The sequence below is a fragment of the Lissotriton vulgaris genome, chromosome 8 (genome assembly GCF_964263255.1).
Source record: "Lissotriton vulgaris chromosome 8, aLisVul1.2, whole genome shotgun sequence".
NCBI lineage: Eukaryota > Metazoa > Chordata > Amphibia > Caudata > Salamandridae > Lissotriton > Lissotriton vulgaris.
The window spans coordinates 587,390,329-587,462,417 of NC_141696.1; positions in this window are offsets into that span (position 1 = coordinate 587,390,329).

Genomic DNA, 72,089 nt, shown 5'->3' on the forward strand with positions numbered 1-72,089 from the left:
AGTCACACCCAATTCCGAAGGCCACCACTTGTCTCCCCACAATTCCACCTGCTTACCAACTACCATAATCTCAGTCTTCTTGGTGTTTAACTGGAGACAGTTGGAATTCATCCAGTTAGCCACTGCTCGTAAACCGTCACAGAATCTGGGAGCCTCTAAATCTGAGTCCCCACTCAGTGTGACTGCCAGCTGCGTGTCGTCTGCATAAGAGACCATCGTCAGGCCCCACTGCTTGACGACCGCAGCCAGCGGTCTCACGTAAAGATTGAAGAGAGTGGGACTCAACGATGACCCCTGTGGGACCCCCAGATCTAGCGAATGAAATTTCGATTTACCGGGCGGGATCGCCACCTGGAATGACCTATCAACAAGAAAAGATCGAAACCAGCATAAGGCGGAGCCCGAGACACCCACTTCCTCAAGTCGTTGAAGCAAGATCCTGTGCGAGACCGTGTCGAACGCGGCGCTAAGATCTAATAACAGTAGCGCCGCCGTCCGACCCGCATCAAGCACAGAACGCGGATGTTCGACCATAGAAAGAAGGGCCGTCTCCGTGCTGTGGCCAGCACGGAACCCATTCTGAGTAGGGTCAAGAATGTTAGCCCCAGATAGATGGTCTGAAAGAATGGCGTTCACATGGGCCTCCGCAACTTTCGTGGCCCAAGGAAGTAAAGAGATGGGGCGGTAGTTTTCAGGTTTAAGGGGGTCAAGGGTCGCCTTCTTTAAAATCGGTGTGACTACAGCCTGCTTCCATCTGACGGGAACTACCCCGGAAGAAAGAGACAAGTTAATCAAGGAAAGCACAGGAGTGCGGCAGAGCGGCGCCAGATTCTTAAGTTGGACCGGTTTCAGCGGATCTGCCGGGGATCCTGACTTGATTTTAAGGCTAAGAGAGTCAAAGGCCTCCATAGATAAGGAGGGCAAGATGGTGAGACACTCACTGTCTTCCAAAGTGCAGCTAACCCGCTCCAGGGTTGAAGAACCCATTGGAAAAGTTCGATAAATGGCTTGCACTTTCTCGCGGAAAAGGGAGGCCAGTCCCTCACAGTGGGAATCCGAACATATATCGGCTGCAGATGCCCTCTTAGCTGTCTGGGATATTATATAGGTATGGGAACAAATCTGTGTTCTCCTATTAAATTAAGAAAGGAATGGCTGAGCTCCTAGTTTTGAGACAATACAAATCCTCTGTCCAACTGGTTTCAATGGTACTTTTTCTGAGTATACTCTTTGTCTGTTTGATTAAAACCTCATTTCATTATCTCTGGTAAGATTTGATCCAACAATTTGTCCCATGGGAACTCGTATTTAACCCCTTCGATGCTCATGACGAGCTGAGCTCGTCATGACCACACCCAGTTCTATTATGGCCCAGCACACGAGAAGAATATCTCAAGCATCGATGAGGTTAAGAGACAAATAGAAGTGAAAGACCCTGGCATCAGCCAGCACACTCCAGATTACAGTTCTCAACTTCCTCCTCACGGCTTGGATCATAGATTTATCAGGGAGATCCAGAAGCAATTTTAGGGATTTTCCTTTTAACACTTCCCATATGACTCGTCTGTCAACAGCCATCACCTTTGCTCCATATATTGCCTGCTGAATTAGATTACCCTGAATAACTTTGCTTAGTGGTTCCAAGGTGTGTCTGTCAAAGTTACTGTCACACATTTTCACCCCATTCACTACTGCAGACAAGGCTAGCTTCTGAGTATCCATTTGTTTATCCCACCTCAAATTATCTGAAAAGGTTAGCCCTAGATATTTATGGTCTCTAACCTGCTTTATTCTTACTTTACCAAGGAACCACACAAATTTTCTTTTCCTCCTGGCAAAAAACATTGTTTTTGTCTTTTCAACGCTAATTGTAAGATTATTAGTGAGCCAGGAAGCGTTTAGGGCATTTAGTTTCCATTGCAGCCCAATGGGTGTAAGATCCATCACCACCAGATCATCTGCACACATGAGGCAACTAATGTGCCTCCCTCCAAGCTTTAGTGAAAAACTTTGTATAGCACATAGTGTCTGGGGAAGGTCTGCAATAAACAGACTGAATAGCAGGGGTGCTAAAACGCACCCCTGCCACAGGTCGGTCTTCACTGGAATTTCCCTTGCGGGATTCCAAAGCTTATCAAGGTCAATCAGAACCCAATTACCACTATGGAGCAGTACCCTTCCCAAGATTAGGCCAGGATACATTGCAGGAACAGCTTTGAAGGAAATACAAAGATGGAGTAAATTCTGTTGTTATGTTATGATGATCCTTAAATGATGATCCTTAAAATAAACATCCAAAGTAAGGGTTCATATCCACGACTCACAAAACAAACAGATTTTTCTCCCAGAAAATAGGATACATTAAATGCTTTTCTGTATGCTGGCACAAAAGGGCTACTGCAAGAACCAGCTAAACTGCAATAGAGAGATACCTGAGTTGTGAGGCATGCTTAGGCTCACAGAAAGTCACAATCATCTACTTCCACATAGGTAAGTAGACTTATATGAGGAATCCCTAGCTCATCATTGGTAGCTTGGCACAGGTAAAATTATTTTAGATCATTTCAGAATATACACTTGTGAAAGATTTCTGTACAAAATGTTTGCATTGTTCACAAGTAACAATAAGCTTGACTCCACCTCTTATTTTAATTGCTTTGGTTTGTTTTGGCCTCAGCAAAATCTTTTTATGCGCATCATTGCATGATGTGTGGACTGGTGCTGTGTAAATTTGAACTTCGGAAAGTTTGTTTCATGTGAACTGCCATTAGAAGCATATTAGGTTACATAAGCATTTCTTACATAAATAGAGTTGGCCAAGCCTCCCTTCTTGATTACATCCTAGTGGAGACAAAACATTGGCATAGAGTTGTCGATTTTGCAGTCCTTTCTCATCATGACAGCAATCATAACACTCTATCCCTCGTATTGGAATTGCCGGACTTGGGAAATGCTCTGACCACTAGCACCACTGCAGATAGTAGTTTAACGTTGGCTAACAATATAAAAAGAATAAAATGGGAGGCAATACACCAGCCACCAGGGAAGCTGTCTGCGTTATATTCAGCTGTAGTTCTGGCCCTAATAGAATGAAGTGAACTGGTGTCAGGGGCACTCACTCCTGACTCCACCAACGAAATTGCAGTGTTGCACGCAGGGTTGACATTCAAACTAGCTGACGTGTTCCACCCAGAGATGCATTCCAAGAGGGAAAAAACTGCCATCCATTCCTGGTTTAATGATAGTTGCTGTAAGGCCACATGAGATGTACTGGCGGCAATTAAAGCTAACAATAAACCACTCATTAGACAGAAGAGGGTGTCGTATAAAGAGATTCCACCAAAGACTCTAAGAAGTTTCGGTCAATAGTTAGTAAGGCAGTAGTGAGGGAAAATTAGCAGTAGAACCTAATATAGCTGCATAAGTGTGGGAAGCGCACTTTCAGGCTCTGTATACCACTAAGGAAACTTTGGGCTCCTACTCCCCTTTATTACTAACTCTGCCCAGGGTTGACTGTGAAGAAGTTCTGCAGTTTACTCTGTCAGAGGTGGTAAATGTGATAAATAAGCTCCCTCCCGGCAAAGCTCCTGGATTGGATAAGGTTCCGGGCAATCTTTTTCGACCTGCCGCTAGTCCAGGACTGGCTTCGGACAAGATTCGAGGAGCTTGCCCCTCGGAAACCGGTCAGGACAGCCCCCTGCCAGGATTCCGCTCCTTGGTTCACCGCTACTCTGCGAAAAGCGCGCCAGGACTGCAAAAGATCTGAAAGGCTCTGGCGGCGCAGATATGCGCCTGAGGAGAAACTGAAGTACAGGGGTGCGATAAAATCTTATCACAGACAGATTGCCGAAGCTAAAAAGATCTACTTCGAGCATAGAATAGACCAGGCTGATAACACGAGCCGGGAACTATTCCGAATTGTGAAGGAATTCGTAGAGCCGGTGGCGGCCGCTAGGGTTCACTCCCATACTGAGGAGTGGATCAAGCAGCTTGCTGACTTCTTTGTGGACAAGATCCGTAGGATTCAGGACTCTTTCGATCGGGTGGGGTCCCTGGAAGTGGCTGCAGCTGTGGAAAGTGATCTGAAGGCCCTTCCATCCGCTGCAGCCGAGCTGGCGCCCACTCTTTCGACGTTCCCCCCGCTATCCTGCGAGTCCTCTCTGGAGCTGCTTTCCCGGTTGAAATCTGGATCCCCCTTGGATGCGTGTCCGGCTAAATGCCTGAGCTCGGTGGCACCAGCTATTAACAACTTGCTGAACCCCTTGCTCAACATGTCTCTGAGTTCTGGAGTGGTCCCTAAAGAATGGAAGCATGCTCTTATTCTCCCGCTCATTAAGAAACCTCTGCTCGACCCTTTACAGTGGGCCAACTATAGACCAATCTCCCTCCTCCCTGCTCTGGCGAAGGTGGCGGAGAAACATGTTCAGCATACTCTTACCACCTTTATAGAGAATAACAAACTGCTGCATGACTCCCAATCTGGTTTCCGTGCCAATTACAGTACGGAGACAGCTCTTGTGGAGGTGACCGACGCCATCAGGGAAACGCTTGATCTTGGGGGAAAGGCTATGTTGGTCTTGCTGGACCTGTCGGCGGCATTCGACACCGTCCCACACGCCGGCCTCCTCCTAAGACTCAGGGAGGTAGGTCTGCGGGGGACGGTGTTGGACTGGTTTAAATCCTTCTTAACCGACCGTCGGCAGGTGATCTGGGCTCCTCCGTTCTCCGCGGAAATGCCTTCGCTAGAGGTGGGGGTGCCTCAAGGATCCATCCTGAGCCCCACCATATTTAACATTTATGTGGCCCCTTTGGCGAAGGTCGCGGAGGCATTTGGAGCCCGGGTCATCTCATACGCTGATGACACCCAGCTCCTGTTTACCTGCAGGAAGGGAGAGGTTTTTAATGGCGACAGAATCAGAGACTGCCTGAGTGCTGTTTTTGCATGGTTTCAGCACCAGAACCTGAAATGTAACTCGGATAAGTCCGAGTTGCTCTTTTTTGGCTGCGCTGAGGACCCTGGCTGGAAATCATGGTGGCCTTCCGACATGTTCCCCCCTGAGAAACCATCTGCCCAAGTAAAAAATCTGGGTGTGGTATTTGACGACAGTCTTTCTTTTCGTCCCCACATCACGGGCCTGGCGGGGAAATGTTTCGGTATCTTGAAGATGGTGAGGAAATTTCTCCCACTGCTTTCCCTTCAATATCGCAAGAACATCGTGCAAGCACTTGTGGGTTCGCGTTTAGACTACGCTAACGCACTTTTCTCTGGTCTGCCTAAATATCTGGTATCCAGATTGCAAGTTGTCCAAAACTCGGTGGCCAGAGCCATCTTTGGCCTTCCACGGAGAGCCAGTGCCTCTCTACTGCGCGGCAGGCTGCATTGGCTGTCTATCCCTAGCAGAATTAGTTTCAAGGTCCTCACGTTGGCGTTTAAAGCCCTCCACTGCATTGGCCCAGCTTACCTCAGGAAGCGGATTGCTCTCTACGTTCCCCGGAGGAGTTTGAGATCTGCTGACTTGGCTAAAGTGGAGGTACCAGTGATCAAACGCGTGCGGATGGGAGGCCGGTCTTTCCAGTTTATGGCGGCCAGTTTGTGGAATGAGCTCCCTCTGTCACTCCGCAAGGCTAACAATCTTCTGGCCTTTAGAAAGGAGCTCAAGACGCTCCTCTTCTCCGCCTAACCAGTGGGCCTACAGTGTTTCTGCCGCTGGGTTTTTCTTGGTTGTGTTCAGGACTCTCTGCCAAAGCGCCGGGACACCCAATCTGGGTAGCCGTGCGCTCAAGAAATATAGTTCTAACATAACATAACATAACATGAGCTGAAAATTTGGGGACCCTATTTACAGATTATATTTATGCCATCTTGAAGGGTATGCCAATCCCTGAAACCTGGGAAGGGGCAGAAATAGTGCCAATTTTTTTTTAAAAAGAGTCCCCTCTTTTTCCAGTCAATTACAGACCCATCAGTCTGATTGACATGGCACAAAAGCTCTTTGCAAGGTTAATCCCTGATCACCTACAGGGGTGGATGGACGACCATGCAATCTTAAACCCATATCAGGCTGGCTTTAGGAGAACACTTCCACTGTTGACCAAATTTATAGATTACAACTTATATTTTGGATAACGGTGAGAATGTAGTGTGGAAGCCTCTACTTGATCTTTGTGGATTCAAAGTCGGCCTTTGATTTAGTGCCTAGAGAAAAATTGTGGGAGGTACTCATAAAAATGGGGATTCCCCCCTATCTGCTGACCATACTTGTAATATTACATGAAGCTAATTTTGCCAAGGTAAGATGTGGAAAAAGAGGAGACTTAACATCACAGTTTCCAGTTGACAGAGGTGTAAGGCAGGGCTGCGTGCTCGCACCTACCATGTTAAAAACTTTATTGTTTGATTAACTAAAATCATTACAATATAAATCGAGTGAAATAAATAAATACATTCAATAGAAGTGATAAAACGCCCTAGCCAGATGGGGAGAAGGAGATGTTCAGTTTCCAGGTCTGTCGGGTAAGATATTGGAGTCCTTCTTGGTGCAATGGGCAAAGGGCTATTTTGTAGAAATATGGAATGGATTGTCATTTTCCCTCCTGGGGCTCAAGTAGGGAAATTGCTTTGTGCAAGAAGGAGGACTTGTGCAAATGGTTGTTTTACTCAGTGAGAAGGCCTGATTTGCTTTAATCCAGGACTGTGGTTGGTATGACTTGAAGGTAACTTCAAATAGTTCATAAGGCCAAAGTAGGAAAAGTGCTTTGTGCAAGAAGGAGGACTTGTGCAAATGGTTGTTTTACTCAGTGGGAAGGCCTGGTTTGCCTTAATCCCGGACTATGGTTGGTATGACTTGAAGGTAACTTCAACCTCATCCCCATGAGGAGCAGATGTTCAAAACTGACAGGTTTCTTCTGGCTGGAATAATGACTTAATAATAGACTTTATTGTGGGTAAATTAAAAACCTTACAATATAAAAACATGCATCGTGATCATAAAATAATGAGAGTTTTTTTTTTTTTGGAGTAACATTTTGATTAAAACTCTACTTGATTCTTAACTGGTGTTGAAAGGGTCGCGGACCAAGTTTGAATCAGCAATTTGTTGATGGCCAACAAGGCATTGGTGTATCCAGTAATAAGGTTTCCCTCGGCTCTAACAGGACAGGGGTGGCAGCCCGGATATCTTCCAACTGGCTTAGTGCTTTAATTACTAATTTTGTTACCCCGATATTCAGCTTTATGTTATCCGGGTTGAAGGCTGCTATTATAGCTTGGCGATTCAGAAAAGGGGGTGGTGATGAACAGAGTGTCTGAATTAAGCAGACCACTCTTACCCAGTCCAAAGATCAGGGCTTGATCCATCACCGTTATTTAGCTCACTGCACCATCCCAGCTCTGAACCTGGCTATATGCAAATTAGTCTGTCCCTGGCCCAGTGCATCATGGGAACAGGGCAGACCAAACTACCAAGCCAATTCTTCACCGGAAAGGAGACAAGCTTCCGGGGACCGGTTTCTGGCATTTCAGCCGTCGTCGGCCCGGTTTGCTTGAATCCTGATGGTGCAGTGAGCAAGGGACTCATGTCTGAGTATACATGACATAGTTTAGTCATTCTGATTAAATAAGTTTACAAATCATGGGGCCTCATTTATGAGGCTGTGTATCACTTTTACGCCGCCGTCGCCTCACTTTTTGTGATGCACCAGTGGCGTAAAAAATGCGCCATGTTGCGCCATATTTACAAAGTGATGCATCTAGGTAGATGCGTCACTTTTTGACATTTTTTTTAATTTTTAGTCCTCATACACCAGAAGATATTTTCGGAGTACCAAATCCATACCATACACTACGCAGCAGATAGGCCCCTCCTTAAATAGATTGTAAACTTTTAAGTTCTTAATGGATGCACTTTCTGCAGATACCTACAAGATACCATGAAAAGGTAATCAATTCAGTTCATCTATCTTCCCAGGCCCTAGAACTGATCCCGGGGTAATTCACACTGCAAAAAAGGCATAATCATTGGACAAGAACAGTTACATCCTATCCAGCCAATTGATACAGGGAATCCAAAAATGCTTCCTTTTCTTCCAATCTACCCTGTCTAAATGAATATTTGATTGCGTTTATCCAATCTAGGTATGAAGGTGTAGTATCTTTAACCCAAAGTTTGCATATTTCTCTGTGTGCCAGAATAATTAAATATAAATACAACTTATTTATATTTTGAGGGAGTGACTCATAATTACTAAAAATACCAAAAAATACAAGTGATATACAAACCTGTATATTAAAGTTAAACAAATTCTTCATACCTTCTGACACAGTAGACCAAAAATTGCTTAGAACAGGACAAGTTAAAAACATGTGAAGGTCGTCCGCTTTTTCCTGCTTACACTTTGGACAACATGGAATCGGGCCTTTAGAGAATTTAGCAAGCCCAGCAGGAGACCAATCTACTCTGTGAAGAGACAAAAGATGGTTGTGTTTTAAATTGGCGGGAGAAACTGTGGTATATAGTAAGTCAAAGGATACTTGCCATAACTCCTCCAACTCCGCGTCCGGAGCATGCTCTCCCCATAGTTGAACTGGCAAGGTAAAATCGGCATCGTCTGCTTCTAGGATGGTCCAATACAGAATTGATGTCTTGATCTTCCTGCTCTTCCCCTGAAGAAGTTCCTCCAGCACAGTCTTAACTCCAATTTCCAATCCAATAGCCTCACTCCAGCTCTTGATTTGTAAATACTTGAACTTAGATAAATTGTTCTCGGTCAGGATGCAGATCTCATCCCAACTTAACAACACCCCTTCAGGCATCAGCTGACCCCAAAATTTTAGATTAACGTCCAACATGGGTGTAACCAAAGAATCTTTAGTTCACTCAGGAGAACCTGGTAACTCCCATATAGGGGCCATAGCTGAATATTATGGAATACTCAACGATCTTCTTACTCTGGCCCAAGTATAGGCCATATCTCTCAACATCTTCAAACAAACTTTCTTGAAGAAACGGGGATCTCCAAACTTCAACAAAAAAACATGAGATCCTCCTTGAATTCCTGATAGCATTGTCTCAAACATTATACCTGTTTCAGTACTATCTGGATTATCAAATAGCATTATCCCTGCCTTCAATAACAAAGTCCAGGCATAAAGTTTCAAATCTGGAGCACACAGGCCTCCTTTACTTTTCTTTCTTCGCAGCTTTTTCCATGCGATCCTTATACCCTTTGAGGCCCATACAAAAAAGTTCCATTTAGCTTGAATTTTCCTTAACTTAACTTCCTTGAAGGCTAACGGGATGTTCTGGAATAAGAATATTAGTTTGGGGAGCAGCATCATCTTAATGATCTTAACTCACCCAATTAAGGTAAGAGGAAGAAGTGACCATCTCTTCAGGGATTCAGCAGATTCTCTCTCGATTTTAGCCAAATTTCTGTCTGTTAATTGTTCTATATCCTGCGTGATTTGGACCCCCAGGTATCTTATCTCGTGTTTCAAAATCGTTGTTGAGGTTGTTAGGTTCCAGGCCATACATTCAGACTTGGACTGATTAATCTGGTAACCTGATATTTGACCAAACTGGGCAGCAGCACTATAGATTAAGGGGATTGCTTGTGTTGGATCTGAGGTATATATCATCAAATTGTCAGCATAAAGAGACACTTTTGTCTCCCAGATCTTATATTTGAAAGGGGGGATATTCTGATCCTGCCTAATTGTTTCAGCCAACGGCTCTATGTACAAGTCAAAAAGCAGAGGTGAGAGGGGGCACCCCTGTCTTGTGCCTCTATTAATCTTTATGGGTGCTGAGAGACCGCCATTTATCAAAACTTTAGCTGTTGGAAAATGATAAAAAGAGGATATAGATCTACAAAAATTCCTACCCAGATTACATCTTTCTAAAACTCAGGCCAAATATACCCAGTTTACGCGATCAAATGCCTTAGTGGCATCAATTGTTATAATCGCCATTGGGAGTTTATATAGAGATGCAACATCATTTGCCCCCACTAATGCATGAGTAAGATCTTGTATGGTCCGCCCCCTCACAAAGCCCTTTTGATCTGAATGTAACAATCTGCCGGCTACTCCATTTAATCTCTCTGCTAATATTTTGGCAAGAAATTTATAATCCATATTTAGCAGTGAGATAGGCCTATAAGAATCACACTGAGATACGGGTTTACGGGCTTTAAGGATAAGAACAATTGTGGCCTCATTCCAAGAAGAGGGAATTTCACCTCCCTCTTAAAAAATAAATGCAAGAAGCATCTGAAGAACAGGGGATATAACTGGAGCTAGTAATTTATATAATTCGGCCGGTAGCCCATCCGGACCCGGGGCCTTACTCCTCTTTGCCGAATCTGTTGCACCAACCACTTCTTTAAAGCTAATTTCTCTATTTAAATAATTAGATGCCTCATCATCGATTTTCTGTACTGCATATTGTTCAAGTCATGATTGAATTAAATTGTCCTGTGGGGCTAAATCTTCCTTATATACCAGCTCAATTTTTTTTAAAAAGGCATCCTCAATGTCAGAGATATTTTCTGAGATCACTCCCGTATTACCCAACTGGATTCCTTTAATCGTGTTCCTACATTGCTCTTTTTTTGTTTTCCATGCTAAAAGCTTTCCACTAGCTTCCCCATATTCGACATGAGCAAGGGAGCTGGCCTGCCATCGCTTTCTGAGTCTGGAATCAAGAATCTCTTCTAATTGTAATTTACATACTGACAGTTCTTTCCGAGTATTAACTTCCGCCGGTAAGTTTGGAGCTAGGAGATTGCACTCTAGCTTGGTAATTTTGATCTCGGTCTCAAATATCAATGCCCTACATTTTTTATGTCTAGAGGACTGAATGGCAAAAATTATCCCTCTCAAAAATGCTTTATAGGAATCCCATACAATTGGAAGTGCAGCCATGCCTACATTTAACTCAAAAAACCTTTCCGACTCATCCGTCAGTTTCTCTACTACCTCCTCCTCAAGCAACATACTTCTGTCCATTGTCCATCTTTTATTGCTTTGCAAGAGTTTTAAAACTAAAGAAACTGCTGAGTGGTCTGAAATGTGCGCTCCTACATGATTAACTTCGTAAGCAGCGCTGCATAGCTGATCTGCAATTAAAAAAAAATCTAGTCTAGACTTATGTCCCAATTTTTTATTATGAAAAGTAAACTCCTTTTTTGTCCCCCATTTTTTCCTCCAAATATCCTTCCAACCAAACTGATGCATTGCATTTATTAGAAGAGATCTTGTTTTAAGATTATGTGTAGACTTAAGTTTATATGTTTTATCCATTTGGGGATCCAAAACTAAATTAAAATCACCTGCTAGGATTAAAGGATCATTGAAGTCTAGAAGTTCAACCAACAATTCTCTAAGGGGGAGAAGATCATCTGAATTCGGACCATAGTATCCTGCTAGTGTAAATCTATAAGAATGATACTTTATTCTTACTATGACCCATCTCCCTTTTTTATCGACTCTTGATTCTTCCACTGTAATAGCTGGGTTTGCTTTAATCAGGATTGCAACCCCTTTTATAGTAACTTGCTGTGTTGTGCATATAACGTGCAGGATCCATTTTTTGCTACTGCAGACCTCTCTTAACTCTTGTTCTGTACAATGCGTTTCTTGTAAAATGAAATCATGCTCGGGTGCATCTTTCAGATAGTCAAATACCCTCGCTCTTCTATGTTTTACCCTCAAGCCATTCAAATTCCATGTTATAACCTTCATATATACCTGACTGGCTATTTTAGCCTGTGACATATTTTTCTAGATAGGCGTAAACTATTAAGTAACCTAATTTGGCGATTTGGACATTTTTTTTTCCCACTTGCTTCCCACCCAGTGCCCCTCTCCTACCCTACTCTATCCCTCCCTATCCTCAACCCCCCCCCCCCAGTGCACCCCTGGAGAACCCCCCTTCTTCTTCTTGGCCCTTTCCAAGGCCTTGAGGCTCCCTCCCCAGATATCCGGATGAACTGATACATCTATTATAAGGATAACCAGCATTATCGAAATGAAGAGAAAAAAAAAGAAAAAAAATAACAGGAAAGTACGGCTGTTTACAAAAAATACTCTCGAGAGAGAAAAGCCTAGCCCCTTAGCCTCTCTCCCCCAGGTCCCCTTCTGCTATCCTCTGTTACCAGTTGGAGATAAGCTTCAGCCTCATCTACCCTTTTAAAAGTTCTCATTTTATTCTTATACATTATTTTTAAGGATGCAGGAAATTTCAATTGAGATATGGCACCCATTTGCCTAAAAGGATCTGGGGGCATATTACCAAGCAATAGCGATAATTATCGCTATTGCTTGGTTAGAGACAAAAATTTACCGCAGCACTGCGGCGATTTTTACTGCAAATAAACCTTGGTATTACCAAGGTTTAACGCAAATGCGGTAAAAATCGCCGTAAAGCATGAATATCGCTGAAAAGTCAGCGATATTCATGCATTAGCGAGCTAATGCTCTTAGCCATGTTATCCACCTCCCATTGGATAACATGGCTAAGAACTGCTCAGGGCAGGTGTTAGCTTTTGGAGATATTCCCGCTTAGCGCGAATATCTCCAAAAGTTGGTAATAGGAGATAGAGATGTTAGCGACTGTTTTCAGTCTCTAACATCTTGGCACGCCCACTTTGCATCTCATTAGTGATAAATATCACTGACATGCAAAGTGGGGCCCAAGTAGGCATGAGCGGATTTTGCGGATTGGCAATCCGCGAATTTGCGGATTTGCGAACTCGCAATCCGCAAAATCCGCGAATTTGCGGATTTTTTTTTTTTTTTGTGTTCGCCCGTGTTTCTGCCAGTTCGCGAGGGTTTTTACAATTTCGCAATTTGCGAACTTACCTGTCGGGTCGCAAGTTTTGCGAACTTGTTGTTTCTACGTGTCCAACCTGTTTGGGACACTCTTCTTCATCACTGCCACTCTCTGTCACCACTGCCACTCTCTGACTACTCATGCCACCCTCTGGCCCACCCATGCCACCCTCTGTTTCATCACCACACCCTCTGGTTGTCCAGTGTACATTATTTTCGGCAAAGCAAAGCACACCTTCCCTGCCTCAAGTGACCTGAATTAATTTGGGGCTGATTAATGTGTCACAGAATATTTTTTTAGCTGGCACCTGCTTCCTTAGTGCGCCCTGATTAGTGATCTTTTGCACTTGCTAAGTGCTTTCATTGTTGCAAAATTAGTTACAACACCTGCCCTGCCCCAACTGACAATAATGAATTAGGGGCTGATTAATGGATTTTAACTTCCAGCCTGGCTCCTGCTTGTCTCCCTTAGCTGTAATTCATGACCTTTGTGGCATATGTGTAACTATTCTGAGGTTCAGAGCAGGGTCACATAATAGTTTCAACTGGCAACTGAACTCTGGAGGGGCCCCTCAGGAAGCACTACAGGAAATGGCTACTAATGATGTGCCTGAACTTTTGAACCTGGTAAGTAGTTACTTTCAGTTTTGCTTAGATCATATTTCTGCAATTTCGCACTTATTCGCGGGGCGCGAACTCACGCGAACAGTGCGAGCAGTGCGAGCAAAATCCGCTGCTCGCGGATTTGCGGATTTTGCAGGAAATTCGCAAATCAGCAGCAGCAAGGTAATAGGGAGATAATTTTATCTCCGCTTTCTTGGCTTTTAAAGCCAAAAAAGCGGAGATAAACCCCCTTGATAATATGCCCCCTAGTAGTTTGCCAAGCTCCCACTATCTAGATGCTGGGATAGAAGAAACATCTGACCTAATCTGGAAAATAATTCCTTCTGCTGACAGGGAACTGCTTTTTAAAGCTTTATTAAGGATTTCATCCTTTAAAGCATAAGTCAGGAAATGAACTAATATCTTCCTGGGTCTAGTTTTATTCGGATTTAACCGAAATGGATCTCTATGAACTCTTTGAATGTCTCTAATCAGATCTTGTTCTAAGACTTCCACTGCAGTAGCTTGCTTGATAAGTTTAACAACAAACTCCTTAATATTACCTCCTTCCGCCCCTTCCGGAACTTTCAAAAGACGCAAGTTGTTCCTCCTTTGTGCATTTTCTAAAGATTCCATTTTCTCCTGGTATCCCTGTTCACGCTGCCTTAAGTTGTCTATTTTCTTCGTGTGCTGGAGGGCCAGTGTTTTTAGATCAGAGAAAGTGGATTCTAGTGCAGTGGTTCTAAGCGCTAAGGAATCAAACTTTTCCTCTAGCTTTTCACAGAATGATTTTATTTCTTGCTGATTCTTCTGTGAAACTGCAAACCCGTTTTTCATCTCACGGCTTAAGGACTGGACGATTAACAGTACAGATTGATCACTGCACGTTGGCTCCAGATCCTTGTCCTCACCTTCGGAAGACATATTACTCCTTAAAGACATAGCCCCTGAAACTTTAGCCGAAGCTGTAATAGCTGATGTATCTTTTACAGCATTAGGATTAACATTAGCTTTAATTGCTAGATCCTCATTATCAGATATTGCTATTTGTGCGCTATATACATTTTCGACCATCTCTGGGCTCTGTATCTTTGGAATATCTACTTGATCTGGGTCTTGGTCTTGGTCTTGGTCTTGATCTAATTCCCCCAATAAGTGATATCTGTTAGGGCTAAGGAGGTCCTCTGGAAAATCAAGAGCAGTAGAGACTGTTGGAACCGTTGAGGTAGATGCTACAAACGAGGGTTTTAACTCCAAGACAGAGGGGACTACTTTGAAGTACGTTTTTAATGAAGGTTGAGGTTCAACCTTATACACAGCCTCTTGTACTTTAAGATTATTTTTTAAGTCGATCTTCTTGGTTTTTTTTAACTTAATTTTAACTGATGCGAGTGGTGAGCTATCTGTCCGTCCACCTCCTTCTTTCCCCCCTTTACTTCTGAGCGTATATCTGGAGACCTGGACCCTCTGTGACTCACTACTGGAGATAGGTGAGGAAACTCCTCCAACCAAGCTCACGTCTCCGAATGGACTCACTGATATGTTTTTGATTTTTTGATGCTGTTTTGAGCAGCTTCCCTAGTGCATTCTGGGGGAGATAGTCCATGCTGCTTTAAACCACAATTTCTCCCCATGTATGATATCCTTGTTGCTGCCCTGTGGGCTCTCCTCACCTCACTAGCTGCTCTTGCCCACTGCGCGACCCCATCTTTAATCCTGGTGTTCTTCCGCCCCCTCACCTTCAAACAATCCGTATGCAGGTTACCACTTATGGTGGCTTCCGCCGCTCCTTCAGTGAGTACTCCCTCCAGGTCCACGAAAGCAGAAACCAGCGCCAAGAATAAACCGGTCTCCAGCCTTCTCCAACCTCCGCACCCCTAGCTAAAGCTGCTCCAAAAGAAACAATGAGCAAGATCCAGGGAAGCCACCGACACCTCCTAAGACCTCCCTCTCCTCTTAACAGCGCGAACCACACACTGCAAACCACGGACGCCGCCGCTCCCAGGCACCGCGGTAACTATAAACTAATCAAGATTAGTTTAAACGTGCACATTTTTTACGGGAAGAAGCGGGAGCCAGGGGTGCCTTTACTTTGCAATACCGTCTTCCTCACATAAAGATTTCACCGCCGAGCCATAGTCATCCGGATATCCGCGCCTCCCGTAGCCTCCCGACTAGCTGCTGCTGCTAGCCGCCATGTTCTTCATGCGCACCATTGAAGGAGAGTATTGTAGATGCGTCACTTTGTAAATCTCTGCGCCACATTATACCTGCGCCAGGTATAATGTATGCAAGTGGGGCGTATTGACGCAAGGAAGGGTCGTAGAAGTGACGCAGTGAAATCTATGAGATTTCACTGCATCACTTTTAGGACGCTGTTGCGTCAAAATCTTGCGCCTGCCTCACAGCAGGCGTAAGACTGACGCAGGCCCTTTCACATGGGGCTTGCCCCATGTGAAAGGACGCATTGCTGGAGTTGCGTCACTTTTGTGACACACTCCAGCAATGCGTCACTTTTGCGCTTACTGATACGTATGAAATACTGACGTATCTGCAACTCCTTGCAACATGATGCGTCATACATGAAATATGACGCATCAGGAATGTCGCAAGGAATGCGCACTGGGAAGTGACGCATCCCTGCTTTCACGCAGCGATGCGTCATTTCTCATAAATGAGGCCCATTGTATCTAGAAGATATGTTAGTGCAAGCTTTTTTCCCTTATCTGAATTACGGAGGTTCTGTAACTATATCCACGTAAACAAGCCTGTTAACTATCGTACACTTTAAACTGTCATGACTTCCAATGTATTGTTTTTTGTATGTGCGCTTTTATGGTTTCCAGACCGAAATAAAGTTCTTCATGATGATGATATAAATGATCTGTTTTATGAACATTCTTGTTTGAATGTGCCTACATAGATGGAGTTAATTGAGCACAACATCATAAACAGTAAATAAAAGTGTTGTTGATGGATATAATAAAGCGCAGAATCTAACATTAGAAAAAACAGCAATTCAACATTCGTCAATGCACTAGATTTTTTTTGATAATAACAATAATTGAGCCTTCTAGATTAATATAGTCGATTTTCTAGCAATGGAGGCACGCTCCACGGACGTTACTTAATCGAGGATAACACATATCTAAAATCAAAAGAAAGTAAAAATTGGAAACGCTATCACAACTAATGACATGATTGTGAATTTCTCAAATGGCAAAATAATGATTCTGGCAGTCCGGTGCTACGTTTTTATTGTGTTTGTCGGACACCTGTGGACAATCAGTAGCCAAAACGTACACAAAAAAAGATTGCCATGGGAAAGAGAAATACAAAAGACTGTACACAGCTGCCACTAAAAATTAATATGGGCCTTCGTGTTATTTGACCTCTTGCTCTTTACACTAAAAACAAGTCAATAATATTTTTAAATCAACTATATTTGAGTCAAATGATCCCTGAAGTTTAAAAAGTTCAGTTTAAAGCTGCATGAAGAACAGAGTAAGGATCCAAAATATATTTTTCATTACATTCTAATTTTCTAGGAACAGATTTTTCTTTGCTGTCAATCATTATGCTGCACACATTGTCAAAGTCTTATAATTAAAACAATGCTTCTTGAAGAATATTGTTGCTCTTTTTCTTCTCACGAGGACTCAAGAAGCTGCTGTAATATCAAATCGTACCTTACCTGAAACTACGGTCATTAATACCAATTCTGTCACTGCAGATGATAATACAATTAGTAACTCTGCTGGTAAGACTAATAACACAATTAATACCATCAGAGTAATGATTGTTTTTCTATTTATTATTATTATTAATATTATTGTTGTTATTATTACTGTATTAAGCATTATTGCCTGAACCTGTGGGCAATAACATCTATTAATTACCCAGTGCTCAGTTATAGGCCTAAGCCTCACAGGTGGGTGAAACTGAAAGTGGTACGGGCAACAAGGCTGTTAACTCTATGTTTCTCTTTCTTAGCATGAGAACAAAACGAGGTGGTCTCAAACAGATGCACGGATGATGATTACGAAGGGAAGCAAAACATAGTGCCCACAGACAGGGTGTCATAAGAGGCAGACACTCCCAGCACCCACCTGTTTTTTCCCCTGTTGTATTTATGTTAGATGTCTGGATTGTAAAGGTCTCTTCTGGGTTTTCAGCTTATATTATTTCCAGTGGTGTTCCCCTTCGGAGCTTGGGAGCACATGGAAACGCCACGTTGGCGCAGCAGTAACGGAGTAATGGAATTGATCCTGGACAAAGGAGGATGTGTACTGAACTCAATGGGCATATTCTCAAGGAACTATCGCCAAGGTAACAGCACTTTATTGCAGCCAAATGTGCGATAAATTTATCAGCCCATATCACCAGTATACCCGCGATAGCAGCCGCAAAAAACATTGCCACAGATGACCCCGGCAACTATCGCTAATGAGATGCAGAGTAGGCATTCCCGTGCCAAAAGCCACAACAACACCACTCCGCAACATTCTCAATGACCAGCCAGATCGGTGATAAGAGCCCAAAACATGTGATAAGGCACGTTAGCAGCAGGAAAGTAACACCTGCTGTGACCCAGTGGAAAGTCGGACGACAGCCTGCACCACAAAAGGGAGATCAGCCTAGAGCCACATCTGAAGGGCAACAGATGCCATGGAGCCACTGATCATGTGGGCTGGACACCCAAGAGGGCCAAAACACCCACCGCCACAACTCCCACCCCCAGGACCCCCCCCCACCCCCACCTCCCCCAGACCAAGATACTGCACATCAATGGCACAAAACCATGAACAAAAGCACCCACCTGATGTCGCACAATTACAACAATCAACATACATGTGAGTACAGAAAACCTGATTCATTCATTCACCATTAAAAGTCCAAACAAAGTATCACATTCTAATTTGTCTCCAAACAACTATTTTGAAGAGTTATGGCGGGGCATCCCTGGACAATCTGTGAATCAAAGCCTGCAAGACAATATCCAAGATAAGAAGGTGTGTCAGGCACTCATCAATTGACAGAGAGAGAGAGCGAAAGAGAGAGAGAGGGAGAGAGAGGGAGAGAGAGAGAGAGAGAGAGAGAGAGAGAGAGAGAGAGAGAGAGAGTGAGAGAAAGAGAGAGAGAGAGAGAGAGAGACTAAACAAGGAGCGCAAGGCCAATCGGGCACTTGGCTCATTCAAAAATGCCAACTGCTGCATGTGTTTCCTAAGTGCTGCACCCCAAATCACAGGCCTGGCATCAAAGTCAGCGCAAATACCACATCACATTTGGAAAATGGAAGCAGTAGTTAGACTAAAATTATGTATGAATGCTCCTTTGTCTCAATACACAAGGCAGAAAGACAACCGAACCCCCAACCTTGGTCCTGAATACGGTTGGCACACCCTGCGTGAGATACCATACCAGCCACTAATGACTCCTACACAGCAAACTGCACTAATGAAAGACCAACATGCCCACACCCCACACACACTTGTCCCTGCACGAGCTACACCTGCAAGGGAGGCCCTTGACACATTGGTTAAAAACAACCCATACATCCAAACGCTGCACACACATACAACTTATTGCCCAGAGCTGTGGCATATCGTCGACCAAACTGCCTCCGGTCTGAGGATTGCAGGTGCTACGAGACCAACAAATGCAATGGCAGGAAATCCCAGGCACATGCACAACCCCTGTTATGTGGAACTGTAATGTGTGCGAATGGTGCATCTGTTGGGATCACTGCCAACGGCAGTATTGCAAATAAGTTTCCATCTGGGTTTCCGTCTTGCCTACGTCACCTGCGTCCAGCCCTGGTTACACTGTTGGTCATGCACATTCGAGTGGCCCATGGAGGTCTGCCTATCCAACACAACAGTAGCAGAAATGGATTATGACTTGACAGTGCACTCCCTGTTGACCCAGGTGTCACCGGGATACCTGTGCATGGGATTGCACTGATCTTTGGCGTATGTGCTGGCAGTTGTGAATGGGAGATTGCACAACTCTTCGTGTGCAGTGACCACATCGAGGCGCTCCCCTATTGGGCTGTGTTGCGGATTGGTGAAACGGCATGGACTGAGCACATCTGCCCAGACCAGTTAATGACGTACTACTGCAACAGATTACCCATGAAGCTGCGCTCGCATTCATGGACGAATAACTATGTTCCTGCAGCCACATCAGATTGTCACCCATAGCACAGGTCCCAACACCTTGTTGCATTGTGGGGAATGCTCACATATTCCACCACAACAGTTGACATGTCTGCCTTCATCTGGACTCAGGATGCATGTGAATGGAACTACGCATGTGTACACATACCTGTGCAAGGTGATGCAGTTCCATGGTTGGAGCAGCACAGCGTTGTTTGGCAACGTTCCCAATTGGGACATACTGCTGGGGGGAGAGTACACACAAGGCAATGTAGCACGTCATGTGACCTTGTCGGACCCTTTCACCTGATCACAGTCAGCAGAACAGAGAGTCAGCGCTGTCCGATGGTACAGCACTATGCAGATCCCATGGGTTGTGAGTTGTGTCCCCTCACACAGCGCAATGAGCAGACCCCAAACATCACATGTCTCGTCTAGCAAGGCAAAGTGGGTTGAGACCGTTGCCATGTGTTATGATTTTGTGTACGTTTTTGCATCCCCATTTCTTGACTTCGACATGTTCCCATGCTGCGTGTAAGTGTCTTATGCATTTCCCTGCATATTGTGGCTCTTGCCTTGTCTGTATGACACGCACATGCCAATAAAGTCTACGCAACTTCACTGGTGTCTAACTGTGATGAGTGTTGATTAGATTGACAAATCTTGTGCCACAATGAGCATCGTCCCAGCACAGGGAGGGACTGACTGACGCATGTACATTGGGGGTGGGGCCTTTTTGCCAGATCACCTCTGTGAGACAGACATTGTGTTTGGGATAGTTGCTGGCAGACCTGTGCACTTACGTGTCTTCAGCAATGTGAATATGCTGTCCAAGCTCTGTGGAGCAATGTTATACATCAAAACAGAATGTGTCCACACAGATGAGTGTGAGTAGGTTTGCGAAGTGACATTCTGTTGTCACGTGATGGAGGACACCACTTCTGGCTTGCTGCTCATTTTTTCATTTCTACACACAGCTTTATTTAATACATGGACATTTGCCTACGTTGGGGGGTTGCGAGATTGTTGTTCATGTGTAATGAGGCCACAGCTAGTTCACACCTTCAAAGTCATCTAATTGGCTATGTGGCTCAGGGTCAATCATGCGCATTGCTGTCATTTACCAGGTTGTACCTTCTTGTGCAATCAATGTCCCTACATCCAGCCATACTTTCATACTTGAGTAAACATAGACACATCTGTATGATTTTCAATGTTTTATTCACATTCTGGTGAATGCCGAGCTGGAGCTGTACATGGCCATGCCAAGCCCACATTACATGGTAGTCCAGAGGTGGGCCAACCAGAGTCCTTTAGGGATTGAAAAGTGAATTGAAAGAGGGAGAGCACAGTCCGCAGCAGGATTGCTGTGTAATTGACAACCGGTGAAGAATAAGATATTGCAGTCCATGTCGGAGTCAAAGTGAACGCTGCAGAGTGTTTCGGGGGTCAGTGGGAGGTGTTGTCCCAGTGCAAGATGGATAGGCCTGAACCAGGCAGGGACAGGTCATATGGCGGAAATGGATGCTACTACCTCCTTCCTCATAGTCATTACCATTCACATTTTACTCCTCTGATACTTCTTCTTTGTCCAGTGAGTCCAGTGTGTGTGGGGGTGTAATGGCTGCATCACTGTGTGCTACTGACACATCAGGGTGCAAAGGTGATAGGGCTGCATCACTGTGTGCTAATGACACATCAGGGTGCAAAGGTGATAGGGCTGCATCACTGTGTGCTACTGACACATCAGGGGTCGGAGATGTGTGTGTCAAAGTTCCTGTAGCAGTTATCTGGGACAGGCTCAGTGGCAGCAATGGCAAGATGAGGAACTGCAAGGCATGGAAGATCCCAGCTAGATCTCACTGGTAGTCAGCCGTGGCAGCCATACTTCACGCCTGCATCTGTTCCATGGTCTCCATAGTCCTGCGCATCTGTCCCAACTCTGTGGTGTCATTGCTGGTGCCTGTCTGACTAGACAGTTTGTGTATCCCGGTAATGTCCCCAGCGATGTCAGCAACGGATTAACAGGGAGCATGCTGCGGACTGTGGGTGTCCGTTAGGGACTGTAAGTGGTCTCCGATGGGACTCAGACACCCACGTATGGTATCAAGTTTGGCTGCTACAAGCTTGAAACCCCCCCGCAGCTGATCAGACATCTCCAACTTGCAACCCAACACACAGGGTTAGAATTCCATGTTATGTTCAGGGGTCCAGGGAGAGAGCCGTGGTGGTGTCTGTTTCCTGCTGTGTGGTCTGTGCAGGGGGTGGGGTCACCTCGAGGCAGTTGGGCTGCCCTGCTCCTGGGGGTGGGGTGTGGAGGCTGTCCATTAGCCATTGGAGGGTGTCAGAGCATATGTGCAGGTTGTCCTCTTCGTAATCACTGATAAGATTTGTGGTCTGAGCTTCTGTGGGTGTTGATTGTCCTTCTGCAAAGTAAAGGGGTTGATGCAGGTTAACAGTGTGTCCCATGTATGTTGACGCTTTGCAGATGTTAACATACAGACTGCATGACAATGTACATTGTGACTGTTTTGGTGGAGCTGGCTATTTGATGGCAGACAGTGGGAATTCTGGCTACATGACGGATGTGTGGTTGTACTTGTACATTATCATCATATAGTGTCAGGCAATGCCAGATGTGAGTGGCCAGTTACTACGCACAAGCGGAACCTGTTGTGTCCTCTGTCCTGTGGTGTAGGTGTTGCACTTTGCACCACATTGTCGTCAATGTTGATGTGCTGTGATTGCTATGTGTGTGCTGCATTGTGGAAAGTTGCCCCTGCAGCTTTGATTTTGCAGCCTCTTATCCCTTTGAGGCGGTGTGCCTTTGAATTGTGTGCTTTTCGGGGGATGAAATATTTGCGACTTGGGTCATTTGTGCTCTTGGACAGATTTTGTGGTCTTGTGCATTGTTTGACTGCGGATGTGTAATGGACGTCATGGGTTGTAGGTGCACGTGGATGTTGCAGAGTGTGACCTGCTCCTTTACGGATGTGATCCACACTGGGCCACCTCAATGGCGAATCATGCACAGTGTGATGTATTTTGACTGGAGTCATAATATCGGTCATGCAGTGTCACTTACATAGTCAGTGTGGCTCACACAGCCACTGCTTTTCTGGATTCTGCATATGTGCATGGGTAGGTTGTGTCGTTGGTGATATGGAGGGGGCCCATATGTGCACATAGTGGACGGGGGCCTACTTGGTGTTTCTAAGTATCCTGCAGTGTGCCAAGGTTATCAGGGACACGTTCCACTATCATTGTGCGTGTGCAGTGTGCTCCACGTGATTGTGCATGTGTGCTATTGTGCCCATCTCCCCCTGTCCTCCCAGTGCCTGGTCGTTACTCACCCTGTTGAGTCAGGCCATATTGAGCTGTGTCCAGACCCCCTACTCCTGCCACCGTCTCCACACTGGTGACTGTGGCCACCATTTCCTCCAGCTCCTCCTGTGACGTAGGACTCCCACCTCCATTCACTGTTGCTGCCTTCCTGTTGGCTGCGAGTTTCTGTTTGGTCTGGCTTTGCACATCATGCTAGTGCCTCTTCACCTCCTCCATTGACCTCTTCGACACTCCGACTGCATTGAGGTTGTTGAAAATGGTCTGCCATATTTCCGTTTGGGTTTCCAGTGCAGCAGTGGAGGTGATAGACAGTTGTTGGTAGTGTTCTGTCACCTCCGTTATGATGATCCGGTCTTCCTGCGGACTGAACCCCGTCTTCCTCTTCTCCTTGCCCTTCTCCAGACACAGGGTTCCCGGTTGGTCCTACGTGGGGCATGTGCGGTTCTGGTTGTCGTCTGCACTCGGTCCGGGTGCATCCATGGTGCTACACAGTTTGATTTGGTTTTGTTTTGTTGCTTTTATAGTGCATTTTCCTTGAAGGCCTGTCACTGGTTGTCGCTGATTTTTGTGTCGCGATTTGTGGCATCGTAACTTTTTGGGCGCTCGTGTTTGGCATTTTCTGTGCATCGCGAAGATTTTTACGCAATCATTTGGCGCGGTGTCCTGCTACTATCTCATGGTGCCGCTGGTTTGGGAATTGTACATTGATACGGTGTTATTTTCTCACAATAGACTGCGATATGCAAAGTTGCGTTAAGCTAAATTTGCAATGGTTATCACACATTCTTGAGAATATCCCCCAATGTGTATTGGAGTGCTAATTCCTGCTCACGGTTAACAGAAGTTTCCTGTCTCCGATTCTTTAGTTGGTAAGAATCGAACACTTTGTAGTCTAGTTGCTGTGGCTGGGAAACATGTAGCGAGCCGTAGTGCGCATATGAAGACTTTAATTTTCCCTCATGCACTTCCTTTTTAATCATCTTATGTAAGTGTTGCTTGTGTTGTGCTTAAAGAACAATTGATGGACAGAATGCAGAACAATGTCATACGTTCACCCCAGTAAAGAGATTTGGGCTTAAATCCATCATTTTTTTGCTCACCATGCCATTCCAGTTTGAACCCAGCCATATGCACATCAGTCTTGACCCTGCGCCCAATGGAAACAGTCCAGCCCAAACTGCCAGGCCTGGTCCTCCCTGGACTGGAAACAATCATCCTCGGACTGGTTTCGGGTTTCCAGATAAACTGGGGGGGCATGGTAAGCAAAAGAATGATGAATTTAACCCAGATCTCTTGACTGGGGGAGAATGTATGATTTATTGAGCATTCCGTCCATCATTTGTTTGCGTAGCAATTTTCACCCTAAGTGGGATGGGTATGCCCAGACGTGGGTCCCTTGCTCACTGTGCCACTGGATTCAGACTAGCCTGGCTGATGAAGGGTAATACCCAGAAACTTGACCTAGGATGCTTGTTTCCGGTCCAGGGAGGACTTGGCTTGGCAGTTCGGTCTGGACTGTTCCCATGAGGTACAGGGTCAATACTGATTTGCATATGGCTGGATCTAAACTAGGGTGGCACAGTGAGCAAAAGAACAATAGATTCAACCCAGATCTCTTGACTTTGGGAGAATGTATGATTTATAAAACATTCCATCCATCATTTGTTAGCGTAGCACTTTTCACCCTAAGTGGGATAGGTATGCACAGAAGTGGGTCCCTTGGTCACTGTGCCACTTGATTCAAGCTAGTCTGGCTGAAGAAGGTTAATACCCAGAAACCGGTCCCATGATGCTTGTTTCCGGTCCAGGGAGGACTTGGCTTCGCAGTTCGGTCTGGAATGTTCCCATGAGGCACAGGGTCAAGACTGATTTGCATATGGCTGGGTCTAAACTGGGGTGGCATAGTGAGCAAAAGATCTATGGATTTAACCCAGATCTCTTGACTGGGGAAAAATGTATGATTTATTCAGCATCCCATCTATCATTTGTTTGCATAGCACAGTATTGTGCTTGTGGCAGTTCTGTACAGAGATTCCAGTAAATATGGGCAAACAGACAGGAAGAGTGCTTGTCTTTTTCTTGACCCTTCTCCTTCCCACAAGCGTCACGAGAGCGAGAACTCAATGGTTTTCCCTAAAGAAAAGATAAAAGCAATTATTGGTGAAACCTTGACTCTACGCCTCACACCATCAAGGGATCTGCTCATATGTCTATTTCTCTAGATCAGGAACAAATCCAACTGTTGAATCTGGCAAGTATGAAGTTGGGATTGGTTCCTCTGAGCAACAAGGAAAGGTTATTGGAAAGGAGTCTCTTCGAGCAAAATTGTGGAGAATTAAGCAGAAGATGGATAATCCTAATTCAGAGTAGCCTGGAGCATCTTGTTCCACTCTTTTACTCCAGTTTCAGAAAAAATACAAGGATGGCCTCCCAGTACATACATGTACACTGGATGTAATTCTAAGAGAATGGAAGTACCCTGATAAAATTAATCTTACAAGATTTACAGCACCCTTTATCCACTTGTAGGAAGTGATTGACAGTGCCAGTTGACTCATGGCAGATGAAGCAGTGGTGGAAGAACCAACTGAAAGTAAGTTGGACTATATGATAAGTATATTCTGCTCTCCATATTATCTTGTGTATTGTGCCTAGATTATACTGTATTTGCTGTCAAACTTTAGATACTTATTTAAAGACACTGGAAGAGGGCTTAGAATGGTCAGCCAATCTAGAGGGTATTGCAAGACATCTTCATTCTTATTGGATTTGTCTTATGATTGCGTGACTGTCACTGCACTGGCAGATAGAGCTTCTCTTGCAGCTTGTTTTAATCTGTACTACATGATTTGAACACCAGTTCAGTGCTGAAGAACGCAATCATACATATGCCCTTTTTAGGTATTTTAGTCCTTGAAACATGAGAAGAAAAAAAATCCAGAGAATCTTCAAAGAACACAATCATCTGTCATTGTTCAAGAAACAATCTAAATCATTTTATTCTTCCAATCAGCTATGTTCTTTTCAAATGATACTCACGTTATCACCATTTTCTAAATTATCCAGACTCAAATTTAAGGAGGGAACAAATCAGTAATTTTGCAAAAGGTGTCAGTATTCTCCATCCAAACAAACGCATTCTTGACTATGCTAAGTGTTTACTTATTGGTGGTGGGAAGAAATTAGAACACAGAAGTTCCTGAAGGTATGAGTGGTGTCTATTTCAAATTTGTGGGTACTCAAGATAATCTAATGAGGGTACAAAATAAAATGATCCTCCCATCCTTCAACTTCACGAACCGTAATGACCAATTGGGCTCAGGAACATCAGAAGCAGAAGGGATTGTCACAATCTCTCCAAAATGTACTGAACAAGAAGGTAATAATGTCAGTTCCAAGGCATCAAAAAGGTAGGGAGTTTATTCCATAGTATTACTTTTGCTGAAAGTGACAGGAGGTATCCATCTAGTGATAGTACTGGTGAAGAAGTTTGCGAAAAACATTCCATTAAAAATGAAAACTCCCTAATGCATAACCCTCTAGTAAATCTTAAGTCATTATGATAACATATTTGCCAAGCTACATGTTCCAATAGCTCTACTCTTCATTGATGTTACCTCAGAGGCCAGTTCACTGGGGTGAGTGCTTACCCTAGACTCATACTCAACCAAAGTTAAATGGTTATTGGCACAGAGACAAAACCTATCCATTTGGATGTACGTTTTTGCAGTTTTCCGGCTTTCAAGAACTTTTTGTCAGACTCCTACTTATGTTTCCGCAGGAACGCCATGCAAGGATGAGAGGTCCCAACTTCCTCCAGTCACTGATATACCCAACTGAGTCAAAGCAACAACAGTAAACCAGGGGAAGGAGGGAAAACAGGGAAGAAATAAGAAAATGGCCCACAACCTTCCCCACTCATAGACAGGACCAGGAAGCCAGGAGAAATCTCTACCAAAAAAGAGACAGAATGTGTAAGTATGTAAAGAAATGCTAAATGTGAATAATATTATTGGGAAATGTGTGATTTTAAAGTACCTAAATAATTCACGTCTTCCACTAGATGACAACAGGTTGTTCGAGTGGGGGTATTTAATCTTTGTCTGCAAAAAGTGAAAGGAAGGGCGTCAATAAAGTTATACAATCAGTTAATAAAAGCAAAACAAAAGGAGAGCACACTAACACCCAACTATAGACTATTAGTAATGACCCATGGTAACAGGAATCCGGAGTAGTAAACAAGTCCCTTAATATCAGGTTAAGTAATGTAAACATAAGCTCAGGATTTGAGCAATACTAAAGTCCTCCTTAACATCAGGAAGATATAACAGGAAATTCCTTCTGCCTTTCAGATATAACCTAGTACAAACAAAAAAAGAAAGAAAGAAAGGATAAACGAATCTCCATGAAAAAGGTTTTCAAACAGATAAGTATAAGAGTTCCAAGTAACATGCACTCATGAGCAGAGCATACAGCGCTATTACTGTAAGGTATGGAGTAATGGCTTGTGGATTTCTTTTGTTGTAGGACTGTAGAAATGTCTGGGCAGCAGCAAAGTGGGCGCTGATGGACAAGAACACCAGGGACCCACCGAGGGATCCGTGTGAGATGCCAGGAGCTGCAAGTGAAAGACGCAATGAAGACAAGAGCAGGAACACTGGACTCCCGACAACTAACCAGAAGGTTTGCTGGTGAGTAACCCGGAAACACAATACTGGCCCGAACACTAGAACACAAAGTGTTCCAGTGTTGGATAGGAGGAGTTTTATACTCCTTAGCCGGTACCTGCGGGCTTGACGTAGTGGGACCTGGAGCGGGATCTGCAATTGTGACACTATCTTCACTTGATCAAGGGAAATCAGTGTTGGTAAAATCAGACAATACAGTAACAATGGCTTATGTCAATGACAAGAAGGGGACCAGATCTACTGCAATATCTCAGTTAAGGTTCCATTTGGGATGCTACGCAGAACACATGTTCTCCCCTTAACAGTACTGCATATAAGAGGAGAGCGCAATTACCACACAAACAAACTAATTTCGTCTCATTTTTACAGCTTTTCAAGATTCAACAATTCAACCTCCTGTGATCAAGGAAATTTACAGAGAGTATGGAGTCCTAAAATTAGCTCAATTAATCACAATTCAAGGAGAGATTGTGGAAATAATCTTGTTGATGCCTTACTAGCTCAGGAGTTCTATGTTCCTCTCTGTGAAAAAGATGCCAAATTAGCCTCATTGGAAGAATTCATTATTTTGAGCTCCAATTTAATAATGCTCCCTAGCTCTTCATGATGTATTTTCGTCAGTATGTAAGCTGAGAGTCTTGGGCTCCAGAGCAGAATTTTTCCAGAACATTCCGGTATGACTAGTAATTTATCACGAAGACCATCTTCCTTGAAATATTATTCACATCACTGCTCAATTTTCCCGAAATAGTGTGATACAAAAGTTATTTCCACATTATTGTGGATTTCAGCATTGTTTCAATTTCTTTAGAGTGTTTTTTGGGATCAGTAACTAAATACTGAAGGACCGAATATCGACGTATCAAAATATTGTCTCCAAAATATCGTGGGACAGAATATAGAATGCCTATCTACAAACAGGTAAGTACTAAAATATTGATTCCAAAATATAGAAAGTGAAAATGTAGGTAACTAAAATATCGATTTTTTGAATGTATTTAAAATACTATAAAAGTAAATAAATAATAAACGCAATTAAATAAAACATAGTTAAAATATTGTAGAAAAGCTTAAAAGGTACAAATAATAAATGAAATGTAAAACATTTTTTTAAATATATATTTACTTAAAAATATTATAAAATACTTATTAATCTTAATTATAAAATATTTAGAACATTATTAAAAATATATTGACATATATATATAAATAAACATATTATTTAAATATAAAAATAAATAATATACCATAATTAAAATAATTAAAGTATCCATTTTTATATTAATTAATAATGAGTGCAACAGTAGTTAAAGCGTTGGATAGCGTAGGGATAAAAATTACTATTCACACTCCAGTGAGTGCAACAGTAAGAAAAGCGTTGGATAGCGTAAGGGTAAAAATTACTATTCCAACTCCAATGAGTACAACAGTAGGGAAAGAGCTGGATAGCGTAGGCGTAAAAATTACTATTCCCACTCCAGTGAGTGCAACAGTAGGGAAAGCGTTGGATAGTGTGGGGTAACAATTACTATTCCCACTCCAGAGAGTGCAACAGTGGGGAAAGTGTTGGATAGCGGGAGGGTCAAATTTTCTATTCCCACTCCAGAGAGTGCAACAGTAGGGAAAGCGTTGGATAGCGTAGGGGTAAAATTACTATTCCCACTCCAGAGAGTGCAACAGTAGGGAAAGCGTTGGATAGCGGGAGGGTAAAAATTACTATTACCACTTCAGAGAGTGCAACAGCAGGGAAAGCGTTGGAAAGCGGGAGGGTAAAGATTACTATTCCCACTCCAAAGAGTGCAACAGTAGGGAAAGTGTTGGATAGCGGGAGGGTAAAAACTACTATTCCCACTCTAGAGAGTCACAGTAGGGAAAGCGTTGGATACCATAGGGGTAAAAATTACTATTCCCACTCCAGAGAGTGCAACAGTAGGGAAAGCGTTGGATAGCGGGAGGGTAAAAATTAATATTCCCACTCCAGAGAGTGAAACAGTAGGGAAAGTAATGATTTAATATTTAAATAAGAATACATTCATTATCAATACCATTTTAAAATAATTCAAATTAATTACCAATTACAAAATATTTAATAATTAATTAATTATAAATACCAATAAATGTTATTTATTCAAAAATAATTACCTATTAACAATTAACAACCAATTACTTTTCAATACCAAAAATGTAATAGGATAAACCAATTAACAATTATTAAAAATTAATTACCAATTAATAATTAATTAACAATTAGTTAATTATCAATACATATAAATATAAATACATATTCACTTACAATTAAAATACTTCCCAACCTATTCCCCTATAACCCACAACCCACTCCAAATAATAAATTAAAACAATTAACATAATTATCATTTAACCAATTAATTAAAATTTAATTACCAATTAATAAAAAAGAACTACCAACTAATAATTAATAAACAATTAATTAATTATCAATACATGCAACAAAAATACATATTTACTTAATTACAATTAAATTACTTTCCAACCTATTCCCCTATAAAGCCACAACCCGCTACAGAGCTAAAACGCAAAATTAACTTAAAAATAATTATTAATTCATAAAAACTAATATTTCATTTACTATAATTAAATTACTTCCCACCCTATTCCCCTATAAATCCACAACCCTCTACGGAATTAAATTGTACAAAAATTAAATAACAAATATAATATTTTTTTTAACACATATACTAGCATACATAACACTAAAAAAATTATCGATATTATGGAAAACGATATTTTAACTTCGATATTATGGGAATCAATATTTCTTACCTTAATTTCGATATTCTAACCAACTTTATTTTGGTAATTCGATATTCTGTCCATTCTATATTTTTTATTCGATATTCTAGGCAGTCGATATTTTTGAATCGATATTTAGGGTGTTCACCGTTTTTTTTTTAAAGATGCATCTGTTTCCAAATTGCATACTCAACCAGCAGCAATTAAACAATTCATAAAACTTTGAGAGATTAAGATTCCAGAGAACATTTTGGGTCTCCTCTTCTGACAAGTTTCTCATTCTGTTTCTCATTCTTTATAACTTCACTGGCCCTTCCTCCTTTTCTTGTTTTCCATTCTTATCTCTTCAAACCTAGGAGATCAGATGATTTGACATTTGACAAGAATGGCCATTCACTGTGGGTCAGTGAATCCTACTCCTTGTTTACAAATTCTTTGCATTACATTTGAAATGGTCTGCCCAATCTATGAACATGGACATGGACATTTGATAGAATATACCAAATTGCTTGAGCTGCAGTTTGAAAAAGACATCTGTGTTTGTCAAAAGTTCCTTGCGCTTGTGTTTCTGCTAAATTAACATGCCTGACATTTCCTACATTTGAAGTGCAATACAGTCTGTCAACCCCAATGTGATGTAATATCAGCAGCTCCCTGTAGGACATCACTAAGTGATTGCTGACAAAGTTCAATGTCTTTATACTAAATGTGCCAGTTTTTCATCAATATTTTCCTAAAATTGTTCCTGCCAAATAGTACTGAAACTGCTCAGCATTCTTTAGTGGTGAAGCTTGCTTTAGGTGGTTGAAGCCATGCTCTTGTCATGGTTCAGTTCATAATCCATCTCGGGTAATCTCTGTTAATGAGTTTTGTACACAATGTATTCAATTCTTCAAAGAAATCAGATTTGTTCTTACTATTCCGCCTTACTCTTAACCCTTTCGCTGCGGCGGCTATTCCGCCGCAGCGCTAAAGGGGCGGGGCGGCCGCGCGGCCGCCGCATGCTGGTGACAGAACCGCTCTGTCACCAGCTACAGTTGAGCTGTGCTGGTGACGGAGCGGTTCCGTCATGACCCGCCCCGCTCATTAAGACTGCCGCGCAGGCGCGGCGGCCGGGCCATGACGGAACCGCTCCGTCATCAGCACAGCTCAACTGTAGCTGATGACGGAGCGGTTCTGTCATCAGCAGGGGAGGGGTTAAGAAGTGCCCTGTGGACACTATGGGGCATGTTACCAAGCAATAGCGATAATTATCACTATTGCTTGGTTAGAGACAAAAATTTACCGCTGAACTGCGGCGATTTTTATCGCAGATAAACCTTGGTATTACCAAGGTTTATCGCAAATACGATAAAAATCGGCCGCAATGCATGAATATCGCTGAAAAGTCAGCGATATTCATGCATTACCGAGCTAATGCTCTTAGCCATGTTATCCACCTCCCATTGGATAACATGGCTAGGAACTGCTCAGGGCAGGTGTTAGCTTTTGGAGATATTCGCGCTTAGCACGAATATCTCCAAAAGTTGGTAATAGGAGATAGCGATGTTATTTATTTATTTATTTATTTTATAACACTTATAAGGCGCGCAGCTACCCACAAAGGGTTTCCCGGCGCCAAGATAACAGAGCCCAAAACACAACAAGAGAGGAGACAGTCAGCAGCCAACTATTTGTCAAACAGCCAAGTTTTAACACTTTTTCTAAATCTCAGATGATTTTCTTCTTTGCGTATGTGGAGGGGGAGTGTGTTCCAGAGGGTGGGCCCTAGGTAGGAAAAGGATCTCCCACCCATTCTGGCCAGTTTGTACCTGGGAACAGCAAAATTCGCTGCTGTACAAGAGCGAAGGTTGCGGTTGGGGAAATAGGGCTTGGCAAGATCTTGTAAGTACCTGGGGGCAGTGCCAGCTTTGATTTTAAACAGATAGTTCAGGGCTTTGAATCGAATCCGATTTTCCACCCTTAGCCAATGCAGATCCCTAAGATGTTTTGTGATCCTAGCAGATCTAGGGATTCTGCATAGCAGTCTAGCAGCAGAGTTTTGCACAAGCTGCAGGCGTCTTATCACTGCTTTGTTGGAGCCCAGGTAGAGGATGTTCCCGTAGTCAAGCCGAGATGTAACTAAGGCATTGACTACGGTCTTCTGGGTAATAGGCGGTAACATCCAGACAATTTTGCGTAGCCATCTAAGAATAGTGAAGCACATGCCTGCCACTTTGTTGGCTTGCTGCGTCATAGATAGTCCATCATCTATAATAACCCCAAGGTTTCTAACCTGGGTGGCTGGTGGCGGGAGCCTACCCAACGACGTCGGCCAATGGGGATCACTCCAGAGGTCCTTGCTTTTCCCTAAGAGGAGGATCTCCGTTTTCTCCCCATTACCTTTTAATTTGTTATCCGACGTCCAGTTAAAAACTTCGTGAAGGCCTGTTTCCAGTCGCTAACATCATGGCACGCCCACTTTGCATGTCATTAGTGATAAATATCACTGACATGCAAAGTGGGGCCCAAGATGGTCGTTATCTCCTACTAGCTGTCGCTAACTGGTGTTAGCGACAGCTAGGTACTAGGGAGATAATTTTATCTCCGCTTTCTTGGCTTTTAAAGACCACAGCCAAAGCGCCGCCATTGCCTAGAGTCAGTAGCACTTACCTTACTCGCCCACAGAGGAAGGAAGGCAGAGGACACTGCCCACACCGCCGCCACCGCCGCCAAGAGTCAAGAAACACCGGACTCCGCGCCGCCGCTCCGGGAGACTGCAAATCCCGGCAGGCACCGCGGCGGCGCGTCAGAGTGATGTGGCAGCACCCTGTGAGCGCTAGGGAAGAGGAATAAAAGCAGGAGCACCCCGGCAGAGCGGGGGAGACCACAGCCAAAGCGCCGCCATTGCCGAGAGTCAGTAGCACTTACCTTACTCGCCCACAGAGGAAGGAAGGCAGAGGACACTGCCCACACCGCCGCCACCGCCGCCAAGAGTCAAGAAACACCGGACTCCGCGCCGCCGCTCCGGGAGACTGCAAATCCCGGCAGGCACCGCGGCGGCGCGTCAGAGTGACGTGGCAGCGCCCTGTGAGCGCTAGGGAAGAGGAATAAAAGCAGGAGCACCCCCGCGTCGCGGGACGCGAGCGGGACGCCCGGGGCGAAGCCCGGGCAAAGGGCGGGCCCTCTACGGCCCTCATCGGCAGGAGGAGGGAGGGGCAGGGCCTGACCCCCTGTTCCCCCAGAGACGCTCCTACAAGTAAGACTCTGTTGTCGTCCCTGTGTTGTTTGTTACCTGTGTTATATACAGACGATGTCCAAAAAGAAACCTGCTGCTCTGCCCGCAAACACCATGGATAACTATGTTGTGCAAACAGTAAAGAAAATAAATGAACAAAGGAGGGAATCACTTGGGCTAAGCCAGTCACCAGATTTGCGCAGGTTAAGCCCTACTTTACCTCTGTCAACTGATGATAGCCCTTTCGTGTTGGTGGAAACCAGGGTCTCACCAAACGCATCACCTATTATTGAGTCTGGCAGCCAGCCATTGACCATGTTACCATCCCCTGTTATTCTGGATGTAGACTCTGAAAATGTTATAGATTCTGATCCAGAAACTGTAACTGATCTTGTGGAGGATGACTTACCACCGATTGAGCATACACCCCGGCCTGTGCGCACCTGTGTGAAGAATCAGCGGAAACAGGGCGGTCCAAGGCCAAGAGTGAAAAGGAAAAGAACATTATCCCCAGGTTCCTTGAGAGCTCCCCAAAAGGCTGTAGGGGAAGGGATTTTAAGAAACAGAGGAGATGACGAAATGTTAACTAAACTGCTTGAGGTTGTAGAGGGTAAACTTATTGAAATTGTAAAACCTCTGATCTCTAAAATCGATAAATTGCAGGCTGAAGTAAAAAGACTTGGAGGTGTGCAAACAAAGTTGACGGAGGAAATAGGTAGTCTTAATACTTTATTAATAACAAAAAATAGTACCGAAGGGGTTAACCAAGTTGGAGAAGGGACATCTGGTGTGCTGACTAATCCAGTCCACATGCCGGCCCCGAAAGTTAATCAACATGTAACAACAGCAGAAGGGCGTCCGTTGACAGTAAATTTACCACAAGCACAAGTTCACGGTACAGACCCACTGCAGTTTATTGAGGAAGCCTCACCTGTTGTACTGGTGTTAGCTAATGTACCCCTTTTGGATGACGGCATTACCGAGTCATCTAGCTCTCTGAGTAGTAAGGCCCTCCATTGGCTCTCAGGTAATATGAGGTTAGCGCCTGGAGGGCTACAGCAACTGGCGCACGATATTAAAGCAGTTAAACGTGTCCCCTGGATAGGGAATCGCCCCAAAAGATTTAAAGGGGACTGTGTGGCGGTAACATTTGCACACCCCGATGTACTTCCAAATGTCTTAACACATATTCTTCCGCCTCAGCGTAGAAGAGGTACGGTGGTTCCCCTAACATTAAAATTCTTCTATGGGGAACAGCAAAACGTAACCCTACCAAAAACGCCAGCACTAGGATGGGATAACAACCTGAATATGCATAACCGCTGGGCTTCTCCCCTAGTACCAAGCCTGCTATTACACAACAGATTTGATGCCCTGTCTGGTCTTAATAACTGCGATTGACAAGAGGTCAGACACGAGATTGCCGCAGTGTTCGTAGGAGTAGACTTAAATCAGTCCTCAAATACTATAGGTAGTACACTGCCTAAGTCTGTGGGTACATCTTGCAATACCTTAGAGGGGGCTTCAACATCTTGCCATATTGCTAGTTGGAATATAGCAGGACTAGTTTCCAAATTTGAAGTATTAGGGTGGTTAGAACTAATTAGAACATTTGATATCCTATGTTTACAAGAGACCTGGTGTCTAAATTTCAAGGGCCTTGATGGTTTTGTAGCATATGAGCTACCAGCAGTGGCAACTACTTCAGGGAGGGCCAAAGGTGGTTTGCTAATTCTGATTTCTGTGAAAATGCGAATTAGGGTGAAGGAGCATATCACCGTGGGCAATAATTCCCAACTGCTGTGGTTAGCTGATGAGGCAGACAAAAACATTCTGTTGATTAATATGTATAATAATGTTTTTGATGCTAGCAGACACATGGTTATTTTAGAATTAGACGTCGCAATCAAACAATTGATGAAAGCTTCTAATACAGTTTTTGAGTTCATATATGTTGGAGATTTTAACATTTCTGTTTGCCCTCTCTCTAATCAAAAGTTGTGTGGCACTTTGAACCGTGTTGGAGAACCATCTACACATTTCCAACACAATACATATGGAGAAACTCTGAACTCCTTCCTACTCGCCTATGATATGGAGATCCTAGAGATTGAGCAGGATGGGAAGGGTGATAGCTTGCCAACTTTTGTGGGGAGAGAGGCGAACACTGTAATTGATTTTATTTGCATGTCTTCCGTACTAGCTCATTTTAGTTCTGATGTCAAGGTTGTAGACCACATGGTTGTGATCATAACTGTCTTGTTATTGAAACTAGGTTTTGGGAAGCTTGCATAATTCCAGATAGTAGCCCCATCACAAACATTGAGGTACATAGGCTGAGGTTCCGTGACGGTTCCGTGACAATTTGAACCCGTGTTTTCAAGTTTGTCGGAAATACATAAAAATGGTATCAGTGAACCGCAAATGATCCATTTAGTATATCCTAGTGTTTTCGCCACGCTACAAGTAAGAGCACTCCTGTTATGAACACATTTCTGATCTACCCATGGCATCCATCTTAGATCGTGGCCGCCATTTTGTGGTTCCTTGCCCTCACATATGCAATAGCCTCTGATCATTTCATTCACTTCACTTTGATTAAGGACACGTAGCCTTAGCCGGAGATTCACCTCTTACATGACACGTGCACCTTAAACCAGATCACGCTGAAGCTGCATGACTCAACAAAGGTTGCCTCCTCTGCCCGAGGCCAGCCCACCTGAACTGGTTTTCCTGTCCATTGTACCTGATCATGATTAGGCGGCCGAAGCCGGTAGCCTTGCCCATTTACAACCTACAAACATCTCTTATCCCGCTTTTCTATCTTCTGCATCTGGCTCTGCTCCTTTCCTTCTGGGCTTTTATTAGGGGGAGGTAACGAACTTTATGATGAGGCGGTCCGGGTCTTGAATGCAATATTGACAAGGGATTGTGATGGACTGGTGGGAACCCCTCTTCGTGATGTTTGGTATCAGATATTATCGACAGTTCCTGTGTAACGCCAAATATTTATTGTTTAGAGACACAAAAGGTTTGGGAATGTACCGACATGTGAAATATTTGCCTAGAGCACAATTTTTGGTATATAAGGAGCAACCCTCAATGTACAAATCGAACAGTCTCCTGAATTCTGCCCGTGTGTAGATTCTGTGACCTCTGTGTCCCTGCAGTAATAAACCTTTGGTCTTTGACGCCACCATCGAGAAGCCCGTGTTTCTGTTCATTTGTGCACCAAGGCAGGTGGAACTCCGGGGTCTTTGGGTGTTGTTCCCTGACACCTCTGGACGGAACCAAAAAGTCCAGAACTCCAATTGGCGCCCAACGTGGGGCGACGTCATTCGGTACCGGTCCAAAAGCCTGAAGAGTTCGAGAAACTTCGTGTGAAGATTCCTGAGGGAGGCGCCCCACTTCATCGATCCCGGCATATCGCAAAAGTGGCCCTGAAGTTCTCTTCCACGAGGGTTCCCGTTCAGGACGGCTGCAGTGGGCCGTTGCCTTGACCGTCGCCCTGTCTTGGACCCGAAGTGGTGCAGTCCTTAGTACAGCGAAACGTGACGGGTTTCTCCTTGGTGACGTCTTCAGTGACTCAGTTAAGTATTTAGTGATAGCTAGCTGGTTATTTTTGTGAGGATTGTTAAAAATCCTTGATCGGTTCTTGGTTTGGTTTGGTTTTGTAAGATTATCTTTGGTTGTTCTAATTACGATAATCTATTTGGTTCAGTTTTGGGTATCGATACATCAGTTCGTTTTTGGTAGGCCTAAGTTCTTGGTTCAAGTGCACAAATTTGTTTCGTGTTTGTTTGTTTTGTGTTCCGGACTGAGAATGGTAAGTCGGAAAATGTTGTCTTGTTTTAGTTGCAACAGTGACTCACAATTAGAGGACTCTTGTCTGGTTCCTCCGATTGGGACTCCCCTATATGACCTATATTGTAAGTATGGTGTGGGTCCTATAACTTATAATGAGATATGGGTCCGTTATTGTAAGAAGGATGGTGTCCTTAGTTGGCCACTGCATGGTAGTTTTGAACAAGAGATTCTCGACAATTTAGAAGCGAAATTGTTTAGGAAGAAAGCCCGGCCGGCAATGTTTGACTCTTTTCGTTATTGGCGGAAAGAATCCAAACAGAGAGAAATGAAAAGGTTGAAAAAAGAGCAAAAAGAACTAGAAGAGTTAACTCTAGAGCAAGCGACTAAGCAGTTGCAGGCTGACGAGTGTGAGAAAGCCATAGATGTAGCCATTAGAGAGCGTAACTTAGCGATTGACAAGTGCTATCCTGCCTTGCCATCGAAAATGGCTAAGATACTGGAGGATTCCGAAAACGATCCTCTGCTATCTTATCTGTTACGGTCGCCTCCACCGTACGCACAAGGTGCTGCGGCTCCACTGATCCCGAATGTTCAATTGCCGGTTGCTGGACAACCTGGTGTTCCTGTTCCTCAGAATCAAGTTCCTATACTTCCCGTGGTGAATGTAAATGTTCCTACAGCTCCTCCTCTTCCCGCACTGCCCGCTCCTATACCTACCACTGTATCTATTGGTCCTCAAACTATTTTCCTCGATACTCCTACTGTTTCGTCATCTATTCCTACCTCTACTGCATTCTCTATGTCTGCGAGTGTACTAACTCCACTTTCTGTTCGTCGAAGAATCACTGATTCTGTTACTAATATGCTGTCTCCTATATATAAAACCTTGATTAAGACTCCTACTCCTGACTCTGTTCAGAGACGGAGTCAGCTTCCAAGTACTGAGGAACGGGGAGTTTTAGACTCCACGGCTCTCAGATGGATTACGAAAGTTAGAAGATATAGTACGAGAGATGTGTTAGAGACATTTATGCAATGGGGAGAGCCAACGCAACGGTACGTCTTTGATGAGATGTGCTCGTTGTTACGTGAGGAAATAGAAGAAGACGATGTCGAATCAGATTTGGAAGATTTAATTAAAGTTCAAAAGGAGTTTGCGGCAGGAATGATAGTGGGTGATAAAATACAGGAAGCGATGGAACTCATTTTGAGTTTTAGGATTGATCCATCTCTTCGTTCCCCGAGAGATTTAGAGAAAGGTAGAGTGAAGCTAAGTCGCCAATATCCTATGAGGGAGGTTCCTCCAATTTGGCGCGAAGCTGTGCAAGCTGATGCGGTTGCGGGTATTGTAGCTGCTCCAGCACAGTTCCAAAGAGTATGGATACATATTCCGTGGAAGCGAGCAGAAGTGTTAGCAGTGAAACAGGCCTTGCCAGATCCACGTAAGAATCCAGCCGGATATTACAAGGAATTGACACAGACAGTTGAGGCTTGTATAATGAACTTAGCCGACATTGATATGTTATTTGGTAATGTAGTTCCACAACCAGTGTGGGCTAAAATACGTAGAGAGGATCATCAGGCTGCTTTAGGTGGTGATTGGGCAGCTATCACTGCAGCAGATGCTCAACAAATAGGTGGTGCGAAACCCGAACCCCTAATTGCTAATCTTCCTGGCAGAATAATAGATTTAATGAAGACTCTGATGCCAGCATTGCGTGTTAATTGGGATAAATTATCCGCATGCAAGCAGAAGAAAGACGAAAGTGTCTCCGACTTCTTCACGAGTTTCGAAGAGACTTTTGTGGATCATAGTGGTCAGGACATGAGCACTGAAGGGGGACAGAGATTGTTTGTCGATAAATTTGTGCATAATTTGTTACCCGAATTATGCAATAAATTGAAAGACTCAGAAAGTGCGTGGGCTGTATCTACGACAGCGCAAATACTTGCGACTGCACAGTACTATGAAAATAGGGATAAAGAGGAAAAGGAGAAATCAGAGAAGAAAACGAAAGATTTAAAGACTAAAGTTCTTTTACAGCAGGCGTATCCGCCTCGCACGAATCAGACTAATATGCAACAGAATTCGTATCAAAAGACAGATTATAATCCGACCAGGCCTCAATACCAGTGGAATCAGTGTGCGTACTGTAAGAAAGAGGGTCACTATAAAAATGATTGTCAGATTTTAGCGCAAAATAATGCGGCAGCAGCTCAGAGAGGTCGTGGTGGTTATGCACAGAATTCTAGAGGTCGGGGACGAGGTGCTATGCCTCCACAAACGAATGATCGTCCTTCTAATCACTTTGATCAACGAAATGTACAGTCAGCTCAACAGAATAGATCTCAGCAATATCTTGTTGAGGATTATTGTGAAGTTGAAGAGGGATTTCAACAAAATGGGTACTAGGACAGCCATGGACGGAGAGAGGGAGTAGTATCAGTTCCAGTGGATCAGAGTGGGCCTTATGTCGCAGTAGCAACATCAGGTGTAGTCGAACCGTTTCTGTTGGATACTGGTGCCGCAAAAAGTTCTATCATGCATGCGAAACTCCCTGGCGCACCTTTGTCTGGCTCAACAAATGTTTCCGTAGGTTTTTCAGGCGCCCCTGTGTACAACCCGATATCTGGTCCTTTGTCTATTTCTGTTGGACCGTGTCACTTGAAAGCACCCCTGATTTTGACTACAGGTTGTAATGAAAATCTGCTTGGTTTAGATTTGTTTAAACGACTATATGCGACATTGTACTGTTCTCCGGAAGGAGTACAGCTTACTTTGGGTAAAAGACTCACCTCTCCGATGTACTTGTCAATGGACAAACTCCCGCCGGAGCTACGTTCACTCCCTGATTCTCTTTGGGCGACTGGTCCCAATGATGTAGGTCTACTAGAGATTCCACCGTATGTAGTAACTTTGAAAGCGAATGTGAAATTTCCAAGAATTCCTCAATATAAAATATCGAATGAAGGTGAGCGTGCACTCTTATTGATTGTGCAAGATTTGATTAAGAAAGGTGTGGTTGAAGAAACGCGAGGAAATGTTTGTAATAGTCCTGTATTGCCGATTTTGAAACGAACAGATCCTACAAAGCCTCCAGTCTATAGGTTTGTCATAGACCTTAGAGAAGTTAATAAGATTGTAATTCCACAGTTTCCTGTAGTGCCAGACATTACTGCCTTGCTAACATTGATTCCCGCTACAGCCAATTGGTTCTCAGTCATCGACTTGAAGAATGCCTTTTTCAGCATTCCGATAGCCGAGGAAAGCAGAGATATTTTTGGCTTCTGTTTAGGAGGTCGCAGTTTCAGATTTAAACGCGCTCCACAAGGCTACTGTGAAAGTCCATCTATTTACAGTCAAGCTTTAAAAAACCAGTTAGATTCTTTTGTCCTTCCTCCAGGTTCTGCCCTAGTACAGTACGTAGACGATCTTTTGGTGGCTGCCGATGACAAGGAAACTTGCAAGGCAGCTACAATTTCACTATTGCATCATTTGTCTAATTTGAATCATAAGGTGTCACCTTCCAAAATGCAATATTGCTGCCAAGAAGTAACCTACTTAGGTCATCTCTTGTCAAAGGAGGGAAGGAAGTTGACCCCAGAAAGAATAAAAGCAATTACGCAGATGAGTGTTCCACGCACACAGAGGGAAGTACGTGCCTTTCTAGGTATTACCTCTTACTGTAGGCAATGGATCCCAAATTTTTCACTTTTAGCAAAGCCATTGGTAGCTTTGACTGGGAAAAATGTTCCGAGTCCGGTGCCATGGTCTGATGAATGTCAAGAGAGTTTTATTGAGTTACGAAAAGCACTGTGTTCAGCTCCTGTATTGGGTACACCTGATTATAGCAAGCCATTCACGCTCTACGTTCACGAAAGAGAAGGTTGCGCGTTGAGTGTCTTGACACAGAAGTTTGGTGATAAACAACGCCCTTGTGCGTATTTCTCATCAACATTAGATCCGGTAGCTAGAGCATTGCCTAGTTGTTTGAGGGCTACAGCGGCAGCTGCAGCTTCCATTCGACAATCTGCTGGTTTGGTGATGAACAATATGCTAGTGGTCATGGTTCCTCATGCAGTGGACACACTCATGAACCGAACGAAGACACAACACCTTACTAGTGCGAGATTATCTGGTTACGAGCTGACGTTATTAGCAAATCATATTCAGATCAAAAGATGCAATGTATTGAACCCAGCAACATTGTTGCCGACTGATCAAGAGTCGAGTGATTCTGAGCCACATGACTGTTATTTCAAAACGGAGGAAGAGACAAAAGGTCGTATCGACTTGAGGGATACTCCCCTATCCGACCCAGATGGTACGCTGTATGTGGACGGGTCATGTTTTAAATTGGAGAATGGTGATGTGACTGCTGCCTACGCGGTAACGACTTTGAAGACGATTGTGGAGACTGCAAGAGTGAGTCAGAATTCTGCCCAAGCTGCAGAGTTAATAGCTCTTACGAGAGCGTGTGTTTTAGCTGAGGGAAAGAGAGTGAATGTGTTTACAGATAGTCAGTACGCATTTGGCGTGGCCCATTGTTTTGGCCGGTTGTGGAGAGAAAGGGGTTTCATTACGTCCCATGGGACTAAGATTCAACATGGTCAGCTAGTTAACGACTTGTTGGAATCTCTAACCTTGCCGACTGAAGTTGCGATTGTGAAGTGCAGTGCTCATAAAGCAATCACGGATGATGTTGGTCGGGGAAATGCCTTTGCTGATGAAACCGCTAAACAGACAGCTAGAGACATGATGAGTAGAATGTATGTTGCTACGTCTGCAAGATGGATTGCTGAGTCTGGAATGTGTGAGGACACAATGGAAAGTGTGAAAGAGATTCAGAAAGAAGCGACTGAGGAAGAGAAACGCGTATGGAGAGAAAGTACGGGCAAATTGGACTCGAATGGATGTTGGATCGATTTGACAGAACAGCAGCGTTGGATGTTGCCTGATGCGTATGTGCTTGCAGTAGTGACAATGGCGCATGGAGTGGCGCACATAAGTTCTAAAGGGATATGTAAGATGTTAGCTCCGGTTTGGAAGAATGAGGGAATCAGTAAGTGTGCAGAGAGAGTGGTGAAAAATTGTATGGTGTGCTTGATGCATAATCCTGGCAAGGGAACTCCAACTCCAGCTGGTCATTTTGCTCCTCCTTCCTGTCCCTTTGAAGTAATACAGTTAGACTTCATTCACATGGAACGCTGCAACAATTTAAAATACGTCCTGGTGGTAGTTTGTGCTTTTTCCAGGTGGATAGAAGCATACCCACTAAAGGACAACACTGCTTTATCAACTGCCAAAATTCTTCTCAAAGAATTTTTCCCTAGGTATGGAATGCCACGGATTGTATGGTCAGATAACGGAAGTGAGTTTATAGGGAAAGTTATGCAGAGTGTGTGTGCTGGTCTAGGATTGAAACAAAAATTTCATAGTGCGAACCATCCCCAGTCTGCTGGTTTAGTCGAGGGTTACAATGGCACCCTCAAGCTTAAAATAGCCAAAATTCAAGCATCCACAGGTTTGGCTTGGCCAGACGCACTTCCTTTGGCCTTGTTATCAACGAGAGCAACAGTGCATTCTAGAATAGGGCTTTCTCCATATGAGATTGTATTTGGCCGCCCGGCAAATGTCTGGGGTGTGCCAAGGCCTAAACAATTCTGCTCCATTGAATATCCTATGTTGATAGACTATCTTTATGACTTGACTGCTAAATTAAGTCTTATTCATCAACAGGTTTTTGATGCTTTGCCAAAGCCTCCGGAGAGTCCAGGGCATCAACTGAAACCGGGTGACTTCATAGTGGTCCGGAACTTCGCGAGGACAAAGAATCTTCAGCCTCGCTACATCGGCCCCTTCCAAATCCTGCTGGCAACGAGGACAGCTGTACGTGTTGCTGGCCGGAAGAACTGGATCCACGCTTCTCACGTAAAGCGTGTTCCACTGCCGCTGCCCTACGACGACTGGGTGAAGAAGGGAATTGGTGCCTCCGAATCTGAAATAACTCCAAAATTTGTCCCTTTCAGCGATGCCGATTTGATTTCTGACACTTTGAAACGTGACTCTCCTCTTGAAAAGACTACTTTGAACATTGAACATTTGTCTCCAGCATCAGAAGAAACTTTGCCATCTGCGAACGTAAACTCTGCAACAGCTGCTAGTGATACACTATTTTCCGATCAAACAGTACCAGCAAGGAAAAGATACAACCTTAGAAGCCATAAAACGAACTAATAAAGCAGGCAACTGCATATTGTGATTTTGATATTTATATACATTGGACTTTTTTGCTTTTCAGCCAGGAAGTTTGCTATTGTTTATTGTTTTTAATAAATTGCCTTGCCGTCTGGGTAGCCGTAGGGTCGTGGCTGTGTGCCTAGTTTGAATTTGCAGGGGTCTGACACAAGGTCGATCTTTCTGTTAGTACTGGGAACTCCCAGGGCTGACAGAGGCATTTTCATCTACGTACACATCATCAGTGGTCGCGAGCGGATTGTAGAAGATGGAACTTCCTGCGCTGCAACGAGAAAATGTGATTTACGTTCGCAGAAACAGACTAAATAGAATTCTTCATAGCAAATGTTTCTTGATGCAATGTGCCATTACATTTTTGATTGTTTTAGCAACACTGGTGGGTGGAATTGTCTTTAGCATAAATTTGATTTTTGTGCCAGTATCTACAGTACCTCCCCTTGATCCTGCTATTTCTACTGTTTCTTCTATACACTCTTTTCACTCGTTTCCGGAACATGAGCAAGCTCGACGCTCAGAATTCATTAATAATACTTTTGTACAGCTCTTGCACCAACACCAACTGGTAGTTAACACGACAGACTGTTGGGTGTGTGGCTTGATACCTCACACTATGGATAAAGGTATTCCCTATCTGGTTTTGCCTTTCAGCTACAATGGATCATTTCAGGCCCTTCAAACCATCTTTGCTTATGCCCTTGAAACCTATCCTCCACGTCCACCACGCTCCACTAAATATAACTCTGCCAACAAAGCTTTAGTCCAGGGAATTATTGACATGATCAAAGACGTCAATAATACTCCATCTTACCCTAGAGACGAATTGCGAGTATATTTAAGTTGGAATACTTCAGAGTATCGCCTTAGTTTAGGAGAAAGCAAGCGTAAAAGCTCAACTCCAATCTGGGTCGTACCTCACCGAGGTCAGGTCTGTTTGCAAGGTAATGGGAGAAATCCGAGAGCTCAGCTAGGGAGGAGTGAGTGCGTAGAGACTTATGTGTTTCCGGCTAACTCTTCCCCTGCCTTCCTTACTGCCAGGGGTACCTACTTCATCTGTCGAGACAGAGCTTATACATGGTTGCCTACTGACTTTTCAGGTTCATGTTATATTGCTCGATTGTTGCCTCCGACATACACTGCTTCACCGGATTACCACAGAATAAGAGTAGCTAGAGGTGTTTTCAGTAAGGAAGATACCGCTGGTCAGGAAGCTGGAGACTTCTTCAAAGGCTTCCTTCCGTTCTGGGGGCCTATGGCCAATAGTAGAAACATACGTCAGCTAACACGGGTAGTTGAATCTACTATTACCGAAACTGCTGGTGCCCTTAGCAATCTGACAGCTGAGCTTCAGGCGGATAGGCTCATGACATTGCAGAACCGTATGGTTCTAGATGTTATACTTGCAGATCGAGGTGGGGTATGCAGAATGATCCAATCGAGCTGCTGTGTCTTTATTCCTAATAATGCTCCAACAGTTTACGAGGCGATCTCTAAGTTGCACAAGATTTCGGACTCCATACATGTAGACAAGGGAAACTGGTCCTTCATGGAGTGGGTTTGGACTCTGATCTCAGCGTGGGGATGGAAGGTTCTAATGGTCATTGGTGTCATCTTAATATTACTATTCTCATGTTGTCTGATTATCCAGTGTGGTCCTGCTCTGTGTAGTCTTTGTGCTACAACCTGTTTTAGGAAACCACCTGCATTTGGAGAAAAGACACGAGAAAGGATGATGATACAACAACATGTCACTGACCTGATGAGCATAGAACTAGATTCAGACATAGATTGAGTAATTGCCTATGTAAGGGCAAAAGGAGGGTCTGAGGTTCCGTGACGGTTCCGTGACAATTTGAACCCGTGTTTTCAAGTTTGTCGGAAATACATAAAAATGGTATCAGTGAACCGCAAATGATCCATTTAGTATATCCTAGTGTTTTCGCCACGCTACAAGTAAGAGCACTCCTGTTATGAACACATTTCTGATCTACCCATGGCATCCATCTTAGATCGTGGCCGCCATTTTGTGGTTCCTTGCCCTCACATATGCAATAGCCTCTGATCATTTCATTCACTTCACTTTGATTAAGGACACGTAGCCTTAGCCGGAGATTCACCTCTTACATGACACGTGCACCTTAAACCAGATCACGCTGAAGCTGCATGACTCAACAAAGGTTGCCTCCTCTGCCCGAGGCCAGCCCACCTGAACTGGTTTTCCTGTCCATTGTACCTGATCATGATTAGGCGGCCGAAGCCGGTAGCCTTGCCCATTTACAACCTACAAACATCTCTTATCCCGCTTTTCTATCTTCTGCATCTGGCTCTGCTCCTTTCCTTCTGGGCTTTTATTAGGGGGAGGTAACGAACTTTATGATGAGGCGGTCCGGGTCTTGAATGCAATATTGACAAGGGATTGTGATGGACTGGTGGGAACCCCTCTTCGTGATGTTTGGTATCAGATATTATCGACAGTTCCTGTGTAACGCCAAATATTTATTGTTTAGAGACACAAAAGGTTTGGGAATGTACCGACATGTGAAATATTTGCCTAGAGCACAATTTTTGGTATATAAGGAGCAACCCTCAATGTACAAATCGAACAGTCTCCTGAATTCTGCCCGTGTGTAGATTCTGTGACCTCTGTGTCCCTGCAGTAATAAACCTTTGGTCTTTGACGCCACCATCGAGAAGCCCGTGTTTCTGTTCATTTGTGCACCAAGGCAGGTGGAACTCCGGGGTCTTTGGGTGTTGTTCCCTGACACCTCTGGACGGAACCAAAAAGTCCAGAACTCCAAGGCCGAACGGATTCAGAATAAGGTGGGCAGGGGATAAAGCTGAAGTAACTTCTAATTGCATTATCTCATGCTGCTTAAATGACATTACATCAATTATTGATGAGAAATCAAATATGGAGGCCTGTATTTTTCACTTTACAAAAATCAATGTTTTTATTAGTGGTAAGTTTACTAGGGCTGCTGGAAATTTTAACAATAAAGCAAGGGGATGGTTTAATAATGCATGCACTGTGGCTCTGAAGACATTAAAAACGGCATTATCCATCAAACCTAGAGACAAAACGGTTGTAGCTAAGCTTAGATTTGACTATAACTTAGCTCTCAAGCAAAGGAAAGCTGAACTACGTGAGGAAGCTTGGGAGCGATTTGATCTAGCGGCTGTATCGAATAATTGTACTCTTTTTTGGGCAGTAGTAAACAGCCCTTTTTTAAAAGATGATAAACTCCCTGTGTTAAATTCAAACGTAGGTAAGGAATCATGGGTACAGCATTTTTCTGGCATTTTTAATCCTAACACGGTAATGTTGCCGATAAGTTGCTCTTGGCCAGTACTTAGCTTAGATATCACCTTACAGGAGGTCCTAAGTAGTATCAGGGCTAGTAAGGGCGGAAAGGCCCAGGGACCCGACGGTGTCCCAGTTGATGTGTATAAATTCGCACCTGAGACTTGGGGGCCAGTACTAGTCAAAGTTTTTAATGCTGCTGTTCGCTATACTATCCCGTGCACCTGGTCTGAATCAATAATAGTTCCGATTCACAAAAAAGGGGATCGAGGAAACGTTAAAAATTACAGGCCAATCTCATTGTTGGATTCGTCCGTCAAGATTATGAGCCGTGTACTCCTCGTCCGATTAGAAGAGTGGGCAGAGTCTAATCAGATACTGACAGACTGCCAATACGGGTTCAGGAAAGGAAGAGGTTGCATTGAACAATGTTTAAACCTGGAACTCCTGATAGGGAAATACACCCGAGCAAAAAATGGTTCACTCTACCTTTGTTTCGCTGATCTGAGCAGCGCTTTCGACCTGGTGGATCACGCCATACTATGGACTACCTTGCTAGAAATGGGAGCACCTAGGGAAATTATATATTTTCTGGCCCGACTGTACGAGAGGCTTAGCTCGAGTGTTCGGTACGGGCCTTCGGGCGAATGTACAGACAAATTCAGGGTCAGGAGAGGTATTAGACAAGGGTGTGTTTTGGCACCCCTGCTTTTCACTCTGTTTATTAATGAAGTAGACTCGATCCTTAAGAAGGCACCAGCGGACGCCCCTAGAGTAAACACAAGTACCATCCCCGTGTTACTTTATGCGGACGACGCTGTGCTGCTCTCTAGGATCCCTCGGGGTCTACAGCTTTTGATGGACACATTTGTGGCCTTTATTGAAAAAAGAAAGTTGGTCATTAACAAGAGCAAAACATATGTGATGGAGTGTGGAGCTAGTAATGTCAAAACTAAAAAGCCCTATAGGTATCTTATTGATGGCCAGGTGGTGCAGTGTGTGGAAAATTTCTGCTACCTGGGGGTTACCTTTTCCAAAAATGGTCGCTGGGATGTCGAGCACAAGGTGGTGCGCGACAAAATGATCAGGAGTGCCAATGGAATATTTGCTTTTGCAAGTAAATTAGGTAGTAGAAGGCCTAAAGTAATGCTTAAGATCTTTGAAGCTAGGTGTCTCTCGGCTGCTCTCTACGGAGCAGGGGTATGGGGGGTATCCAGGGTAGAACCTCTACAGGTAGAAGAGAATACATTTCTGAAAAAATTATTGTGTCTCCCGACATCCACTGCTAATAGTTTGGTCCACAAAGAATTAGGACTGCATCATCTAAATGATCTATTACTGCTGAGACCTCTGATGTTATGGCGCTCGGTCTGGATGAAAGACGAAACCTCATTTAATAGGGCCATCATTGAGGATTGTTTACGTCTAGACTATTTTCTCAAAATCCCATGGATTAAATACACAATTGAATCCTTTTCTAGTGTGTTTGGGTTAAACGTTACATTAGATCACTGTTCTGCTTCGGATCTCTCTAAAGAGAGTCTGAAATCAATCTTTTTAAACCATTGTGCAGAAAGACGAGCCAAGGATGATCTCAAACTTTCCACCTGTATACGTTATAACCAACTGAATGAATTTGTGGGCCTACACCCTTACCTCCCCCAGGTAACTAAAGGGCAACATCGGTTTGTTCTTACCAGGATGAGGATGGGTACGGTCCACCTATTGGTTGCATTCCCTGAGATTAAGATGCGCCCTACAGGTCCATGCCGGTGCGACAACATTTCAGAACAAAGCACAGAGCACTTTCTACTTATATGTAACCTGTATAGTGAATATCGTAAATTCTTTTTAAAACCTTTATTTATTAAATTTGGAGCAAGAACCATCAAAGCAGCAATGAAATTACTTTTTAATTTGCACCACCATGACATCTGTTTTTATACGGCTAGTTATTTACTCAGGGCCATCAGCTCTAGGAAAAGCATGAATTTTTAAACAAAGAATTTTTAAAATAATTTATCCATTGGAAACTTTTTAAAGTGTGTTATTTGATTTGTTATATGTATCATACTGTATTTTTTAGCGGATTGCGATTGTTAAGTGTATTTTTTTTCCTTTTAACATGTATTGTATGTATGTACTTTTATGGACATGATTTACATGTTTCCGAATAAAGTTTTTGACTTGACTTGAGTGCTGCTACAGGCCCTGGCCATGTGCTGTGAGGGAGGGGGCCATTCTGAATGCAGGCAGTGTTCTCAGGCCTGCACCCATTTTGCCTAGCTTTCATCCATTATGCCCAGGGGTAGTGAGTGGTGCATGGGCCTAGTCTTTCTGTGGGTTGTCTTGAATTTAAACATCATGGAGGGGCTGGATGGCTTGGGATTGTGCTGATTTTTCTGTGATTTTCATTTTGTTGGCCTGTTGTGGACAGGCCATGTGGTTGGGGGCCATTTCGAGTGCTGCTACAGGCCCTGGCCATGTGCTGTGAGGGAGGGGGCCATTCTGAATGCAGGCAGTGTTCTCAGGCCTGCACCCATTTTGCCTAGCTTTCATCCATTATGCCCAGGGGTAGTGAGTGGTGCATGGGCCTAGTCTTTCTGTGGGTTGTCTTGAATTTAAACATCATGGAGGGGCTGGATGGCTTGAGATTGTGCTGATTTTTCTGTGATTTTCGTTTTTTTGGCCTGTTGTGGCCTTTTCACCAGGGGTAGTGAGTGGTGCATGGGCCTAGTCTTTCTGTGGGTTGTCTGGAGGGGCTGGATGGCTTGGGATTGTGCTGATTTTTCTGTGATTTTCGTTTTTTTGGCCTGTTGTGGACAGGCCATGTGGTTGGGGGCCATTTTGAGTGCTGCTACAAGCCCTGGCCATGTGCTGTGAGGGAGGGGGGCATTTTGAATGCAGGCAGTGTTCTCAGGCCTGCACCCATTTTGCCTAGCTTTCATCCATTATGCCCAGGGGTAGTGAGTGGTGCATGGGCCTAGTCTTTCTGTGGGTTGTCTTGAATTTAAACATCATGGAGGGGCTGGATGGCTTGGGATTGTGCTGATTTTTCTGTAATTTTCGTTTTTTTGCCCTGTTGTTGTGGCCTTTTCACCAGGAGTAGTGACTAGGGAGTGTTGCATGGGCCTAGTCTTTCTGTGGGGTGTCTTGAATTTAAACATCATGGAGGGCATGGGATTGTGCTGATTTTTCTGTTTTTTTCGATTTTTTGGGGGTGTATAACTGAACTGATGTTCCTCTGTCTTCCATTGCTTTTAGGTGCACAAGACTCAAGAGAACCATCAGTGCCAGGAAGAAGTCCTGCAGCGGTGTGTGTGTGCAGCATAACGTCACGCGACGTCACGTCTGGCCACAGACAACTCTGCAACTCGTGCAACTGCGGCCAGCTGTTCTGACCTGCTCTGAAGAAGATGGCCCCCAAAAAAATCTCCGTAGCTCCTCTAGCAAGAAAGTTGCCAGTAAGGAGCAGAAGAAGCAAGTTACCAAGGAGGCTGGTGTACCGGCCGCTGCGTTTTTTGGGAGTAAAAAAAAAAAAGTACGCCTGCAGCAGCAGTGGGATCTGCTGGGGACCAAGCTGGGAGCAGCACCCCCGCTCCATTGGGCTCAGTGCCTCCACCACCACCACCACGCCAACTTAAGTCAAAGCCCTTGAGTGCTGCACAGGCAGTCAGTGTACTTCTTCAATCACCATCGACCAGTGATGTTGGCTCATCGCAAGAAAGTAGCAGCAATGTCCCTGAATCAACACAGGTTGTTGTAACTCACCTGACAAGTGTTGAACAACCACAGCCGCAACAACAACCACATGTGCAAGTACAAGCCCAAGTACATGTGGAAGGAGAGGCAGCGCAAGGAGATGCGCAAGCAGAGGTGCATGGAGGGTTACAAGTGCCCACAATAGTTGTTCCTCCCGAAGTAGGGGCACATCAGGAAATCGACTATCAAACCGAGGTATCATTTGAGGAAGCCACTCCTCCTGATGATCATTCATTGTCTTCCACATCCCTAGCAAGGAAAAGATCAAGGGGGGTGTCTGCATCTTCTTCAAGCCCACCTCCTTCTGATGATATGGATCAAACTTGGGAACCACCACTGCGGTCTGAGAGTGAGGCACACCATGATCTGACAAAGGTACCTAAGCGTAAAAGGAAGGTCGTCGAAAAACTCATAGCTATGGAGTGTGATGAGGTCAACAAGAAGTGACGGATACTGCTGCTGATGAAGCCTCTCACGACGACGAGCCAGTCATCATAAAGGTCACTGCAGCCCCAGCGGGCATGCAGCAAAAAGACATATTGACCCTAGCCCGAGAAGCTGCTGAGCGTGATGATGTTGTCGACGAGGAGGCAATGGAAGAAACACCACAATCATTGGAGTTAACTAGTACACCAACACCTACCGCTTCCATATTTCTTATTCGCCAGAAGGGACCTCCATCCACCTCGACCACAATTAGTAGTGGTGAAAGTGCAAAACGTACTGAAGTTCGGCAATCCACATCCTCCACTTCATCTGGCATTAGCAGCAGTACCACCACCACCAGTATTGCCGCCTCCTCCAGCCCCCAAAGACATTTCAAGTCCGCAGTTTGGGACTTCTTTAGTGTTTCCACAAAAAAGGAAAACCTCGCCATTTGTAGCATTTGTAAGTTGGCAGTTAGTCGTGGTAAGTTTGGTTCCAACTATGGTACCGGAGGCCAGAGAGGTCATCTTGAAAGAAAGCACACTGTCCAATGGTTTGCGCACCTACAGGCGATCAAGGAAGCCCGAATTGCACGTAATGATGTTTCATCTGATGATGACGAGGAGGCAGAAGACGTGTCAAACACTTCACTTACACCCAGTACCCCTGTCAGCAGCACACCCCATGTGAGCCACACTAAGAGTGTGGGAGAGAGTGAGACACCAATGCGCAAAAGTTCATCAGCGAGCGTAACTGGGTCGAAGATATCATCATCATCCCGTAAATGCTTGGTCCAGGGCAACATTAAAAAGATGTTGTTTACAGAAGCGTAATATGAACGCAACCACCCACTGACGCGTCTGTCTAACACTAAGCTGGCTAAAATGCTAGCTCTGGACCTTCTCCCTTTTTCTTTTGTAGAAGGGGTTGGTTTTCTAGAATTAGTGGCAGTGCTCTGCCCTAAATGGAAGGTTCCTAGCCGGTTCTATTTTGCCAGAGTTGCGGTTCCAGCACTACATGAAGATGTGCTGGAGGTGATTGGGGCAGCTTTGCAGAAGAGTGCTGTTCACACTATACATCTGACAACAGACATGTGGACCAGTGGCGCAGGCGCTGATTACATGTGCATCACTTCACACTGGGTCTCTTTTTCAAAGGTTAAAGCAAAGCTAAACGCAGGTGTTGACCCGGACCAAGTTTTCAAAGCTGCTCGGAAACATGCAACACTAGCCATGTTTGGTTTGGAGAAACGTCACACAGCACAAAACATTTTGGATGAGTTTAACACAAAGGTCCTTGACTGGCTGTCCCCAAAAAAACGCCAGATTGGTTATGTTTCCACGGATAATGGCGCCAATGTAGTTAAGGCCATGGAGCTGGGTCAGTATTTCAGAGTGCCGTGTTTGGCGCACTGTATAAACCTGGTTGTCAAAAAATTCTTGAGTGATAAAGAGAGTCCAGCGTACGAGGTAGTGGAGACCTGCCGAAAAATGTGCAACCATTTCAGCCATTCTTTTAAGGCCCGGAAGCATCTGAGGAGCCTGCTACATGACCGTCGAATGCCAGTGAAAGCACTCATCCAGGAGGTGGCAACACGTTGGAACTCAACCTTCTACATGCTTGAGCGTCTGTATGAGCAGTATACGGTACTCGATCAATATTTCTTAACACAGGGTACAGCTCAGAAGGACCTGAGGATGGGTGCGGAGCAATGGCACATAGTTAAAAGCCTGACACGCATGCTTCGTCCTTTTGAGGTCTTCACGCATGCAGTCAGCAAGGAGGACTGTAATTTGGGAAAAGCTATCCCATTGTTGTACTTGCTGGAGCACCAACTGAAGGAGGTGTGTTCTGTGTTTCAAAAAGATGAAAAAAACAAAGACCCTTTTGTTTTGGCGGAGAAATTATTAGAGCGCCTACGTGGTGATGAACGTCTTAAAATGATCCACTCAGAACAGCATTACATTTGTGCTACTATTCTGGATCCACGCTACAAAAAGGCGCTGGCAGGCCAAGCATTCTTTCCTTTTAATGATGAACATGTTCCAAAGTACAAACGTTGGCTAGCCTTGTCAGCCAAGAGGTTTGAAAGAGAACGGCAGAAAATTGAAGGAAAAGGCAGTACATCAGCATCCGCAGGCCATCCCCAGTCAAAACAATCCACTTCTGCACCTGTGACTGTGGCACAAGTGACCTCTCAGCCGTTAAAGACACCGGCAACCGGATCATCTGCACCAGACACAACAGAAACATTGGAGGCTGAAGAGAATTGGCTAGCTCGGCTTGGGTTTGGTTCTCAAAAGGTCACATGCACAGCAACAGCTAAGCAAAGTGGAGGAACCTTGGATGAGGACCTTGAGTCGATGGTGAAGGACTATCTGAATGACTCAACAGAGGTCTATGTTAATGTGGACCCATTGGGGTATTGGCATGGGAAAAAAGAATTGTGGCCACAGCTCTCCAACCTGGCTTTAAACTACTTGTCTTGCCCACTCGCAAGCGTGTCTTCTGAACGTGTTTTCAGTGCTGCTGGTGCCATTGTAACTCCCAAACGGAGCCGCCTCTCGCCCAAAAATGTGGAGAGGTTAACAATGATCAAGATGAATCAGCACCTCATACCACCAGATTACAGAGTACGAGAAAGCGCGCCGGATGAAGACGAGGTGGACACTGAGCTCACCCTGCCTGAATTCGCAGAGTATGAAGACGAAGCCTTATTCTTATTCCTGGACCTTAACAACGAGCCCTGAAAATGAGACAATGAATCAATAACTTTCTTTTTCGTCCTTATTCACTTTCATTCCTGTGTGTCTGTCTTTCTTTGTTGTGCACAGTTAATATAATTCAAACTTTAATCACCTAATCACAAAAACAAGCCCATCAATAGAACTGTCTTCACTTGTTTTCTTATTGATTTGAAGGTGCAGCAGTCTGCATTCCTCAGGTTCAAAAGTTCAGAAGAACATGCTCCTCTATCCTCCTCCTCCAGACTCCTATTTCCATCAAAGCAGAGGGCTGGATTATGCCCAATGAAGAACGACTCAGCACTTGTGGGGGTGTTCTACTTCTTTGCAGGTGAGTTGACGGCTCTGGGGCCATTGCTGGGAAGCTCCAATACCGGATAAAAGTGGTTTGGACCATCGTTTTTGCTGACTTGCTTGCCTTTGAGGTGCTCTTTGGGGGGGTTCCGGCTGTTTGTGGGTGAGTTTCGGGGTCTGGGAGCACTGCTGGGACAGTCTAATCTTGATTGCATTTTCTTTTCAGGAAATCCGTTGTGGTAAACCAGAGTTATGGCCTAGCTACACAGCGCGTTTGGACCGAAGGCCGAGAAATATTGTAAGTATGAGATTTTGCTTTTGGGCTGTTTGGGGGTGTTGTGCTTTTTGGCGGGTCTTGGGGCATTCCTGGGAAGGTCTAATACCGGATAGAAGTGGTTGGGACAAAATCCACGCTGATTTTGTTTTTGCTATTTCTGACATTTTGCTCAATGTAGCGTTTTCGGGGGCCTGTTTGGGGGGCTTCCTGGTGTTTGTGGGTGGGTTTCGGGGTCTGGGAGCACTGCTGGGTATGGATACTTTACTTTGCAAGTGGTTTGAAGCAAATCCATGGTGGCAGAGGGGAGTTAGGGCCTAGCTGCAGAGAGCGCGTGGAGGGATTTGGGAAATTGGCAAACAAATGACTAAGTCCCCATTTTTGTACTTTTGCTCTTTGGCTGTTTGGGGGTCTACTACTCGTTTTCTCCTGGGTTGACGGCTCTGGGGCCATTGATGGGAAGCTCTAATACCGGATAAAAGTGGTTTGGACCAAATCGGAGGCGGAATTTTTTTTGTGTTTTTGCTGACTTGCTTGCCTTTGAGGAGCTCTTTGGGAGGGTTCCGGCTGTTTGTGGTGAGTTTTGGGGTCTGGGAGCACTGCTGGGACAGTCTAATCTTGATTGCATTTGCTTTTCAGGAAATCCGTTCTGGTAAACCGGAGTTATGGCCTAGCTACACAGCGCGTTTGGACCGAAGGCCGAGAAATATTGTAAGTATGAGATTTTGCTTTTGGGCTGTTTGGGGGTGTTGTGCTTTTTGGCGGGTGGGTTGGCGGGTCTTGGGGCATTCCTGGGAAGGTCTAATACCGGATAGAAGTGGTTGGGACAAAATCCACGCTGATTTTGTTTTTGCTATTTCTGACATTTTGCTCAATGTAGCGTTTTCGGGGGCCTGTTTGGGGGGCTTCCTGGTGTTTGTGGGTGGGTTTCGGGGTCTGGGAGCACTGCTGGGTATGGATACTTTACTTTGCAAGTGGTTTGAAGCAAATCCATGGTGGCAGAGGGGAGTTAGGGCCCAGCTGCAGAGAGCGCGCGGAGGGATTTGGGAAATTGGCAAAAAAATGACTAAGTCCCCATTTTTGTACTTTTGCTCTTTGGCTGTTTTGGGGTCTTCTACTCGTTTTCTCCTGGGTTGACGGCTCTGGGGCCATTGCTGGGAAGCTCTAATACCGGATAAAAGTGGTTTGGACCAAATCGGAGGCGGAATTTTTTTGTGTTTTTGCTGACTTGCTTGCCTTTGAGGAGCTCTTTGGGAGGGTTCCGGCTGTTTGTGGGTGAGTTTTGGGGTCTGGGAGCACTGCTGGGACAGTCTAATCTTGATTGCATTTGCTTTTCAGGAAATCCGTTCTGGTAAACCGGAGTTATGGCCTAGCTACACAGCGCGTTTGGACCGAAGGCCGAGAAATATTGTAAGTATGAGATTTTGCTTTTGGGCTGTTTGGGGGTGTTGTGCTTTTTGGCGGGTGGGTTGGTGGGTCTTGGGGCATTCCTGGGAAGGTCTAATACCGGATAGAAGTGGTTGGGACAAAATCCACGCTGATTTTGTTTTTGCTATTTCTGACATTTTGCTCAATGTAGCGTTTTCGGGGGCCTGTTTGTAGGGCTTCCTGGTGTTTGTGGGTGGGTTTCGGGGTCTGGGAGCACTGCTGGGTATGGATACTTTACTTTGCAAGTGGTTTGAAGCAAATCCATGGTGGCAGAGGGGAGTTAGGGCCTAGCTTCAGAGAGCGCGCGGAGGGATTTGGGAAATTGGCAAAAAAATGACTGAGTCGCCATTTTTGTACTTTTGCTCTTTGGCTGTTTGGGGGTCTACTACTCGTTTTCTCCTGGGTTGACGTCTCTGGGGCCATTGCTGGGAAGCTCTAATACCGGATAAAAGTGGTTTGGACCAAATCGGAGGCGGAATTTTGTTTTGTGTTTTTGCTGACTTGCTTGCCTTTGAGGAGCTCTTTGGGAGGGTTCCGGCTGTTTGTGGGTGAGTTTTGGGGTCTGGGAGCACTGCTGGGACAGTCTAATCTTGATTGCATTTGCTTTTCAGGAAATCCGTTCTGGTAAACCGGAGTTATGGCCTAGCTACACAGCGCGTTTGGACCGAAGGCCGAGAAATATTGTAAGTATGAGATTTTGCTTTTGGGCTGTTTGGGGGTGTTGTGCTTTTTGGCGGGTGGGTTGGCGGGTCTTGGGGCATTCCTGGGAAGGTCTAATACCGGATAGAAGTGGTTGGGACAAAATCCACGCTGATTTTTTTAGCTATTTCTGACATTTTGCTCAATGTAGCGTGTTCGGGGGCCTGTTTGGGGGGCTTCCTGGTGTTTGTGGGTGGGTTTCGGGGTCTGGGAGCACTGCTGGGTATGGATACTTTACTTTGCAAGAGGTTTGAAGCAAATCCATGGTGGCAGAGGGGAGTTAGGGCCTAGCTGCAGAGCGCGCGCGGAGTGATTTGGGAAATTGGCAAAAAAATGACTAAGTCCCCATTTTTGTACTTTTGCTCTTTGGCTGTTTTGGGGTCTTCTACTTGTTTTCTCCTGGGTTGACGGCTCTGGGGCCATTGCTGGGAAGCTCTAATACCGGATAAAAGTGGTTTGGACCAAATCGGAGGCAGAATTTATTTTTGTTTTTGCTGACTTGCTTGCCTTTGAAGAGCTCTTTGGGGGGGGTTCCGGCTGTTTGTGGGTGAGTTTCGGGGTCTGGGAGCACTGCTGGGACACTCTAATCTTGATTGCATTTGCTTTTCAGGAAATCCGTGGTGGTAAACTGGAGTTATGGCCTAGCTACACAGCGCGTTTGGACCGAAGGCAGAGAAATATTGTAAGTATGCGATTTTGCTTTTGGGCTGTTTGGGGGTGTTGTGCTTTTTGGCGGGTGGGTTGGAGGGTCTTGGGGCATTCCTGGGAAGGTCTAATACCGGATAGAAGTGGTTGGGACAAAATCCATAAGGAAAACCCTTTTGGCACTTTTTGTAACTTAGGGTTCGTTAGGGTTAGCCCTAGCAGCAGGATTGCATGTGTTTTGCGGTGTTTTAGATTTTTGCAAGTGAGTTCTGGGGTCTTAGAGCACTCGTGAGAATGCGTAATTTTGGTTGCAAGTCATTTGAAGAAAATCCATGGTAGGAAAGGGGGGATTTGGCATAGTTAAAGAAAGCCTCTGCCACTATTCTTAACTTAGGGCTCGTTAGGGTTACCACTAGCAGTATTTCTATTGCATGTGTTTGGGTGGGGGGGTTTTCGAGTCTTGGAGCGATGCTGGCTATGGATACTTTTGCTTGCTTGCAAGTGGTTTGAATACAATCCACGGTGGGTAAGGGGGTATTTGGGCCTACTTTTACTTTTGAAGTACGTTTTGTCACCAGTTTTCTGCTAGGCCTCGTTTTTTGAGATCTGATTGGGGGTCTTCTACATTTTTGCAACTGGCTTTAGTAAGGGTCTGGGTGGAAGCACTGCTGGGAAGGTCTAATTTTGCTCTAAAACACAGTTTACAGTACACCTAGCTTGAGGGGAAAGATCCGCCAAATTAATTCGCCCATACTTATTTATCCTTGAAAAGGTGACTCAGACAGAGTACGCACTTTCAAAAATGTTGTACTGTCTATTAGGAAAATCAAAGTGTGACTTTTTGCACTACACAGCGTACACCTTATATTTATTTATCAGTGCTGTTTTTCGTTCAATAATTACAGGCTGGGTTTCAGTCTGCAATGGGGAAAAAAGGATGGATTCAGGCTTCACATTAGCGAGCCGCAATTCAGCATCCGCCAGGCAGGCAGTGTACAGGGTGTCTTCTGGTCACCAACATTGATGGACGAAGCGTCAGCTGGAATGGAGGAGTGCCGCTAATAAGAGGAATTGTTTGCTGCATGCAACTTACTTACCAAATTCAACAGGACTACTACAACAATACATATACAGTATCCATTATTTTATTCAATGAGTGTGTGTGACTGCATTTCTTGGATCTCTCTCTGCTTCTAAATTGATCCCTACAGCCATACTATATGTTTTACTTCGGCAATTTTTTTAACCTAATTTAATGTAGCCCTGTACTGTCGCATTCTGGCATTCACGGTTGTCGAAAGTACTACTTACTTTTCTGTAACAATGCATTCAGTAGTGCATGCACTTCCTTTATGTCACGTAAAAGATTTATGGTTAGCTTTGTAACTAAAAATTTCTTTATGTTCAATTATTGTTTGTCCATGCTGTGCTTTTTTTTTTCTCTCAACAAAACCTACCCAAAAAGAAACCCCCATTCCTATCCATTTTACAAACCCTAACCCTCTTCCCCCGGGTTGTGTGGTTTTGCTTGATGTGTGACTAACTGACATCAATAATTCCACACACTTGCTGGGGAGGATAAGGTCATAGCAACAGGCTGGTGAAGGAATCCGAGGATATATTCTAGACTTACTCAGCTTCAGTACTATTTCTTGTAGTATTAGCCAATGTCAAAGAATTCCTACGCAAGTACAAGTTATACTATAAATACTTTACCATTTGTTAGGCTACATTGTGGCACTGTTGTAGTCTAGTCTACTGTCACCTGCTATATTCTCTATCGTACCGTTGTAATGCTACAGTAAGGACAAACCAGGTTTCATTTTCTTTTTTTCCATAGCCATGCAACTGCCACTGTGTTACACCACTAGTACCACCACAAGGAGGAGGAAATTTCAGCCGCCCTGGATTGCAACCTTAATCGCCATTTCCCGTGGAGCCAGCCCTGGGCCTAGCCCTACTTTCAAACATAAATTACAGGTAAGATAAGCGTTTGGTATGAGGTAGTATAATGGAGTATTAGGAGACACGCTAATAGTCACTCGGGACACCGCAGCAGGACTATAGGTTCATGGAGCACGGAGGCCGGTAATCTCGGTCCGCTCTTCCCTGCCTGGTGACCTTTGAGGCTTTAACAGCAAATAGCATGTTAAAGCGGAGGGAACCCCCCCTCCACACACGTATAGCACCTTAGCGTGTGCGACACATTTTAATAATCACTTCACTTAATATTAATTTTTTCACCCACACTCTCATTGGTCCTGAGGAAAGCCAGTTTTATAACAAGAAAAGGCCTGGCTGAAACATGTCGACCACATAGGACGCGGGAGTTCATAATTCGCTCCACCGCGTCCGCTTGCCTTTTTATACGCTAGCGTGGGCCCAGCTATTAAAGTTCTATATACCCTCGGGCACTGGGACCTACAGCATAGCTTTTAAATCACTTTCTTATACACCCCCTCACAGCACACTCAGAGAAGTATACCAGCTCCTCAGTAATCTGGAGTCGAAGCACACCCGGGATGCATTCGGCGTCACTGTGGTGGGCCCGATGATGAAGCATGCCACCGACTAGGTCGGTGGGTGAGGGCTTAACAACTAAACCAAATGGTTTGCCATCATACGTACTGAGTCTCCCTTTATAAACACAACCTAGCTAGTCCTTTTTTGATAATTACATGCTTTTTATTTTTAACACAAACCACTTTTTCTCCTAACAGACAGAAGCTTGACTTCTAAGAACACGAGCAGGATCAAGTTCAAACCAGGTGAGAGCTCGGCTCGACCACAAGAAATGTGTCCAATTAATCGTCAGCACTAAGCACTTTTCCATTTTCAGTTAAACGTTTACTTTTATGACAAACTTGATTTCAATAAATGTGTTTACTTTTAATAAAGCTTTTAAACTTAAATAGACTCTGTGGTTTTTGGTCCTCCAGGCTAGAGTGGATGAGCTAAAGGTTTTGCAATTTTTGCAAGCATGAGTCCGTGCCTCTGACATCATTGGGGAATAATCATAATCATCGGTGACTTTGGGAGCTAAATGACTCACTATCTAGTCAGTAAGGAGATTGGGGGTTCAACTACAAAGTCTGTTATCACTGAGGTATGTGGAAAGTCTAACAGCACCTATTATAATTGATAAGCTAAGCAATGCATTATTTAGTGTCCATAGTTCTGTTTGTGCAGATTTGTCCCGCAAACAGTAGTAGAATGGATTGTCATCCTATCCAAACCAAAAGTAAAGTAGTATCTTATTCTTTCTTGGTGGTCATTCACCTTTTTATTGTTGGCAATTGTCAAAGCATAAACATTTAGAAGACTTGAAAAGACATTATGGACAATCCCAGAGGACTGCACTCTGTGCATAGAGCTATTGCTGACTAGAATGGGAGTCCAATGGAATTGCCAAATGTGCAATCTTAGTTAGCTACACAGACAGACTAATAAGAATAATCTAGTAATACCACACGGAGTCATAGTCGAGGCAGGATAAGAATTTAGATCCAGTCTACAAGAATATCAAAGACGATTTAGAAAAAATCGAATGAGAAACGCTGATAAAAAATAAGTACTCTATATTAAAATTAAAACTTACCGGGGCCAGCAAAGGAGCTCTCGCCTGCCCGATCCTGGCGTGCATCCTCAACAGCACCCTCCTCCTCATGTGTCCTCCTCTTGCCCCTGGGGGAAGCTGATGTACAACATGAAAGAAAGAAAAACAGAAAACATGGATGATATTTGTAAACCAAATCAAACATTTCAAAATAACTAACAAAATATTTTGGCGAAATAGCAAATAGACAACTATTCAACGGGATATATTATTGACCAATCTCATGTGGTCTACTACGTTATTAGTATTGCTTGATTTGCGGACCGTCGAATTGTAAACTTCTTATGTAACTCACTACACAAAGTACTAAAAAGGTTTGCCTAGGATTGGCAGGCAGCAGTCCGCAGCACGCGAAGTGACAGCCAAAGTCCACCGTGATTGCAGATCAGCGACAACACTAAAGTTTCCTACTACATTAACCAGTCATTAAAATACTCAAACTATCAATCCACCACCACTATTTCTTCTTATCGCCATGTGTACAAAGGAAGGACTGGACTTGAGTCTGTAGGGGCTGATTTAGAAGCCCCTTGCGGCTCTTTTGCTCCATTGTTGCGGGACTTTTGTGACGCAGCGGCAGCACAAAAGAGGCGCAATGATGCGGCGTATATTAACAACGTGACGCATATGGGAGATGCATCACGTTGTAAAGCCCTGCACCATCAGGGGGCGTTCCTGCACAGGAACGCATCCTAAAAGTGGCTGAGGGAAATCTACAAGATTTCAATCACTCACTTTAACGACAATGATGCGTGACTCAAACCCTGCGCCTGCTTGAAGCAGACGTACGGCTTGACGCTGCTTTGGGGAGATAGGGCACCCCAGAGCATTGATGGAGCTGCGCCATCGTTGCGACGCAACTCCAGCAATGTGCCGCCCTTACGGCACAGATGCGTAATGCTTTGGTGACGTTTTGGGCCCATGGTGTGCCGCATTGTAAATACGGCGCACCATGGGTGATAGTGGCGTGGCGCACAATTACTGGCGCATCCCTGCTACTTTGCAGGGATGCGCCGGTAATTAAACATCTGAACCTTAGTGTGTAGCATTACGCAGTTCTTTAAACTACACTCATACATAATTTCACAGGCCAATGAAATGAACACAAAATCGGAAACAAATAAGCATAGTAACAACACTACTGAGAAGGAGAGCAGTGCACCTGAAATGCACAGAAGATTTTGAAATATAATATACCTACAATGTAATGAGCAGCATTATTGCTCTTGGTAAAAAAAAAAATGCAATATAATAACACAGCAGGAGAAAACAGAGTAGTAAAGAAATAGCTACTACTACTACTCACCAAGCCCGGGGATCTCGAGGCCAAGCAGGTCGAGCAGATCTCGTTCACGGGTCAGGACATCCGTCCAGCGGTGGGTGGCCTGGTTGTAGGTGCGCCGGACCCGAAAGTGGTGGTACATGGCCCGGCACACCTTCTCCCACCGCTTCCGGCGCTCCCGCATCCCGTACCCGCCTCCGATCTTGCCGCCTGCCATTATGGTCCTGGGGAGGTGGCGCTGTACATAGAACACTAGTGCGGCCACCTCCTCCGCGCTAAAGATCTCCCGTGGCATCACAAGCTCCCCCCTCAAACGCCCGCACGGGAGCCAGGCATGGGGTGCGGGACCCTTCCCCTTCTCGGGATGCTTCCCGGCTCCCTTCACCATGGTCTGGGCGGAAAGGAATAAAGAAAATAGAATAGGGAAGAGAAGAAAAGAAAAGAGTTTAAAAAAGTAGTTTAAAATTAACAAAAAGTACCAGTAAACACAAAAATATAGGGCTAGAAAAATAGAGGGGTAGATAATAAGTAAAATAGATAAAAAAAACTTCAAACAAGCAAAGGATGGCACAGATTTAGAGAGGATACAAGAAGCATGCCCAGAACCCTAGCAATGAATGAGAAACAAGATGGCCGCGCCCGTTCACGACCGCGCGGGTAAGTTCGCGCGAGATGTTCCTCGCGAACACTCGCGAAATTGTACTTGCGAGCCGCACACTTTGCAAGATTACACTTCGCACCCGGAAACGGAAATACGTCATGCAAACAAGATGGCCGCGCCCTTGAACGACCGCGAGGGTAACTTCCCGCCTTGCGCTACAAGTGGCTCGCGAAAACGCACAAAACCTTGCGAACTAACATGCCGCAAAAAAAGAAATCGCATATTCGCACGAATTCGCGGCTTCCGAATCCGATCTCGCTCGTGTTAGCGGCCCGCAAATCCCGAGAAATTGCAGAAAAACGAGTTTTGCAAAACTGAAAGCAATCGGCAGGTGCAAGAGTTCAAACTCATCATTAGTAACAATTCACTGTAGTGCTTCCTGACTGGGGCCCCTCCAGAGTTCAGTTGCTAGTTGCAACAATTGTATGACCCTGCTCTGACCCTCACAGCAGGCTCATAGAATAGCTAGAAGTAGGCCACAAAGGTCCTGGAAAAAAAAATTGCACTGCAACAGAAAGCAAATTACTGATAAGGAAGCAGGTGCCAGACCTGGAATTCTAAAACAGTGACACATTAATAAACTAACCCCAAATTAATTCATGTCAGTTGAAGCAGGGCAGGTGTGCTTGCTTTTCCCCCCCATCATCTACAGTGATGATGAACCAGAGGGTGGCATTGATGTAACAGAGGGTGGCATGGGTCAAAGAGAGGGTGGCAGTGGTGAAACAGAGGGTGCTGGGAGGCTGTGATGATGAACCAGATGTAGAAACAACATCGTCGCGACCGTTGCGAGCCGACAAGTAAGTTCGCAATTGCGAACTAGTACCAAATCCTCGCGAACTGGCAGAAACCCTTGCGAACACAAAAAAAAAAATCCGCAAATTCACGAGAATTCGCGGATTTTGCAGATTGCGAGTTCGCAAATTCGCAAAATTCGCGAACGCCAGATTCGCAAAATTCGCCCATGCTTAGTCACCATTCCCACTTCTTTCTTTTGTAAGTTGTAGCCATTTTGAACAAGAAACAGTGTGTTCGAAGAGCAGTCTCAGCCAGCTCCAAAATGAAATCAGTTGACACGTGATTGTTTGTGGTCCTGGCTTCCAGTTCTGTGTTCATAGCCTCTAATATAGTCTATTAGAGAATGTTGGTGCATAGTGTTTTGATGTCCAATGTCACAATAGTCTTTTTCTATATTGAACTGTAAATGTTCAACTCCAATTGTAAAATCAGTACTGCCACAGACAATTGAAGAGAATTGAAGAGATCGTTATCGCGTTCAATTCTAAAGGACACCTCAATACAAGGGCACATCTACGAAGATTCACAGGTGTAGGAAATTAGGTTAATGGTTGAGGAGGTCAAACCCTACTCAAGCAGCAACAACAATTCTTGTCTGAATGAAACACAAACAAACCACAAATTAACCTATGCTTAACCCTCTCACATCTTGGCCTAAAATCAGACAGGGTCAACTTAGAGGCAATGTGTAAAGTATCTTTGAAGCACTTGAAACAGTAATGAAATGAAAACACAACACAAGAACAATCCTACACCAATTTAAAACAATAGAGTACAATTTAATAAAGATTTTGGGGCTAAAAGGACAAAAATCCTATCAGTAGAATCAGAGAGATGAAAATGTGAAGATATAACTGAAAACAGTGCTTAGAAGCACAAAGCACCAACAGTAATTAGCAGGTTGCGCTGGACCCGGACCAAGTCACAAGTTGAGGCTGACCACGATAGAGCAGGGGCCCGATACAGGGACAAGTTAGACCTGCTGAGCAAAGTACCTTAAATCGTGGTTGCAGAGAATTGCAAGATCCCTTGTTGAGGATACGTCATGCATCGACTGTTGTTCTGAGGAGCTGCAGGGCTGTGATGTGAGTACCTGTGTCGAGGATATATTGCGCAGGGGTTGATTCCTGGGAAATGCGGGACTGTGATGCGAGGTCCTGATCAGGGATGTGTCACAGAGTAGCGATTTATAATAGCTTTGGGGTCCTGCATCGGGGATGCGTTGTGCAGCTGCATCAAAGATGTGTCATGCAGCAGTGTTTCAGAAGAGCTGCAGGGCTGCGATATGAGTACCTGTGTCGAGGATACATTGTGCATGGGTTGATTCCTGGGAACTATGGAGCTGTGATGCGAGGTCCTGATCAGGGATGTGTCACAGAGTGGCGATTTACAATAGCTGTGGGGTTCTGCATCGGGGATGCGTTGTGCAGCTGTGCTTCCAATGCTAGGCTTTGAGGCGATGCATTACACTGCATCAGTTCTGGTAGTACCACAGTTGAGCTGGCAAGGCATCTTCAGGCCCACTTTCAAGGGTCCAGGCCAGGGATGGCAGCACGTGTGGGGCAAGCCTAACAGCAGGCAGAGTCAAGGTGCAGGGTTCAAGAAGGTTGGGGCATTATCTGTCTCTGTGGCTCTGACAAGGAGACCTGGCAATAGGCTCTTGAAGTTACTCTGGTGGTCATGGGTTCAAGACGCAGGTCCAATTTTCACTCAGGCAGCAGGGCAGCAAGGCAGTGGGGCAGCAGAGTAGCAGTCCTTCTTGCAGCAGAGTAGGTCAGCTGTCCTTCTTCTAGTCTTCCACAGGTCAGGATGTATACTGAAGAGTTGGGTCTGTGGGTCCAATATTTACACCTGGTGCTACCTTTGAAGTAGGAGAAGGTTCTAGAGGTTTCCACCTCGAGGTGTTGGAAATGTCCTGGTTCTCTACCCTGGCCCCAGCTTGCCAATGGCGCAAAAGATTATTGTCAAACCATTTGAGAATGTGCTCAGGGAGAGGCCTTGTGATGTGCAAACATGGTAGGTAACAGCTCCTCCTAATCAAGTTAGAGATGGAGCATCTTGCCAACACCTATTTCCACTTTGTCTTACTGTCTGAGAGCAATAGACAACAACCAACTGCCAGCTGCACCTAGACATATAACCCAGGATACATGTTGCAGGCACCAAATGGATGAGACAAGAAAATGCCACATTTCTAAAAGTGTCATTTTCAGAATTGTGACTTAAAATCCGAAGTTACCATTAAAGAGGGTTTCAAATTAGAGTTCTTTAGACACCAAACTCAACATGCTCTTAATTGTATTACTTATTAAATCTAATAACCTAACCCAATGGTATCCTATGAGAGAGGTGGTCCTTGCAGTAGTGAAATACCAATTGAAGAGTTTTTCACTACCAGGACATGGAAAAGTCAAAAGTACATGTTTAACTTTTGAAAAATTCTGCATCCCTCTCTATGACTATTCAGTGCTTACCATGGGGGTGACTGCTATGTAGTTTAAAAGGAAGGTTTGTGGCTGGCAAAAGGGTTATTTTACCAGGTCAAAAGAGCAGCCTAAACTTCACACACAGGCTGCAATGACAGGCCTGCAACATGTTTAAAAGCCCACTAGTAGCATTTAATTTACAGACCCTGGGTACAGGTGGTACCACTTCACTAGGAAAGTTAATGAAATGTGCCAATTGGGTGTAGGCCAATGTGTATAATTGAAGTTAGAGATAAAGAGAAACAGGTGGCACACCAAACATCGCCCAATAGTTAACAAATCCAAAATCTATAGAAAGCGTTGCCCTGGTCTTGACTGTGTTGGAAGCACCAGCCCACAGTTGGGTAAGTCAGGATGCATGAATGTATGCATGACTTTCTTTATGTCCACAGAATCACCTTTACACAAGTGTAGCACATTTTTTGCAGTGCCACCATTAAGGAACACAGTTGCTGACTATGGTTTTTTTTGCGGAGCGTTACCTCGATTATAATGATCATGTGATAAGAGTCTCCATCCAGGCTAGCACCTTTGCATGGTAAAGGTAAGCTATCCTTCTTTCACCTGCATGCAGATGTACTCACCAATTGCTTAGGGAATCCTATATCAGAATCACCCTGATGAATACCCTGGACATTTCATAGGCCATCAGTTAGAGGCAGAAACATGTCAAGCAATGAATTGGATGTATTGACCAGTGTACCCATAAATCATTCCCCTTTTTGTTAGTAAGATTTTATGTATAGCTAGAGTACCCACCAATAAAGGGAATTCTCACAGGTTTATCCTAAGGTAAATATCTGGATCCAAACACTATCCAGCGATTATATGTTAGTAAGATTTTATGTATAGCTAGAGTACCCACCAATAAAGGGAATTCTCACAGGTTTATCCTAAGGTAAATATCTGGATCCAAACACTATCCAGCGATTATATTTTACCTAAGAATTCCCTCACAAAATGGAGTTCGAGCTCGCCCTGTTAGCATCATCTTATCAGGATGGGAACGGAAGCCAACGATGGGTGCGGCTTCTTTATCCACAACAACTGGATCTGGTATATAAGCCTAGGGTAGTCAAAACAGAACACATATTATTGTTCTGTATTGCTACTGTGCCCTCTACCTTTGAGTTTGGATGTAAGCCAATGTGACCATGTTTTAGGGAGAAATCACAAGGACTGTAGCACTGGTTAGCAGTGATAAAGTGCACAGAGCCCTAAGACCAGCATAAAAGGGAGGATTGAAGGCAAATTGTTGGAGGAAAACCATGCCTAGTATGTGTGATCCAATCATAGGATATTGATGAATGTTAGGCAATCTGTATAGGAAAGGCAACGGGATAGGGTATGTTGAGGTTCTATATACTCTCACTTATCAAATCTTCTACCATAGACAATCAGTGAGAGGATGTTTTCTCTTCTGTAGGTATTGTAGAAGATTGTTGAGTAGTTTAGAATAGTGATCAATGTTCAAAAGCTGCCTCCTCATCTCCTTCTAATTCTTGGAAGTATCTTGGACAATTTGGATTTGGGTTCACTGACATAATATCGACCCCCAAAATATCCCCAGACACAAATATCGATGCCAAAAATATTGACATCATATCTTTATTATTGTAAGTACAAAACTATCGGAAAAAACATATTGATGTAAAAATATAGTTGTACAAAATATCGATTTTAATATCTATATAAAAATTAATATTAAAAATAAAAAAATAACTTAAATAAATAAATTAGATTTAGTATACATTTTAATTGATATCACAAATACATTTAATTTAAAAAATGTAAAAATACATCTTTAAAATTTAATATATATAATTACTTTAAAACACAGAATAAACTATTTATTTTAATTTATTTTATAATTGTAATTATAAAAATGTGCATACATATATATATATATATTGTTTCCCAAAGTGCCTTTGCGCAATGAGAGGGTACTAAACATTGTCCCACCAGACGGTTTTTATCTGCAGGCTGCTTCTCACATCCCATTCATTTACATATTGGCTGACGCATTTCAAGACTCTCTGTCTCTTCTTCCAGGGCCGCCACATAACACCACTGAAACCGAGCATTGTAGTAATTAGTTAATTTATTCATCAACATGTCACCGCCCTCAGTGGGCGTGTACTTCACGCAGGTGTTCTGGGACATGCAGTTCCATGCTCGACAAATTGAAAACTTTGGTAAATTCAATGGTGCAATGTACATTGAGGCTTTGTATTATACCTTAGTAGGCAACGGATGTGGGTGCAGCCTCATTGAAGCAGGGGACGCTGTGCAAACAATCCTGGAGGTTCAAGACCTACCGACTCTGCAACCAGCTTTGCGGTCCTCACTGGCTGGAGATGGTGCTCCTCTCTGCGGTAAAATCACCGCGTAAATATTGTTTCCCAAAGTGCCTTTGCGCAATTAGAGGGCACTCAACATTGTCCCACCAGACGGTTTTTATCTGCAGGTTGCTTCTCACATCCCATTCATTTGCATATTGGCCGACACGTTTCAAGACTCTCTGTCTTTTCTTCCAGGGCCGCCACATAACAGCACTGAAACCGAGCATTGAAGTAATTAGTTAATTTATTCATCAACATAAATATATATATATATATAACCTACGAGGTACATGGTGGGCTAGTTGGACGCAGGGACTCTCAGGATTCAAGGGGATTTAATCCCCCAACTTAAAACGTGACACAGGACGCCTTAGCGCAGTGGTAAAGGGAGGGGCGGAGTCCGAGGTGACGTGTTTTAAGTTGGGGAATTAAGTCCCCTTGAATCATGTGAGTACCTGGGTCCAACTATTCCACCATGTACCTCCAGTAAGCACCACAGAGCTGCGTTGCAGAGAGGTGGTCCGAGGCCATGCCCCATTTTACACCTCTCTGCAATGCAAATCTGTGGTACTTACTTGACATACCTGGTGGGTTAGTTTCCCCCAGGGCCCCTCAGGATTCAAGGGGACTTTATCCCCTAACTTAAAATGGTCACAGGGCGTATTTGCGCACATGTCACCTCAGGCCCACCCCGCACTTCACCAGTGTGCAGACGCGCGCCGTGGCACGTTTTAAGAGGTACTAGGGTCTTACAGAGGAGGTTAAGGTAATCACAGGGCTACCCCAAAGCATAGTGTTCCCTAGTGTATTTAGGTGTTTTCACTGTATTCTAAGTGTCTTATAGCATAGCAATGGCTCTAGGCCTAGTTAGTCAGAGTCAATTACCACCAATATCCATCTGAAAAAGTTGTGGGCACAGGATGGTTTTACAACAAGGCCTCTTTCTGCTCCTCTGTTGGTTCTTTCTGCACATATCTTGCTTCTTCCTGCACTTTTCTTCGTCTTTGTGGACTCTGTTGCCTCTTTCTGCATTTCTTTTGTTTCTTTCTGTGCGTTTTTTCTTCTTGCTTCACATGTCCAACCTCTGTAGGCATAGTTAGAAACAAGCATTTAAAAAACCTTTGAAATTTACTGAAAAACCATAGGTTTCAGGCACGTTATAGTTAGAAATGAGCATTTAAAAAACCCTTGAAATTCACTGAAAAAACCATAGGTTTCAGGCATGTTATAGTTAGAAATTAGCATTTAAAAAAACCTTAGAAATTCACTGAAAAAACCATAGGTTTCATGGGCGTATAGTTAGTTGGACATTTCACTCGTACAAAACCATAGAAATGACCCCGTTATCAAAAGTTCAGCTAACTATAACTCACGCGCCCACAATGCACTGCTGATGACGTCACATATTACATCACTCATGACATGGTCAGTGACATCACTCGAAGACATCACTCATGACATCATCCTTGTGATAGAGTGGCAAACCTCCTCTCACCCTAATATAAACTTTGGTAAACACACACTAAAAAATACAAACAAACATTTTCAAAACAATGGACATACCAATACCAGTTACAACACACCTATTCAGTAATTCAAAGATCTACAAAGACATTCACTCATTCACTAACAGTCCTATACAGTCACTCATTCATGTACTCACTCATCATATCTACTTATACGCCCATGCATCCTGTTACATACCACCACTCATCCATAGAGTTACTCACACACATAGTCACACAAGCAAACAAAATATCAAGCATCTATTTACTTTCATATACAGCTATACACACAACACCACACTTACTTCTACAGAAACTTACACATACTTACTCTCATAAACCATCACTGATAAAAACACATACTTATTTAAACAGGAACTCTTCCAAACTCTCTCTCTCACATATACTCACTTATATACACAAATACTGACATATACTAGTTTAAAACATATGTAGTGACTCATAAAGACACTATTGAGACAGTCATTCACTCACTAACACACCCATACACACACTCCATACAGTCCTGCACACATACTATCTTCAACACATGCAAACAGTGACTCGCTTATTCATGCTTCTATGTACTAAGTAATAACCCCCAGCGAACCACACAGACACTCACACACTCATATTCATACTCAAAAAAACAACTAATAACCCATATAGACACTCATGTAGCTACTCAACAACCCATGCAGTCACTTATACACAAAGTGAGAGACTGACACAGTTTTTTTTATAAATTTATACATTACTCACTAACCCATGTATTCACTAAGATACACTTAATCAGTCACTTATACAATCAATTTTACACAAAAAAACATTAAGACACTTATATACCCAGTTATTCTTCCATCGACCTTGAGATATACATATATAAAACATATTTAATGTTCAGAAAAACACACATTCACTGGATGATGTCATCAGTTATGTCATCAGTGATGTCATTTGAGATGTCATCAGTGATGTCAGGAGTGATGTCACTGACCATGTCATGAGTGATGTAATATGTGACACCATCAGCAGTGCATTGTGGGTGTGCGAGTTATAGTTAGCTGAACTAACTATAACCGGGGAATTTCTATGGTTTTGTACGAGTGAAATGTCCAACTAACTATAACGCCCCTGAAACCCGTTTTTTTCAGAGAATTTCTAAGGTTTTTTTAAATGCTAATTTCTAACTATAACATGCTTGAATCCTATGTTTTTTCAGTGAATATATATATATATATATATATATATATATATATATATATATATATATATATATATATATATATATATATATATATATATATATATATATATATATTACCTACTGGCGGTCGCCAGTAGGTATATATAGTTAGGATTTTTTCTCTATGGGACTTTTGAAAATTCTATGTTTTTTTTGCGTGGGGTGCGCCTGGTACGCGCACCGGAAAGCGGTCCGGGGAGCGTACTATAAGGAAACAAGAATGGTAGACTTTTAAAATATTGTATGTTTATTGATTGTTCGTTTTGTTGTTTTTTTTTGTTTATTTTTATTTACGTAGCAACATGTAGGTACCAATGCAGAGTCTAAAAATAAATAAATGCCGTCTCCTTTGTAGATATCTTGCAAGTTGTTTCAGAAGTTATTGTGGTATATGGAATTCATACCATAGTCTGTCTGGAAAGCCGAAACAATATGGAGGCAGGAGATGATAAAGAGATGTTAAATACACATTGGAGATAATATAGTTGGAGAAAGGAAGTAACTATGAGCAAACTTACTATGTAACACAAAAAAGTTGTACAGTATATTTTAAGTCTCACTTTATATTATATCTATTTTTGGTACTATTTCATAATTTACATATAAAAAAGAATAATGTCTCAAACAATTTTTAATTTTAAAATTTAAATTTATTGTTGAGATTTTTCAAAATCTAAAAGAATTTGTAACATCAATTCATCAGGTATGTCCTCCTTTTCATTCCATGATTCATATTCTTCTACACATTCAATTAATTCTTCGTCTAATGTGTCATCCAAAAAGTCATTTTCATCCTTTTCTTCATTTGGATTGTTTTCAATATTTATTTGAAAGGAAATATTATTTTCTTTCTGTTGTGCTTCCATTTTCTTGCTGTAAATTGCATAAAAAATAAAAATATA